This window comes from Periplaneta americana, chromosome 8 (assembly GCF_040183065.1).
Source record: "Periplaneta americana isolate PAMFEO1 chromosome 8, P.americana_PAMFEO1_priV1, whole genome shotgun sequence".
Classification (NCBI taxonomy): domain Eukaryota; kingdom Metazoa; phylum Arthropoda; class Insecta; order Blattodea; family Blattidae; genus Periplaneta; species Periplaneta americana.
This window is the reverse complement of record NC_091124.1, coordinates 149,499,766-149,571,854: the sequence shown is the minus strand read 5'-3', so window position 1 is coordinate 149,571,854 and position 72,089 is coordinate 149,499,766. Positions and strand designations below refer to the sequence as shown.

The 72,089-nt window shown below is 35.8% G+C and overlaps 6 non-coding genes across 6 annotated transcripts; 1 reads left to right on the top strand and 5 right to left on the bottom strand.

The window, feature by feature from the left end:
- The first annotated feature begins 281 nt into the window (after nucleotides 1–281).
- Nucleotides 282–354, top strand: TRNAK-CUU (transfer RNA lysine (anticodon CUU)). The gene has a single exon. It is a non-coding gene; the product is annotated as a tRNA-Lys (tRNA).
- A 3,453-nt stretch (nucleotides 355–3,807) lies between these two features.
- On the bottom strand, nucleotides 3,808–3,880 carry TRNAK-CUU (transfer RNA lysine (anticodon CUU)). The gene has a single exon. It is a non-coding gene; the product is annotated as a tRNA-Lys (tRNA).
- A 17,407-nt stretch (nucleotides 3,881–21,287) lies between these two features.
- On the bottom strand, nucleotides 21,288–21,360 carry TRNAK-CUU (transfer RNA lysine (anticodon CUU)). The gene has a single exon. It is a non-coding gene; the product is annotated as a tRNA-Lys (tRNA).
- A 9,480-nt stretch (nucleotides 21,361–30,840) lies between these two features.
- TRNAR-UCU (transfer RNA arginine (anticodon UCU)) lies at nucleotides 30,841–30,913 on the bottom strand. The gene has a single exon. It is a non-coding gene; the product is annotated as a tRNA-Arg (tRNA).
- A 1,522-nt stretch (nucleotides 30,914–32,435) lies between these two features.
- On the bottom strand, nucleotides 32,436–32,508 carry TRNAR-UCU (transfer RNA arginine (anticodon UCU)). Its single transcript has one exon. It is a non-coding gene; the product is annotated as a tRNA-Arg (tRNA).
- A 710-nt stretch (nucleotides 32,509–33,218) lies between these two features.
- On the bottom strand, nucleotides 33,219–33,291 carry TRNAR-UCU (transfer RNA arginine (anticodon UCU)). Its single transcript has one exon. It is a non-coding gene; the product is annotated as a tRNA-Arg (tRNA).
- Between the last annotated feature and the right edge of the window lie 38,798 nt (nucleotides 33,292–72,089).

The window sequence follows — 72,089 nt, the reverse complement described above, 5'->3', positions numbered from 1 at the left end:
ACTCAACTCCCATTAACTTATCCGTTCACTTAGAACGTAAAAATTAATTGTAAAAATTTCAATAGTTGGAGCCCCAATATTTATTTTCTTTTCATTTTGTAGAATGCTTTGCCGAGTAAAAGTACAAAATTTGTTTACGTCGTATTTTTGGAGTCCTTTATTTTCGTGTTATATAGAGTACAACAAACATATAGAAATGCTACAAGAATGCAAGGAAATTATTTGTTGATAGGTTTGTTCCAGCTTGGTAGTAATCTTTTCTGTGAGAACATACTGCCGCAGCCCGGCTAGCTCAGTCGGTAGAGCATGAGACTCTTAATCTCAGGGTCGTGGGTTCGAGCCCCACGTTGGGCGAAAAATTTTTTCTTTAAAAATAGTACAGTACAAGAAACCCAGGTATGTAATGAAATCTGTTGGGCATGTTACAATATACATAATTTTCATTATTCCCGAAAACTAAATAAGCGTTGACATGAACTATTGGCGCCCATATATGCTTGAGTCACGGTATTTGATTTTTTTTGTCTATAGGATTATACACTCACTCAGCAAAATGTTTAAAATTAGTATTGCTACATATTGCAAAATAACAGAAAATTTGGAGCAAACAGTTGAAATTTCTTGGACAATTAGCGAATTCTAGACAAACGGGTGGAGATAGCGGGAACATAAATAAATAAATAAATAAATAAATAAATAAATAAATAAATAAAACATTCTGTAGATACCAATCAAAGAAACTATTTTGGCAATGATAAGCTTTAGCAATCCATGTACTTATATTATGCATTTTTTGCACAAGTTTCCACCATTCTAGCATCATTGTAGCCAACCCAACAACACAACCAATACACGAGTTCAACTTTAGCGGTCAGTGTATTTAAGCATTTTTTGCACGCGTTTCCACCATTATAGCATCACTGTAGCGATGTTCCCCTCTAATCCAACAACACAACCAATACACGAGTTCAAACTGTAGCGGTTCTTGTACTTATGAATTTTTTGCATGTAACGGTAGCTTGGTAGGTTGATCGGTTGGTGTGTGATTTAGTGATTAGTTAATGATTAAAGAATGAGTGACGATAGAGTAGAATAAGTGGTGCAAAAAAAAAAAACATGAAAAGAAAGGACAGTTCGAAACAAAGAATTAATCAGACAAATTCCAAAACTAGAATTATTTTTTGAAAAATCCGATTCGAAAAGTTCGGTCCAACAATCTGGTACTTCTGTCTCCACCGCTTCCAACTTATATGGTAATATTGTTGAAACAAATCATACAGATACAGTAGAAGACAATGATAATTCTTCGCCAGTAAATGATAGCGACATTTTTTTCTTCCGATAAGTACAACGTAGTAAAAAGGTAAATTAAATTAATTTATTAAAAATATTAGTTAACTGTTACAGTGGCGGCTCTGCATATTTCTTAAGAGGAGGAAAGAAGTTAACAGCACGAAATGACACCTTCTTGAATGAAACATGCTACAAATTAGCCTACATGCATACATGTAAGACCAGGTAGTGTTGGGGTTGGCCTTCCCTTCTGTATAGCAATATTCTGTTCTTGTAAACAGAGTTTCCTAAATTGTCCAAAATATATTATGTTTTCACTTCCATTCATTGTTGAATAATTGCACAAATTAACGATTACAAGGAAATTCACAACCTCGTAGCATTTTTCGAGCACACTACAGCATCACACGTGCTGGAAGAGACTAGCTACTAACTCGTAACGGGAACCGTTTTACGGAAATGGAAATGGGAATGGGAAATAATCTGAGGAAAACGAGAACACTGCACCCACACACGTGGTCTGTATTGCCACGTGTACATTTTACAAGTTCAGTATCACATGCTTTTGAAGAATGTCAGTTCTTGTAAAGTAATACTATCATTATTGTTCAAAGCTGCCGGTGGCCGATTAATTTTTATCAGTGGCGTATACTGGTTAAAGGGTTTGGGCTACCGCTGACCCTATTATTACACAAAATATATCTAACAATTACTTTAATTTTAATTACTATGGTAAAACTAATAATACAAAATTATTACATTATGTTATATTATAAACTTTTTCTTTTTTAATTTCCTTGGGCTACCGCCGGTAGCCCCGGTAGCCCGCAAAATACGCCCCTGAATTTTTTATGTTAAAAATGATGTAGTTTGGAGTACCTACTTTCAGTTTCAAATATATTTGTACAAAACTGACAACTTGGCTGTTGCCCTGTCTAGTAAACAATGAATAGAAGTGAATTTCAGGAGCCAACTACATAAAACTACTTCCTCTTTGTTTTACATAAACCCGACTTTTAACTTTCAAATATCCACGAAAGTTTCTAACCATGAATAGTAGTCTATATAAAGTGCAATGAATAATATTTTTGATTTATAATTTAAAAAAAAGTTTACATGGTGTCTTTCATAGCGTTGCGTTAAAACTGTTTTTGTTGTGTCTCCTCCTAGATGTGTTAGTCCGGTTGAATGCAACATCGTTAGGTGGCAGCGGTAGCAAGCTTGCTGCACGACCAGTCGGTTTCTATTTCCCGCCCATGACTGATTCAGAGGAGGATCTCCTCCCTCTCCGTTCATTTACGTGCTTTAAAACTCTGCTTCTTTCTCTGGCCGCTAGTGCGCTGTTGTCTATGTGTGTTAACTGCAGTAGAGGAGGAATGGAGTGCCTTTCCTCTACACAGACAATCTCGCATCTTTCTCACAGTTTTCTACAGCACATGAGCGCGTGTCGTTTAAAACTCGATCAACCGAGTTTTTCTTATAGCTGTGAACTTAAAAATTATCGAATCTTCCTCGAATTTCAAGGCACATATTTTATTTGGTATTTACTTTCAAAAGAAGAAAATGTGAGGAGGACGTTCCTCCCTTCCCTCCCCCGAGAAACCGCCACTGAACTGTTATTATAACAAATTATTTTTACAGTCATATAAAATTTTAGAAACAATTTTAAGTTATGCTGTATGACTGTCAATTTTTCATCAGTATTTCCAAGAGCAGAACCCCCCTGTTTGAAGCTGACTGCACGTGATTTATGATTGCTAGAATTCTCGAAGTAATGAGCATGTTGACTGTATTACAATGCGTCGATTAAAGAAAGGGTCCCTGGTTCGGACTGCTGTATACCCAACGCAAGACGTGGTAAAAAAATAGGACAAAGATGGCCACAGTCCACACCAGTTTTAAACTTCGAGTCTGGTGTAAGGTTTGTAAAACCGTGCATGTGATGCTGACGTATGTATACAATGAATACGAATTACAGAAAAAGTGAGTCCCATGTGTTACGAAGATATACATTCCGGGTTAAGTAACACAAATCTTTCAACAAAGGGTGCAAACTTTGCTATAAGGTATTTTACTACAATACATCCAGTCAATCATCCGCTCGTCAACTCACTCAATGGTCCACTGCATCGCCAGTCAACCGACTCGCTCTTCGGCTCCTCATTCATTCGTTCAATCGTTTATTTACTCTTTCAATATGGGCTAAAGCCTCTTATTTCGCCTATCTCTCTTGCATGGCCTCTATCTACATCATTTCCTTTTGTTTTTGTTTGTAATAAATCATGTATGTACTTTTTATAATATAATTCATAAGATAAGTTAAAAAGAAACATTGAAGAACTCCCTGCATGCAGGCTACTTGCGCGCCATTAGTTCACTTTGGAAGTCTACCAACACTTATTTAACTTCAGGAATAGAAAAAATAGTAGATATTATAATATATGCCGAAGCTAATGTATCTGAAGTATTACATGTTTCCGTTTCTATTATTACTTTTACAAGAAAAAAAACATCCGCCCAACGTGGGGCTCGAACCCACGACCCTGAGATTAAGAGTCTCATGCTCTACCGACTGAGCTAGCCGGGCGCTTAATCCGTTGGTGCCAATAATCCTTTGCCAATGAGGAGGAATCTCCTTTGCCGTTTTCTATGCCAGAAGGACATCCTTTTAACAGGGAAAATTTCAATAAACGGATTCCTCACTGACAATTATATCTTATAATACTAACAAGAACAGATTTGTCTGCGTTTGTCGAATGCGCATCATCATGCTTACGAAAAGGCACTTTTCAGTGTCAATAATTTATTTTTGTGTGCACAAGGTTGGAATTTTGAAGTAAGAGGGAAAGGAAGGAATCCGTGTTCTGAGAGTTATTCATTTTTATTTGTTTTTGTCCTTGATTTTCCTGCTGAGCTTTCTAAAATATCCATTTTTGTAGGCTACATAAAGTTTCATTTGTTCCTCTGCCGAGAATTTCCTAGATCTAAGCACCTTACGCAGTGGCGTATGCAGAATTTTTCCAAGGGAGGGGGTCAATATTAAAATATTGTTAACAATTTACATTATCGGTATTTTAAACGTTGTGTAAACTCTGTGTATTATTATTATTATTATTATTATTATTATTATTATTATTATTATTATTATTATTATGCTGCGGTCAAAAATGACCTGTCAAAGCACAAAATGAACATTTTAAATTAAAGTCAGAACTCTAACGAACGGGTGAATACAGCTGTTAAATGAGTTTAAAATCGAATATGCACGTTATTTAACATCTGCACTGCAGAACTGTCAAAACAACCTTTTCAATATGTTTCACAAGTTAAATTTCATATTGTGTCGGCTTCATTTTATTACAAGGTCCGTACTAGGCAGTAGATCTCTCTATAATAAATATAGCATTATTATAATTCAAACGTGCCGAAACACTAAGCACAGGAATTATATTGAAGGAGGGTTAGGAGTACTATGCCTTATGTCAATTAGATTTTGTTACTCTGACAGTGAAAAATTAGACAAGGGAAAACGATTATGGATAAATAGAATATTCAAAACTAAATATTTAATTTTTTTTAAGTTCAAGGAGGGGGGGTTCAAACCCGGTAACTCCCCTTGCCTAAGTCCCTGACTTTATGTTAAAACACTCTGTAATATAGTGTGATAGATAAATAATGTTTTGTTCTTATTGAATTTGTTTGTTTTATCGGATTAGAATTTAGAGCATCTATTGCGTTTTTTGAAAGTAATTTCTGTTGAACTATTAGGCAGATCGATTTTCGTACCTAGGTAAGTGCATTCTGCAGATCAGACATGTTCAGCGTGGCATTTCTAACCTTTAAACGAGGTAAAACAGAGACGTAGAATGTCAGAATCGCATGCAAACACACGCTTAAAAGATATCTTACGTCATTGTTGCACCTCGTTCAAAGACCAAAAATGCCCGTGCCTGCTCTAGATGGTTATATTTTTTGCCCATTGTAAAAATTTTAAATTTCTTTCTTCTTCTCTAACAATCCTCTGATTGAGGTTCTGGCTGATAAGTACATCTATTATTTATCAGCCAGTACATCTCACTTGACGATATGTGTCAGAGGAAGAACAATATTGTTTGTATGCATCTGAAGTCTGACTAGTGTAATATGTAGCTAGTCGGTGATGTATGAAATGGAGGGGGAAAGGAACTGGCCACCCTACCCCATTATCTCCTGGCCTAGTTGCCTCATAAGTGGTGCCTTATCGATGTTGCTTGTGAGGTTAAGATCTGTCTTCAGACAGTTGACTAAACAACTTCTCTAACATATACGGTAGATATTTTATTTTTCCTATATGTATATCTATCTTCTTATCGTGCATTCCATGACTGTGTACTAATAATATCTGATCATCTGCTAAATTGAGTGATAATATAGCCACTTGTTGCACTTCCTTTTCAACTTCCTTAACACTTGTTGAAGGTATATTTTGAATTGGGTTATGATAAACATCATTCTTTTTTTTTCTTTCGTAACTTTGAAAACTGTTAATCTTGAAATAAAAATATTAAGGTTGAAGTTCATTATTCGTGTATTTTTCGGTTGCAGGTAATGATTGTGAACAAGAGCTGTCCAATATACAGACTGCATGTCTTCTTCGGTAACAGTATGATGGATTTTCCGCAAATATTACTAGATTTCGGTATAGGCCCTACATTACTCATAACTAGGAACCGTACTTTGTCCCACGAGGCTACAAGATTAAGTATTAATGGAGTTTCTAAGTGAACGACGCGCGTGAATCTAGCATGCGAAGTACTTGACTGATTGCTCACGCGACTCTTGTTTGGTCAAGTTGGGCAGAACATAACATGGATCACTTTAACAATTACACTAATATTTACAATTTAAATTATTTCCACTATGTACATTAGAATACGCTATTTTCACTATTTATACTATCATAAAGAATGTAGGCAGATACTGATCAATCATTATTCACACTACTATGTACAGTGTTGTGTATTGTAATGCAAGATATTTTATTTAATAATACTATAGCCTACTTATTTTACAAATAGTTTATAATAATGTCAATATGTTTGATCAATGTAAACCTACATTTTTTATGATAGTGTAAATTCTAGTGTACGTGCCAGATATTGACTACTTTCAAAAGCCGATTGTCAAAAAACTGCTTTTTGTTTCTAGAATATGATCTCTAGAATGTTATTTTTGTAGAATATGATTTTTATTCTCAATATATCAATTTTCCTTCGTTATAATGATTTCTTTGGGCCAAACTATCTTATTTTATTTAATACTACAGTGTAATTGTTTAAATCTTAGAATTACATGTAACTAAACGCGTTTCTACTGTATTTTATGCAAATCTGGCTTTCAGGTAAAGCTCCTTGTGAAGCAGACAGTCGGTAGATCATTCGTGCGCTAAGCGAAGAGTCTCGGGATCGATACCCGGGCCCGGAACAATTTTTCCCTTGAAATTATTCGCGTCTCTATTTTGCTCTTACTGGTATTATTATTATTATTATTATTATTATTATTATTATTATTATTATTATTATTACATTATTTTCTGTATTGCTGTTATTTATGTTTGCTACGTATTTTTATATTCGTTGAGTGGAATAGTGCCAGTAAATATAAATAAAATAAATAATTTAAATTGTAAAAGAGGCCATCGTAGTATCAGTCTTTATCATTAGAGTACATTGTGAAATTTCTGTGAGGTGATAATTTTAAAACATAAATAGAACGTCAACTACAGCACAAACAAGATACAAGTGTTCTCTAATAGTATCCGTGGCACGCGACAAACATGACGTCACGTCAATATAATTCATGAACAACTAACCTTATCTCCGAAAGCCCTGGGCCAGAATACGGTCCCTACTTATAACTTCATAGAATCAGTTATAATGGAAATCTTAAATACAGATATATAGGCTATTCCGTTTCTTATCAGTCCGATATAAAATGCAACATTAAAAGTAGAATGATAGAAGAAAAAAACTATATTAAATAAGTCTTAGCCGACACAATACATTAAGACAGTCTTGTCCTAGAATTAGTCGTAACTGTCTCATTAATAAAGTCATGAAGAACAATCTGAACATTGGAAAAGTGTCAGATTAAAAAAACACAAGCTTATTTGCTGGAACTTCATAATGGTGCAAAAAACGTCCCCCGCGCATAGCCAACTTTGTTAATGAATTTATGAGCAGCAAATAATTTTATATTGTATAAAAATCTACTGTATATAAATTTCGAACCAATAAATGAGAAAACAACATAAAATGAAAAGGTGTCCATACACGAGGAAAAAAAGTCATAATTCTCATAAGGGTGATAGCATCTAATTCAGCATATTTCTGCAAACTTTAGTGTTTTTCTTATCAAAACTGGTAAAGGAGAAATATCACCACGAATACAGTCGTTATTTCCTACTTTTTTTTACTAGGAAAAGCAATAAATTTTGCATATATATTATTTTAATGTACCGAAGTACATATGATGTTTCCATGCAGATATTCTGCGTCATCGTACGATGAAAGAGTAGTGGAACGGAGAAAAATTCTCTCCGGCACCGGGATTTGAACCCGGGTTTTCAGCTCTACGTGGTGATGCTTTATCCACTAAGCCACACCGGATTCCCATCCCGGTGTCGGATCGAATCGTCTCAGTTTAAGTTCCATCTCTTGGGTTCCCTCTGGTGGCCGCCCTCTGCACTACGTCATAGATGTCTATGAACGTAGGACTAAAGTCCACATATGTGCGGAGGTGCACTCGTTATGAGTGACCGGATCTCGGCCAACTGTATGGGAGGAGTCAGCTAGCTTTCCAGATTAGAAGTTTCCAACGGAGGGACTCCACTGTACTTCTTTTATCCAATGGCCATTACTTTGTGTCATGCATCCAAGAATTCCTACCTAGGAAATACGCGCTAAAGCTATAATTCCTTTTGTTGCCATAGGCGTTTTCCTTTGTGCATCATTCGAGATAAACTACATAAAGAAGTAGATTATTCTGTATTTTTTAATATCATTAATAACATACTCAACTTTATAGGCACTGTTATTAGAACGGCAACATTGTTTAAAAATAGATAACTTCAATGTGGACAAAATATTACCCTTACAGGAGATGGAATAAAAACGATTAGGGTTCAATCTTGAAATGCATATGGTCACTGTTTTCACTATCTCCAAGCTGGCTACCAGCTGTTGTGATGTCATCGCTTTGAGTCCGGAATGATGGAGAGAGAGGAGGCGTGTGAATTAATATACACCCATAAGCTAATTTTAAATACTACTTTCTTAACTCACAAGGAAAAATGTTCTATTTTACATAGTATAGCTACTACGTATATTAGGTATAATAATGTACGCGTTTTTTCTCATTTCGGTTTATTTTCATTCTAACTCTTATGTACTTAAGCAGTGATTTTTACTGCATAAGCGTAATTAGGCTATGATTTATTTTAGAGCATGCTTCAACAATTTTAAACGCATAAATGCATAATTATTTTCTATTTTTAGTTCATTAGTAGACCGCGGGAGTGCGGGCCCTATACGGCGATTGCAGTTGACTATACAGATGGGTATAGAGTATGACGTAAATCTCTCTCGCCTTTCGTCGTACTGTTCCGTGCATCGAACCCGAAACATTCAGAGTGTGTTTAGCTGTCATACTGAAGAGATGCGTGTGTGAAATGACACATGTTACAATGCCTAAAACAACTCGTTCACGAAGTGCAATATTAAATAATTTAGTGGAACAATTCGGCTATTATAGAAGGAGAAAGTGTTGTATGTGTCATGTGTAATTTCATATTATTACGAACTAAGAAGTACTATTTCGAAAAACACTGTAATAGTAAAGGACACAAGAAAAATGTTCAATGCAATTAAAAAAAAAACAATCGAGTTCAAATAGTGGATCACAAATTCAATATAGTTTTATGTGACGTGGTACACACTAACATTCCATTTAGGACTTTGGACAATCCCCACTTTAAATCATTTCTGGAAAAATACACAAATCAACATATTCCAGGACAAGCAACAATACGTAAAGAATATTTACCAATTTCGTACCAGAATATGATTGCCAAAATTCGAGAAAGTGTGAACGATCAGAAAATATATGGGTTTCAGTTGATGAGTCTACGGACGTCTGTGGTAGATATGTGGCAAATGTGGTGGTTGGTATACTTTCCCAGAGCTGTGTAGGGAAAAAATTTGTGCTAACTTCAGCGAAAATGGAAAAGGTAAACAATGCAACTATTGTCCAATTTTTATAAGGCTATGCGCCTTTTATGGCCGGAAAGGATTAAATATAATAATGTACTTCTTTTTGTCACTAATGCAGCTCCATATAGTATTAAGGCAGCAAAACAACTTAAAGAGCGGTATTCCAACATGGTGCATTTAACTTGTCTCGCGCACGGACTGCAAAATTCCGTCGACATCGCATCAATCCATAAGTACGAAATGAATGATTATTATATGTAAGCAATTCATATACTCAAGACTGTACTTCTGAAGCACGCACAGTGAGTTGCTTACCTGAGAGTTCGTTACACTCGCCACGGAACGCTCCAGTCATACTTAACTTGACGGTAAAGGGCCCGCACTCCCGCGGTTTATTCATTAGCTTTCGCAGTCTCAGTGGTTCCCAACCTTTTATGACTGACGACACACTTTACTGAACGCCCACGATATCGCGACATTCGTATTTGTTTTTATTAATAATAATAATAATGATAATAATAATAATAATAATAATAATAATAATAATAATAATAACTAGTGTTTTTTTAGAAAAACGTGGTGGAACTCTGTGTAGAATATTTTATAGCGAACGGGGAGGTAATTACTGTTTATTGCATGGGAATTTTGTCGTTTTTAACCTCATTTTCGTCCAACTATGACTTTCAAGGTCTAAGCCGTTTCAACATGTTTCGCCAGAGAAAAGGCACTGATAAGTTCTATGTAGTGCGGACATCCAGTGTTGTAGATAGGTCGATGTTAACACGCAATCGAAAATTCTAAAAAAAACAAAGGTACAATATCTGTGTGTCAAAAATTCCAACTTATTTATACTGGATATCCGAAAAAAGATTTTTAATATCATTTTTGAAAACTCGCCTATTTAAATTAATGTGAATTCTGCGCTTCTTGAGTTGCATAGAGTATCTCCATACGTGGCATGATTGACAAGCCAACATGTAAATCTTCTTCAAGATGAAGCAGTCTGTTCCTTTCTTTTTATTGGGTTATTTTAAGACGCTGTATCAACATCTAGGTTATTTAGCGTCTGAATGAAATGAAGGTGATAATGCCGGTGAAATGAGTCCGGGGTCCAGCTCCGAAAGTTACCCAGCATTTGCTTCTATTGGGTTGAGGAAAAACCCCGGAAAAACCTCAACCAGGTAACTTGGCCCGACCGGGATTCGAACCTGGGCCACCTGGTTTCGCGGCCAGACGCGCTGACCGTTACTCCACAGGTGTGGACTCCTTTCTTTTAGATTTCATGATTTTCATGGTAGAAAAATGTTGATTCGCACAAGTATGTATTTGAAAACGGCAGTTCTAAATAAATGTTTAGTTTATTCGGCACCAACGACTGATTTGATAAAACATTTCCGCATATAAGACACTCGGGATTTTGTTTATATTCATCGCCACGCCACGTAAAACCATATTGCAATTATTCATCACTATATTTATGAAATTCAGTACGTTTTTGCGAACCCTGAAGGGAATTTTCGCTCACATTACTTGAATTAGCACTGCTGCCATCTAACCCAGAACTTGATTCAGATTGTCTTTTTCGAGTAAAAAATTTGTCTATGATAAAATCTGATTAAAGCACTTTTGATAAAATATTCGCACTACCACCCGCTCGAAACTTACCAATATGTTCTGACGATTCTAAACTCTGTTTTTCACTAAGTGGGAAGAGTAAAGGAATTACAAAGCATTGTTGCATGTGTTCACTTTCATTCGAATTGTCGCCAGGCAGACAAATTAAACTAAGCATTGTTGCAGATGTTCACGTTTCATTGGTAAAGTCTGTCTCAAAATAAAATGTACAATATCAAAGGCTTCGTTCTAATAAAAAATTCGTTGTAAAGAGACTTTCTGGATGGCATAAAATTTATTTTTCAGTTTCAAAATTCCGCGACACATTTCAGGGGGCTGCGCGACACACCGGTTGGGAACCGCTGAGTCTAATGTATAAACCTAATAATTTGATCTCAAAAAGAATTAAGTAACATGATGAAACTTGTGAGAATATGAGGGAGAAACTTCATCTAGTCTGGGAGTAAGTTTTGTGAAATGTACCTTTTTTGTATGTGTGGCATAGTTATGTATTTCCTCAGGTCCTCTCTCTCCCTCTCCCTCTCCTCTCTCTCTCTCTCTCTCTCTCTCTCTCTCTCTCTCTCTCTCTCGCATTCTCCTTACGGACTATTACAAATTCTAGTAACGTCGCTGTGATTGTAATGAATGGACACACGTTGAGCAGTGGTAGGAATTCTATCGGGTCCGTGTTATCCTCTCAACTTCTACTTTTAGATAAGTCCCAGATAGCAAACAGTGTTTCTAATTCAATTTGCCCACGCCCTTACAATCCAGTTACAAAGTTATGATATCACAAAGATAAGAGCTTATTTATACTCTTAATGCCAGATTACTTGGTCTTTACAGCTGAGATAGCAGATTCTGTCTCCACTTAATCTTCTTCCTTCCTTCTTTCCTTCCACTGTTTCTGTGTTCCTTCCTATTTTTTCTCTCTTTCTTTTTCTTTATACTTCCTATTATATTTGCGTCCTTCTTTTCTTCTTCGTGCCTTTCTCTCCCTTTCTTCGAGTGTCTGTTTCTTCATCTCTCCTTTTCCTTCATCATGTTTGTCTCTATTTCCTCACGCATCTATTTTTGCTTTCGTGCATTTCTCTCTTCTTTTTCTTTTTTCTCTTCTTTTTCTTTTTTCTCTTCTTCTTCTTCTTCTTCTTCGTGTTTCTCTCTTTTTGTGCCTGTCACTCCTTCTTTCTTCCTATATTTCCTTTACTCTTTTCAATTCTTTCTGTTCCATCCTCAAAAGGCCTTGATCGATTTCTCATTTTTCTCTGGGTCCTAAATTCTCGTTCATCCTCTGCATAGGTATATTCAATCTCATTCTATTTCGACTTCACCATTTCATTAATGTACAATATGTATAGACCTATACAGGATGGAAGTGAACTAACCCTTTAGATTTTCAGAGCGAATAGTTCATGTTATATGTAACAAAAAATTATAATATCATATTGGTAGAAAGTTAATAGTTTTCTCAGAAAGAAATAGCTCTTATGAGTAGGTTCGTGACTTTTTGTGCATATCGATAGAAAATCTAATGAATAATAATTTATCCCTCTGACGTATTTCAATAGTGTGGACGGTTTTCGTGTAACTTTAATTTAAAAACCACTAATTTCAAGCCACTGAACGATGCGAACAGATTGCAACGTTATAGTCAGAGAGGGAGGTGGAAAGAAGGGAGACAGACCTGAGTCTGTTGACCTCTTACATCTGTATTACGAGAAGAGGGAAGAGTGTGTTGTTCTAATAACCATGCATTTAATCACGAAAAGTAATATAGGTTTTCTATTCATTTAAGCGTAGCCTAACGTCCCTTTCAATCTGCAGGGTTATTTCACTTGCATCCTGAATATACATATATTATACACACATTATACCTACTGTATATATACCGTGCATCTAAATGATTGCGCTTATTCTAAAGACATTTTTGCAAACAGTGTACTCAGTGGCGGCTCGTGAACTTGTGGATTGGGAGAGCTGCAGTAGATTTTGGTACATACAAATTTTACTTTTTGATACCATTACTAATAAATATAGGACAAAAATAAATGCACTACATATCGAAAAACCAAAACTTTCTGACTAAGTTGGGAGATGTCTGTGGCATCATTTGCTTAAAAAAAATAATAATATAATCGATTTCAGTCTGAATTTCTGATCGGCAGACACTCAACTTGCAATCTACCATTTCATTCTGAATTGTCTTAGAATTACCTTTAAACAGTGGCATGTTCCAAATGATTTTTGAGAGGCTCGTTTAGATTACTCACGGACTGTAGCAACCCACGAAATACACCAGGGTTCTTCGAATCGTTTTTTCATTATGTCCCCTAAGGGGAAGTTCATATTGGCCACAAAATTTGATACAATCAATATTTTTAAAAATAATTTCACTATTTTTTCTCACTTCTTGATTATGTTTGAAAATGTTTGTTCTGTTAGTTTCACTTAATTGCGCAGCAATATTAGTTTTGCCTAACATAGCCAATGAAACAATATTTTTCAGGTGAGATTGCGAAGATTCGTGCTTTTTAATTTTTAGAGGAAATGTCCTAAATCTGTGACACCACTCCTAGTCTATGCAGTATCACCACCGAAGAGGAGGCAACCACAAATGCTCAGCGTAAATTTCATTGTTATACTTCCTTACATATATGCACTATTTCGGCTGGATGAAGCTTGAGTAAGATTTAAGTCGGGTAACGAACGACCCTTTAATTTCACTTCATTACATCAATTTTCTCCGCAAGGGAAAATTGAGAAAAATAAAATTAATATTCTGTAATTGACACACACTCATGCTTGCACATTTGCACTGGTTAAGTTACGGCACTAAAACGTCACACCAAAGCAACACTCAGATATACTGATGGTCAACAATTTTCTAAAACTGGAAAAGAAGTATCTTTAGTATTTTACGTGCTATATCAAAAGGATTATACTCGTGCAATCATTTTGAGTTAAGGTTCTGCTGGAGACTGGATATATACGTAATAATAAGGCAAAAGAGAATATTAATTTCGTTATATTAAGTCGATAAGATTCTACAACAATAAGTATGTGAAGAGAAAATAAAAATTTTATCATTAAGTTTCAAGGGAATATAGAATCCATTTGACGTAGCATTACAATAGCGGTGTGGGAGGGGAGGAAAGATCTTTCCTTGTGGCTGGCTCTGCAAGCCACTGCAGCGAAATATGGGTTTTAAACAGCGGCAGTTTCCCTCTGCTTCCCTTCACCTCTCTACTCCCTGACCTAGCAAGACACACTCTCTATGATCTGTCCCACCCTGCAGATCCCAGGACGACTTTGAATGCAGTGTCAATTCCTGTACAGTCGACGCGCAAAAAAGATAATGCATAAGATAATAGTACATATTCCCGGCCAGATAAAATATAAAGCAATTTACCAATAAAAGCTGTAACAATTCTTCTACAAATTAAAATAAATATTATTTTTATTTTCCTGTCAAAACAGGGAGTGCTGCAGCTCTGCAGCTATTATGGACGAGCCGCCCCTGAGTATACTAAACGTAGAACAACTATACTACCTACACGGTATATGGGAAAACTCTGATTTTTCTCTACATATCTGTAAGTGCTCGATATGGGTTCCTCTTGTCATCCTGTAGACAATGAAGTCCATAGTTCAGTTCACTTCATATCGCGTTGATTGATTGCGGCGATGGTACGGGCCCGCAGCTCTGGCAGATTTTCTAGTAGGCCAATGGAGATACAAACAAAGAGAAAGAAAGAAAGAAAGAAAGAAAGAAAGAAAGAAAGAAAGAAAGAAAGAAAGAAAGGAAGAAAGAAGGGAAAATGGAAGAGAAAGAAAAGAAACTAAAAGAAAAGATAAGGAAAGAAAGAAAGGAAGAAATATAAAGAAAAAGAAAGAAAGGAAAGAGAGGAAAAAGAGAGAAAGAAAAGGTAAAAAGAAAGAGGAAGGAAGAAAAAATAGAAAGAGAAAGAGGGAAAGATATAAAGAAAAAAGGAAAAAGAGAAAGAAATTAAAAAAGAAATAGAAAGAAATATAGAAAGAAAGGCAAGAAGGAAAATAAAGAAAGAGGAAATGAGGGAGAGAAAGAAAGGAAGTAAGAAAGAAAGAGAGAAAGGATGAAAGAAAGTAAGAAAAAATGAAGAAGAGAGAGAGGAAGAAAAAGAGAAGGAACGAACGAAAAAGATAAAAGAAAGAAAAAGGGAGAGAAAGAATGGAAAGAAAAAGAAATAAAAGAGAGAGAGAAAGAATGTAAACGAAAGAGAATAAGGAATAATTAAAAAAGAAAGAGAGAGAAAGAAAGGAAAAAGATAAATAAAGATAAAATGAAAAGAAAGGGAGAGAAAGATAGAAATATGACAGGAAGAAAGAAATGAAGAAAAAGGAAAAATAAAGAGAGGGAGAAAGAATGTAATAGAAAGAGAGGACGACAAGAAAAAAAGACAGAAAGAAAGGAAAAAGAGAGAAATAAAAAAAGAAAGAAGCGGAGAATGGAAGAAAAAAAGAGATAAAGAAATAAAAAGAAAACAAAAGAGAGAGGATGAAAGAAAAATAAAGAGAGAAATAGAGCGGTAGAAATAGAATAAAAAAGTAAGGGAAAGAAAAGGAAAGAAGATATTTTCTTAATAAGAATTGAGAATTCCCTGGGTGTCTAGAGTCTGGAAATTTGTATGAATGTGAGTGTGATTGTGAGTGTGCCGGGTTAATATTAATTAACCAGTCATCACAAATAAAAAAATACATCAGAACTGTCGCTGGGCAGTGTTTCAGCGTCACATTGTTGACAACTCCATCTGTTAGCACAACCATAAAGCATCAGCTAATAGATGCTACAGAGTTACCAAAAAAAAAAAAAAAAAAAAAAAAGAATTGGGAAAAATTATACAATTCTCACAATCAGCAAACGCAAAATTACTTTCCTCCAAAAGGAAACGAATTCTCTAGTACTTCGGTTTAATATAGCCTATATTTTGTAAATAAATTGAGAACTCTGTGAAAAATTAAACAAAAAATAAATTATAAATATTTTTCTTAATTTTCATTATTCCCTTATAAAAACTCTTGCTTCTGCATAGCTGAGTTAACAAATTCAATGATGACATAAAAATCAATGTCTAATTATTTACCCCACAATTTTATCAGAAAACCTTCTGATGCGATTTAATGCCTACTAATTTATTAGACACAAAATTGATTCTTCGCAGGAAAAAAAACTTTTCTCTCCAATTGCAAGACATTTTGACAAGTCTAAATTATTTCGTAATACTAACCGTTTTTTATAACCTGAGTATACTAAAACCGAGAATTTATGTGAAATTTGCGTTGCACTGTGCTTTGTTAATTACCCTGGATCTGTGGACAGCTCTATTCTTTTTCGTCATTGCTATAAATCGATTGACTTGCTTCCATTCGCCCAATAGGAATGAGGCCGATGTTGTTTGATACACTCAACGTATGTGAAGAATAGTTGAGAGATGCCACAAAGAATACGCCTTGTGAAACCTCCTATAGAAACACTGGTGGCAGGCAGTTTGCTAAATTAAGAACGGGAAGATAGTGTTAAATTGAAAATCGATGGACGATCAGTTTATTATTGCGCTTGTTGATGTCACGACATGTTCAGGCAATGTCTCTCCTTGATCTCCAATTATTCACAGCTCATTTCAATTACGAAATTTAAGAGCACGACTATTTGCTAGTGATCTGCTGTGTACATAGCGACCATCTGTTTGTTCTTCAACTTCCTTGTAATGTTCTTGTTCGCATTTTTCTTCCTTATTAATTTGTAATACACCGTCGATAGCAGGAAAAGTAATATACAGAGTGTTAAAAAAGGGGGGGGGGTAATATTTTGAGAGTTGGTAGTACGTATCACAACAAGAGAAAAAGTCCAATAAACTTGAGTCCTCAAATTTATCGTTTTTACGAAAAACGTACTTTACAATTTGTGTGTTGGTGACAGATTACATTTTACCCCGTAGATAACTGGTTCTCAGTTTCGGGATTTCTTAGCAAACAAATTGTCCGTCTTGCTGGAGGAAGTGTCATACCACCAAAGATTAAAAATGTGGTTTACGCAAGCACCAGCCCATTTCCATAAGTCAGACGACATCTAATATGGGTATTTTTTGTGAAATGTCCCGTGAGCACGAGTATGTACTATTTCTGGGGGTGCTAAAGTGATTATTATGAAAAACAGTATGTAGGCCTATCTTTGTTCCAGCAATGAATTATTATTAAAAAATCTCCAATGGATTGGCCGGGGAGGTTCTGTTCCATGACCTGCTCGTTCTCCAGATCTTAATCCCTTGGACTTTTGGTTATGGGGACACTTAAAAGTCTTGGTATATGCAAAACTCATTGAAGACGTTCAAACGCTACGGGAGCTTGTCTTCCAACGCCTGTCAGCACATCCGAGACCATCCAGAGATGTTTGAAAGATAGCGTGGTTCCCTACCACGTCGAGCAGATGGATGTGTTATGATTAGACTTGTATTGTTGGGGACCGATGAGTACGTTACTGTGGTTTCAAGTTTACTATCCGTTCACCAGTCAGTACTCTAGCATTCGTAAACAGTGTACCTATCGAATAATAATTCCGAAGGTTAAAGGTTCTCAGGCGCATATTTTTGCAGCGGAATTTGGTGAGTGTTTTGAAGTGAATGACGGGAACATTACATGTAAATTATGTAATACAAACATACGAGCTGACAAGCGATATTATATACAGATACATTGTAACACAAGAAAAGAAAGAAGGAAACTCAAACCCACGAATAATGGTATGATAATTCTTCTGCACATAACGAAAGGTACATAAAAATATTATAGCTATCTTTGTAATGCTATGTAGCGTGTATTTACTTTTAGAGCTGTCCAGATTTGTTTATGTGCACCTTGTTATTCGCATAATGTTATGTAAGGTTTGTGAAAAGACAGTGAATAAAAGTAATTTATAAGTCAACATGTGTCACCTAAGAAGTAGCCTAAATATGTGAGTTATGTTGATATAATTTAAATTTATTGCTACAATATGTTATGCCTTTTTAAAATTTATAATGCCTTTTTCAAAGATTACTGTGCCTTCTTTTACGTTTTTATTGCCTTTTTTACCCGTCTAATTTAAGTGTTATAAATGCCTAAACGTCCGGGCTCTAATCATAACCAAGATTTACAAAAACAATGTTGCCGTTTAGTCAACTGTCGAAGACAGATCTGAAGCTCACAAGTGATATCAAAAAGGCACCATTTATGAGGCAACTACACCAGGAGATAATGGGGTAGGATAGCTAGTTCCTTTCCCTCTCCATTGCATACATCACCAACTAGCTACATATTACAGCAATCGGACTTTATATGCAACACTTGTTCTTCTTCTGACAGATATCGTCAAATGAGATGTACTGCGTGTTAATAGATGTATACATTATGTAGGTGTATATATCATCCAGAATCTCAATCAGAGGATACAAAAACATTGTGACTCTAAAAGACACATCGAACATCTGAAATTGTTTAGTGATTCGATATCGGATCAGTCCACTTCTTATTATGACTTGTATCTGATGTTGATATGTGCGAATATTCCGTTCCATAAACTTGAAAATCCACATTGTAAACACTTGATTGAAGAGTATACGTCTAGAAAACTGCCGACTCCAACAACCATGTGTACACAATACTTACTCTCGTGTTATGAAATACATTTAGATTCTATACGACTATAGAGGATTCCACTTTAAGAAAATAGCATTGAACATATGGAGGCTACTCCATCAACTATTTTAAGTATTTTTCTTGAGAACTGGGAATTAATTAGTTTCATTTAATTCATAGAACATAATTTCATTGAGAACTAGATCGATTTCGTGTGCTAAAATTGTGTTACACCTCTAAAATTACCATATATTTAATTTACGAATAACGGGGTAACAGCTAAATAAGATAGAATAGTCTTCCGCTCTCTTGCCGAAGATCTCCGCTGGAAAACTTAAAGACAAGTAGGGATGGTACAGTTAAGGCTAACATTTCAGACTGTTAAAACACGCTTATTTGAAGAAGTACACAAAATTTAACTGTCAGCAAAACAACAAAGGCATTAGGTATGTATCTTAGGTATTTGTTTGATTATAGTGTGAAATTAATAATGGAAAAAGTGTGCTGTACATAATCCTAAATTTGTATTACAAGTACTTCTTAACATTTTTAATAACGGAAAACGTGTGCTGCACATTATCTTAATTTTGTATTATAAGCGCTCCGTAACATTTAATAACGGAAAACGTGTGCTGCAAATAATCTTAAATTTGTATTATAAACGCTTCTTAACATTTAAATAACGGTAAACGTGCGCTGCACATCTTGGGCCGTATTCATAGACATTCTTAGCGCGGGCTTCCGGTGGATGATTAGTGAACTAACGTTTTTCGTATTCATAAACCAGTGTTAGCAATATGATGTGATATGAATCCTGTACAAGTAACCAGTCGATAGCCTGGGCTAGTTTAGCACGCTCGTAACGCGGACTAGCGAAATGTCTATGAATAGCACCCTAAAAGTCAAATACTTGGGGTGTACTATAAGCAGTAACATGAGCTGCTGTCAAGAAGTCAAAAGGAGAATAGCAATGGCAAAGGAAGCTTTTAATAGAAAAAGGACCTCTGAAGAAAGAACTAAGGAGACTAGGAAGTGAAGTATGGGGCAGAAACATGAAGATTATGACGAAATGAAAAGAAGCGAATACAAGCATTTGAAATGTGGATATGGAGAAGGATGGAAAGTGTGAAATGAACAGAGTAAGAAACGAAGCTGTGATGGAAAAAGTGGATGAGGAAAGAATGATGCTGAAACTGATCAGAAAGAAGAAAAGGTATTGGCTGGGTCACTGGTTGAAAAGAAAGTACCTTCTGAAGGATGCACCGGAAGAATGGAGAACGGGAGAAGAGTTCGGGACAGAAGAAGATATCAGATGATAGACGACATTAAGATATATGGATCATATGCGGAGACAAAGAGGAAGGCAGAAAATAAGAAAGACTGGAGAAAGCTGGGTTTGCAGTGAAATACTTGTTCTTGGGCAGAACACTATGATTGAATTATTATTATTATTATTATTATTATTATTATTATTATTATTATTATTATTATTATTATTATTATTATTATTATTTTGTAATTGCAGTAACGTTTTAAGTCCCTAAAACTGTATTTTAATGCCTACTTTCGATCAATATGGAGCCTAGTTGAGGTGTCTAAAAGTTGGTTAATGGCCTAAATATCCGAAGTCTAGTTCTAATGTATATAAAATATAATGTATGTTTTTGCAGGCATCATTATGGCATTAATAGGTTTTTTTATCACTTTAATGGACTCAACGTACCTATCTTGTGCGATAAGCTTTGCTAGAATGCTGTACGTATTAGGAAGAGAGTGAGATAGAGATGCTATACCTCACTCGTTCTATTAACGGAGGCATCTTGCGGCAACAGTGTACTAGCCAAGACCCGTAAGATCAATGTTTTTTTCTTAAGGTGGAATACTCTATAGTTGTTGATAACAATGAAAGGGTTAAACCCTATATCATACACCCAGATTGATCGGCGTTATAGGTTTTGACGGTAACAACTTTCGTCAGGTTTACTATGCTGCCATCTAGTTAATACATAAGGAGACAAGTCATAATTCCCATTGCATTAGCGGGTGTACTGCTATCTCGTGTTCGAATACGGCGGACGGATGGCGATCCTGGCAGTTGTTCTCTTCAAAGTGCAACGGATTTTAACATAGGAATGAGCAATCTATATGTGATCTGGAGTTGAACTAAAGCTGAAGAGTGTCCTTGAAAAAAATCCTGCATATTCGAAACACTGTGAAGTGCAATATGAATTAAACAATGAACAGGTACAAGATAATACAAACATTAACCATAAATATAAACTAGGCTATTTCAAATTTGCACCACTAACATCTTATGAGATTGAAAGTATATTTTCTTAGTGACAATCGAACAGGTTTATATCTCACAATTTACGAATGTATACAGTTGTACATTGCAACAAAACTATGACACATAAAGTACACTATTCATCTTCATTCAAAAGCTGTCACCATTTTCTACAACGAAGAAAAAAAAACATTCGCCCAACGTGGGGCTCGAACCCACGACCCTGAGATTAAGAGTCTCATGCTCTACCGACTGAGCTAGCCGGGCACTGGGTATTTCTGTGCCAATAATCCTTTCACAATAACGAGGATTCTCCATTGTCGCTTTCTAGGCAGAGGGACATCCTTTTAACATATCACAGTACCGTAGTCTTTTCTAGTCTGTGATGTCTGGCTTCCCTTTCATTCCCATAAAGGGTTTATTTTTGTTTTGTTTTTGTCCTTGATTTTTCTGCTGACCTTTCTAAAATATCCATTTTTGTAGGCTACATAAAGTTTCATTTGTTCCTCTGCAGAGAATTTCCTAGTTCTAAGCACCTTACGCAGTGGCGTACCCAGAATTTGCCAAGGGAGGGGGTCAATATTAAAGTAATGTTAACAATTTACATTATCGGTATTTTAAACGTTGTGTAAACTTTGTGTATTATTATTATTATTATTATTATTATTATTATTATTATTATTATTATTATTATTATTATTATACTGCGGTCAAATGAATTATCAAATGCACAAAATGCACAAAATGAACATTTTTTTTTTATGTAGACTACTGGATTGTACCCGAGCACGAGCATATGCTCATTTCGGGTATCTATCCAAATGTAAATTCAAATGTAAATTGTAAATAAATTGTAAAAAAAAAATTAGTTACATTAGAGTCAGAACTCTAAGGAACGGATTATGAGTTATGAGTTATGAATGAGTTAAGTCGCTTTCGTATATGTGCCTTACAATCTACTTGTTTTAGCTACCTAACTATACGATTCAAGCATAGCAGTGCTCAGTAGAAGTCCCTATACTACCCTGAGTTGATGTAAACAACACGACTTGTATAACACGCAACGTAGTTAACTTGGTTAGGTGTCCGAAGTTTTTCCTTGCTTATATCAGAGCATCATTTAAAGGAGAGATAATCAGTATAGGTGGGACGCATTTCTTTAAAGTTTATTAAGTGTTCTTGAACCGAACCTTCCAATTTATCTTGCGAAGATAGCAAATCCCTTTTAATTCCTATACGATAATCTCTTTTTGTCATATCACATGACGGCCGGTGTTTTTCCACTGCAGTGAATACAACTCGCAAATTCTCGGGAAGCCCGAAGAAGAGATAAGATTTTGCTCGTGATCTAAAAATAGGAAACGCCGTAAAATAGATTTTAACTTACGTTTTCTACTCCCGTCAATTGCAGTGTGTGGTCATAATTATATGGTGTATCATCTCTATGTCATTCTCGTAGATTTTATTTTATTCTGTAAAATATTCAGTACGTTTCATGACAGGTATAGCTGAAAACGTAATGGAAAATGTAACTAGTTCACCTCTGTAGAGTAACGGTTAGCACGTCTGACCGTGAAACTAGCGGGCCCGAGTTCAAATCCTGGTTGGGACAAGTTACCTGATTGAGGTTTTCTCTGGCGTTTTCCCTCAAGCCACTAAGAGCAAATGCTGGGTAACTTTCGGCGCTGTGCCCTGGACTCATTTCGCTGGCATTATCACCTACAGCTTACTCAGACACTAGATAATCATAGCAGTTGATAAAGCGTCGCAAAATAATCAATTAAAAATGTAACTCGCTTAATTTCCTTATGTAAGCTACGATGTGAACGATGAACATAAGAAGAATGAAATGTGCGGAGATGAATATAAGCGTTAGACAATAAAGTGAAGATAATACAATTCTATGAGGCAAAATAATGTGTTTTTAAACACAGAAAAAAATATCGACATTAATAAAGAAAGACAAATGCAGACTCCAGTCTCTCCGAGACGGCACAAAAAAATAAAGACGTAAAGTGACATGGATTATATTTCAAAGGAGAGAACGCGTACTTAGGCCACTTATAATGGCCTATACTCTGTTGTTATGCAGATGGAAACTTCTCTCGCCATTGAGTTTAAACGTTAGGGCAAACCTTGCCAACGAACCTTGCCAATCAGTAACAAAAGAATTTGGAGATGTGCTACTTACTACAGCATACCCCTATTTGACAGTGTGTCGTGCAGCTTCCAGATCCTTTAACGTAATCGGCGTTTGCGCACTACTGGTTTGCATAGAAACAACTTTATGTGGGATGGCATTTGACTCACTTCACTGTTGAGTATAGGCTAAACTAAAGTACATTGTACTTGTTTAGGAGTAAGGAATCTGTCGTAGAGTAACTCTGTAGTGCGCGTTACTTGTGTTTGTGTGCAGGGTGTCTATTGAGGGACCCGTGACGTAATGTATATCCCGTGTACGCTTATACTCAACGTTGTTGGACTAAGAAAACGGTATTTAAAGTAACTTTCTGGTTAGTGGAGAATTAGATGCAATCAAGAACTTTATAATAAATACAAAGAACCAGCTCTTGTTATTTTTATTAAACTGAAGAGGATAGAATGAGCACAGATTTCTACTAGGACAGCTACAGTACCAAAAATGGCCTTAAGAGCCAATTTTATAGGGAATCGGCGTGTGGGAAGGTCTAGGAAAAGATCGAAAGTTAGTATAGGAAGGATGCCGCAAGCTTACTTCGGTATCGCAACTGGAAGTTGGCCACACAAAATAGGATCAGTTGGAGGCAAAAACTATAACAGGCCAAGGCTCGAAATTGAGCTGTGGCACCATTGGATGGATGGAAGTACTTTTACAGTCACTGTATGTTTCGATAAGTTATATTTAATTTGCACATTTATTTTTAGGTATATTTTTCCTGACATTAACTTATCAATGTTTTAATTTTCTTTTACTTTAGAGTATCACTTTAGACAGCACTTACACATTATCACCAATGTAAATACTATCTAAAGCAGCGGTACTCATTACGCGGCCCGCGGGCTGCATGCGGCTCTCATAGACATTTATTGCAGCTCTTGAACTAATATTAATATTACTTTTTTTTTTTCTGGGAATTATTTTTTAATTTCTGTAATAATGTGTAACTGGAGAAAACTTTGTTTACCCTGAATCGTTACTGCCAATGAACGTGTTCAACAATTACAGTTAGGCGTTTTTGTTTTCTTTAAAAAAAGGTGGTGTCACGTCTCTTTTATTTATTACATCTTGATATAATAATGGATTATAAACGTTTTTATCTCTTTCTCTTTTTTTCCTTGAAGTTCTACGTTAGCCGACATATTTTTTTCTACATTTAAAATTCATAGCGTTTGTGGAAGAGCGTGTTAGTTTTATGTTACTGATAAATTTAATGTCATTAAATTCAATTATTGCGAAATCTACAGCAAAAGTAAAGTTTTTCAGCAGTTAATGCAAACAATTATAGTTCTCCTAGAAATATTCGTTATTCACAAATAGTTTCTGCCAATTAGTCTAATCAATTTAGTTTAACGTAAAATATATTAAATAGAATTTCAAAATGGAACCGAAGGAACGTGTGGTATAAATATGCTAAGATTTACTGTTTAAAAATAATTTATTCAGGCCCTTCGTTACCTTTAACTCTGGAAAACACTTTTACATAATATTCATGAATATGTTCAATTAGAACATATTAATATTAATAAATATACCGTAATAATAATAATAATAATAATAATAATAATAATAATAATAATAATGGCAATAACAACAACAATAATATGCAAAATTTAAAATACCGATAATGTAAATTGTAAACAATAATAACCCCCCTTGACAAAATTCTGCTACTTTAAACTGAATGAAAGAATTTCTATGCTTCAGTGCCATTTTATCCCACTGACAGCTACCGCCAGTCTCGCTGGACGGTCGGTCACCGGTCGTCCTTGAAAACTCTGTCCTTCGATTGTCGCTTCTCTCTTAATCTCCGCATCCCTCCGAATACCCCCTCTGCCACCTACGATAGTACCGAAGATCACCGGAGGAGAGGTTTATTCGTAATCTGCGATTCCTCCGGCAGTAGTATTCGCTCCGCTGAGCAGAACTATATAAAATTAATAATTTCAATTTAAAATTCATGCTATAATCTCATTCTGAAATTCACTTCTGATATACATAAAGAAAAATTGAAATAGGCCTAATATTCGAGTAAATGTAATTAGTAATTATTAAACGTCTGCGATGTTCGAGAAAATAATAAGACTGAATACAAACGAAACAATGAAAGAATCTCTTCATATACGTTAATGTTTTTAAAATAAGACAAATTTATTATATTGTATTAATAAAATTCATACATAAAAATCGAAATAACTTTGAATTGTATTCTCATAGTTACGAAACAAAAGGTATGAATTCTTTAAGATTGTTTGAACCAAACTGCAGCACTATTTAATCATAGTAAATTAGGCTCAAGAATATATAACAAATTTATATTTAAATATCCTAATCTTGTCAATTCTAATAGTTCTAGTATTAAATTTAAAAAGTTATGTATGGATTTTATAAATAATGAAAAATTGTAAATTTTTAATTTATATAGGCCTATTCTTATTGTGTAGTCGACATAAAACAAATTGTATTATATACTTCTTAATTTAAATTCAGGAATCCGCCCTTTAGCACGAGTTCTATTCTTTCAGGGGTGAGCTAAAATTTCATTTATGTATATTACATTTTATGTTACAATTATTAGCAAAATAAATAAATAAATAAATAAATAAATAAATAAATAATGAACAAATAAATAGATAAGTAAATAAATATATAAACAATTAAATAATAACTAAACAAATAATTAAATAAATAAATAATTAAACAAATAATTAAATAAATAAACAAACAAACAGACAAATAAATAAATAAATAAATAAATAATTAATATATCGAATAGGTACTTGCGGGTACAAGAAAATTTAGAAACGAAGAAATTGAAATGGTTCAAATTTGTAAAATTAACGCATAAAAAGATGCTTGTATCAAGAATAATATTCGATATAAAAGTTAAGGAAATACGACCCGACTGGCAGGCAGCGAATTCGTTGTGTAGACCGAATCGAGAATCGTGAAAGAAGAACTGAAAAGGGACAAAATTGAGACACGACAAGGGAATTATTAATTGCTGGGAAATGAGAAACCAAACGACAATTCTTATAAACAAAGCGGATCTACTTTTTCCAAGGAAAATCTTTATTTTTCGTCTTTGCACAACAACTTACATATGAAAAGTTCGCGGGAAAAACGATGAATGTCACATTTCTGTTAAGGATTAGATAATGATCTAATTGAGTCTATAACTACAAGATGTAGTGCTGTTTCTATAGAAAATAAAGGAACGGATTACTGTATTTGTGGTGATAATTCTCCTTTTTACCATTTTTCATAAGAACAATTTTAAATTTCGTAGTGATCCAATGAATTAGATAATGACATCAACCTTAACAAAACTGTGGCATTCATCGTTTTTCCCGCGAACTCTTCATATTATCTCCCGTACCACAACTAAAATGTATTTATTGCGCGAAGCCCGGGCAGCTTAACTCCTGAGTGTCCGACACACGCATTGTCCGCTGCGTTGGGAATGCCCTTATTAGCAAAACAAGGTCAACAGTGGGGACGTCCGGTCAGTCACTGGTCCGTTGCCTGATCGCTGAGAGCAGGGTTCCCTCTGCTGGCAGATTATCGCATCTTCGAGCAGCGTGCGGCGCATTTCCTCTGCATAAGTAATTGCATTATATCACATCCTATACTCAACAGTGAAGTGAGCCAAATGCCGTCCTACGTGAAATTCTTCCTATGTAAATAACAGTGTGAGGAGAAGTCACCTGTGTTATGAATCTGTAGCTAAAGAACAGTCGCGGCTCGTGGTTTTAAAATTAAGGAAGGCTCTAGGCTGAAATGGCAAATTTTCAAGGTCTCGAGCATGTATTTGTTTATTTATTTCTATTTGTTTATTCGTGTATTTCCGTAACTGGGAATTTTAACAATATATATAGACTTACCTTAATTCATTTGCTTGTAGACGAAATCGGCCCTTCTCTCTTTCGACATATTACACACACAATTCATTGTTCTCAAATAAACACTCGCAAAAGGTTCTCACAATCACAAGTTCACAACCGCATACAATACTGATACTCGTATTACGAAGCAAGCCAAAACTAATTCGCACGTTAGAATTTCCGTTGTGTTGTTTTCCCTTCCCTGACGGAGGTTTGAAAAACTTTCACTTTATGGGATACTAGGGATACCATTTGTGTCAACGAATAGCTAAACGACTCCTTCATCTTATCATCGCAATGTTATCCTAAAATGCCAATTAGGCCTATGACTTACCGTAAAATGAATGAGAGAGCAAACACGTAACCTCAAGAATGGAGTGTCAACCATTGCTTCTTTTCTCTTCTCCAAAGGAGTTTTTTAAAACTCAGAGCTAGTAAATGTTGGCAACGACTCAAGGCGTAGATCTCTACACCTAGCTGTACCCTTATTAGCCAGACTCCACTAGGAAACCACCCCGTCCTGTTCCTAGTGTACGGAAGGGACAGTAAAAGGTTGAGCCTTTATTACTAGGCTTATAACCTATCTCAAAAACATCTGTCGGTACCAACAGTTCCAAATATATTGACCGTTATTAAAGAACGAGTCGAGTAAAATTTCGATTTTTCTCCTCTAATGAAAATCTTTATTCTACTATTAAACACAAACAAATGTCAAGATTTTTTAGGAGATTTTTATAGGGGCGGCTCCTCCTAAGAACCTTTAACTACGAGCCGCTACTGCTAAAGAACATGTATTGTAGGCCTATATTTATATAGAGCTTAAAAGATGTACTGTATATGCTATAAAACGAATTAATCTGATTACTATGTATTGCATATTTTTGTATAGCTCAACTGATATTGTCTATTTTTATATAGCATTTAAAATTCAGAAAATAAAATGAATATGAACAAGAAAATATAAAACTTCTTGCGGTACATTAAATAATGTAGGCCTACAATAATTCTTATAAATTATTTATTTATTTAATACAACGATACAAAGATTTTATTGCAAGCAAAAATTACATACAATAACAAATGAAGGTACACGGGAATGACGATAAAGGTCCATTTTAGAAAGTTTATAAAAAAAAAAACTAATTTTAAAGTTTAAGCACTTAATACTTAGTTATGTGTGTATTTAAAAGAAACTGACGCAGTGGAATGTCAAGAACGATGATTTCTTGTTACTAGCTAGAGCACATGATAGTGCTTTCTTTCCACTATAAGATAGCATTATTAACTCAATTTCGATTTTTGATGGACCTTGATAGTTTTTCCCGTGTACCCTTCAAATATTTTACAACTATTGTAATATTCGTATATGAATATTCTTCAAAATTCGAAATTAAGAAGTTAATTAGCTATCGGCGTAGCTCAGTAGGCTGTGGCGCTTGCTTGCCTGCCGATCCGGAGTTGCGCACGAGCGCGGGTTCGATTCCCGCTTGAGCTGATTACTTGGTTGAGTTTTTTTCCGAGGTTTTCCTCAACAGTGAAGCGAATGTAAGGTAATCTATGGCAAATCCTCGGCCTCATTTCGCCAAATACCATCTCGCTATCACCAATTCCATCAACACTAAATAACCTAGTATCGGTAGTTGATACATCTTTGTTAAATAACCAAGTGAAAAAAAAAAGTTAGTTAAATTTCTTATCAACGATACGTTCATTTTTACAAGTTGTGAATGAATGAATGAATGAATGAATGAATGAATGAATGAATGAATGAATGAATGAATGAATGAATGAATGAATGAATGAAAGGGCGAAATGGAAGGAAAAACATTAAAGACACACGAAAATGCGTCCTTGCAAGAGAGTTTGGAGCTAAGAAAAATAGAATATTTTACAAGCAAACGTTCTGATGGGGGCAGATAAAAAAGTTAATTTTTTTTCTTCCACCATGTTAATAATGCCAAAAGAAGTGCTTATACAAATTTTGGCCGCTCGACCGCAATTACGAGGCCGTCCAGAAAGTGATTTTCCCTGGGGCCGTTTATAGAAATAAGCACAATTGCATAGAAATATTTATTGAAACAGATACAGCAATTGTTGCGCTATTTGTCAACATATCCCCCACTGGAATTGAGACATTTGTCATATCATTGAATCAATTTTTGTGTCGTAGAAGTCAACCGCCTCAGATCGGAACCAGCGTTTGACTGCGTCTGCACCTCTCTCTGTCGATCCCATGATATGAGAAATGTCTCAATTCCGATGGAAAATATTTGAAAAAATAGCTCAACAATTGATGTATCCGTTCCAATAAATTTGTCCAATGATTTTTTTTTTTAGCGGCCCCTTGCGAACTTATTTTTTTACGGCTCTCGTAATTGCGGTCGAGTGGCCAAAATTTGTGTAAGCACTTCTTTTCACATTATTAACATGGTGGCAGAAAAAAATTAACTTTTTTATATGCCCCCATCAGAACGTTTGCTTGTTAGCTCCAAGCCTGTTGGCGATTTGTGTCACTCCAAGTTTCGCCGCTCCGCTGAATGAACTCTAGACAAAAGTTTTACTGGACGAAAATCCATGAATTGAGAGAACTCTATGTCTGACACTGGTATTTCTTAAACCGCGACGGACTGTTAAAAAAATAAAAAAATAAATAAAATAAAACGACGCAATGTTGTAGCCTATATTATTCTGTAATCTTGCTTGACTGCATATTTTCTCACCACTTTCTTTTCTGTTACTTTATTTATATTATAATGTAAATTAAAATGAAGGGTACACGGGTAAAACGAACAATGTCACATTTCCATTAGAGGTGGGATAGTGATCTATTGACCTCGCGTCAATGGAATTCCTCCACCTCGCGTCAATGGAATTCCTTGTCACAAAGTATTAGGGGCTGCAAGACAATAAACACCTTTAAGAACAGCTTAAAAGATAACCTTATTAGCATTTCACTCCAATCTTACTGATTTAAACTATCACTGACTACAGTGTTACTTTTTTCTTTAGACATCATCCTGATTGTGCTGTATTTTAATTGTCTCGTAATAATCTCTTTCTATTATCTAATATTATTTGAAATATATTAACATTCTATGTATTTTAGTTTAATTCTGCTACACAGTTTATTTCAGTGTTTAATTAATAGTTCATAGTATTTTGTTGTTTAATTTGTAAATAACTTTTGTATACATGTAACTCTCATCTAAATCAAATTGTTGGATTCTTTGTAAGTTCATGCATATGTATATACACTTTTTGCTGGTTGAGTGGAAGAGAAGGCCTTACGGCCTTAACTCTGCCAGCTAAAATAAATCATTATTATTATTATTATTATTATTATTATTATTATTATTATTATTATATTACTGCAAAATTTATTGATGTTTCTACTTGAAATGAAGGAAATGATGTATCCGTGGTTTTAATTCTCCTTTACCACTTTTAATAAAAATAAGACTAAAGTTTGTGGTAATACAGTGAATTAGATAATGACATCACCCTTAAGAGCATTGTGACATTGTTCGTTTTTCCCGTGTACCCTTCAAATGTGTTCTATACGATACATCGCCAATTATTCAAGGGTTAGTCTAGAAGGCGATATCTAAATATGCATATACATGGAAACTAATGATAAACATGATGTAATAAATTAAAACATTAAATCATCCCTTGTGGGGATCGAACCCACGACCTTTGGATTAGAAGTCCAACGCGCTATCCTCTGCGCCAAAGGGACACGTGCTTAAACCAAGTTTGCCATAAACAAGCAAGTCACCATCAGCATTTGGTCATGGTTAGTGACCGCAAGGAGAAACAGCTACGGAAACAAATCCTGCTTTAAATATAAATAATATGGGCCTAGAAAGGAAACGCTGAAAGGAACTCTGGAGAAAGAGTGAGGATAATAAGGACGCATCTAATAAAAAAAAACTTTTTTGAAGTGGATAATGATAGTCATTTTTTGTGGCACATACTCTTACTTTTTAAATTTATTTATTTATTTTAACATAAATTTAAGATCAAGATTAATTAATTAGGGAGAGATTAATAATACAAATAAAAATTTAGTTACAAAAGTGCCAGCAAAATACCAGTACTTAAACTTAAATAGATAAATAAATAATACAATAGACAACTAAAGAAACTTGTAACCTGTAACATACGGTAATTTAATAATAAAAGGAAAAAATGTCCAACGCGAATGAGCAGAGCTAGTGTTCGGAAATACAGTACAAAGAAAATCTGTAGAACAGACATATATAGGCCTACGGTCTTACTAATAAAAACCCTATATACAGACGTTTAACTGTCTTATACTTATGCAATGAGTAGCTCGTTTATAAGTCGTGTGTAAATTCCTTACTAATAATCACTACATACGTCGTGTACAACAGTATAACTGTTACACAGCTACTTCATAGTTTCGTCATTACTTCGTTACGAAAGGTAATAGAATATCTGAGGTTCTCTATTGCATCCGGTAGAGCGCTCTAGTGTGGCGTGTTAAATATCGATAGTACAACTGGCTCTAATCGATTACCACACTACATTTTGGTCAAAGAGTACAAGCTACAGCAATATTATTCTAATAATTCTATGCTCTTTGGTTTGTTCTTCTGTGGTTACAAGGTAACCATCATCATAAAATGACAGTCGATATGAACAGCTGTTAGAGGGGCGGCCATTTTTTCGCTATATACAACGCTTAAATAAGAGGTTTCGTGTATATAACTACTGCAAAGCAATTCCCATTGTATAGTTACAGCCTGTTTATACATCCATAGCTTATTCACGGTTTATTAGTAACGTTTTCTGTCTCAACTCTGCATAAGTCTCGTATAAAAACTATACACTGTTTATTAGTAAGACTGCTAGTGTCAAAAGTTATGATGATGATTGATTGTGGTATAGATCTATATATAACATTTTTCATAATGAAAACTAAAATAACTACTAAATTGCGCTGAGCACGCTTATTGGTTAAGAAAATAATTTAACAGAGATGAAATTGAGTCATATTATTTCCTAACGTAGGCTTAATGTTTAATCAAATCACAAAAATATCAAATATTTTATCAAGTAAAGTTATTCCTGCAGGAACCTGTAGCTACAAGTTTCCGCAGTGTCTTAGCGCACAATACACCTCAGCCAAGTGGCCACTCGAACTGTATTTTGTTAATATAACTTTTATGCTAATTATTCTTTTGGAATAACAGTCCAAATAAATGTGAAAGTTTCATTAAATTTAAAATCTTACTCATCCCTTGTGGGGATCGAACCCACGACCTTTGGATTAGAAGTCCAACGCGCTATCCTCTGCGCCAAAGGGACACTTGCATGAATTTTCCGTAAAAAAGCCAGTCACAATAAGCATTTGGTTATGGTTAGTGGTTCCAAAGAGGAGCAATCACGGAAAGAAGTCCCGCTTGTCATATACTCGTAAATAATGTAGGTCCTACCAATGACGTTGTAGTTACTTACAAACCTACAATTTAGTAAGGAACACTGAAAAGAACCCTGGAAGAGTGAGAAAGTGAAATAAATAGAATAAAATCACAATTAGCCAAAGATGTCATTTCTTAAAGTCGACGGCGATGATAATGATGATGATGATGATGCTGTTGTTGATGATGATGCTGTTGATGATGATGATGCTGTTGATGATGATGATTACAGTGGTTTATATTTCTTTCATAATACAAATTTAAAAAAAAAAAACTACTGAATGTCACTAAGCATGTTTACTGGTTAAGAATGTCATTTGATGGACATCAAATTAAATCGTTTTATTTTCTGATGTAATGTTGAGTCATATTGGAAAATATTAAAATTGTGTCAAATAGGTTTCTAAAAGAAGTTAAAATTAATTACATGAGAATTAGTACACATTTTCGGAAAGTATACAAATTCAATACAACTCACTCAGTTAAGCACTAGAAATGTAATTAATTTTCAGCGAAATATTCTTTTAAAGATGATTATCTCTTTAGAACACTCAATTACGTACGCAAATTTTATCGTACTGTATTTAAAATTTCACTCATCCCTTGTGGGGATCGAACCCACGACCTTTGGATTAGAAGTCCAACGCGCTATCCTCTGCGCCAAAGGGACAGACAAAGACAACACAGCTGCTCGTGGAAGACCTCAACTGCAGACAATTCCATAGCAAGAAACCTGGAAATGTTCTTGATGATGCTAAAGTATTTACATGCGTTCATGGTTTGTATATGTCGAGAAAGAGGCAAAATAGGAAATTTCTTATTCTACAAGATTCCTGTTAGCGGTATGGTATAGGTTTTCACGATTCTCTATGTGAAGGATTGAATTAATGCTTAAAACATTTCCATGTTCCATAATCTTAGTAAAATTTCCATATTTTGTAAAAGATACATCATGTGTTTTTTTTTTTTTTTTAATTTTGCACGACTTCCCCCTCCCTCTCCATTAATATTTCTATAACTAACACTGAAAATGACTTTCCAAAATATTGTAAGCAGACAACAGAGTTGTTTTTAAGGAACATTTTAAGAACCCAAGCAATCCATTCCACCAACATTCCGTAATTTCCAAGGTCAAGTGAAATATTTAAATTCACCTTCAGAATCATTAACTAGTGTTGTGAACAGCCTATGTAAGAACCATTCTATTTATTTATTTACTTATTTATTTATTTATGTACTCATGTACTTATTTACTCATTTATTTATTTATTTATTTATTTATTTACCTACTTATTCATTCCTTTACTTATTTAGTTACTTACTCAGTTATTTCTTTACTTATTTATTTGATTATTTACTTATTTATTTATTTATTTATTTATGTACTCATGTATTTATTTATTCATTTATTTATTTACATACTTATTTGTTTACTTATTTAGTTACCTACCTACCTACTTATTTATTTATTTATTTATTTATTTATTTATTTATTTATTTATTTATTTACCTACTGATTCATTTCTTTACTTATTTAGTTACTTACTCAGTTATTTCTTTACTTATTTATTTGATTATTTATTTATTTATTTATGTACTCATGTATTTATTTATTCATTTATTTATTTACATACTTATTTGTTTACTTATTTGGTTACCTACCTACCTACTTATTTATTTATTTATTTATTTACTCGCTTATTTATCTACTTATTTGTTTATTTATCTATTTATTTTCTCGTAAGAAATACTTTCTTCTCGTTTCATTCACCAGTTTATTCTACATAAGTTATGTATATAACTTTAAAAAATTATGAAAATCGTTAGATTTTATTTGGATTGGGTATTCATTCTTTCTTTATTTCAAATAAAATCTTATTTCATGTATATCATTCCCGGATAAAGTGATTTGCAGTACATATTAAATATGAGTGAAATGAAACTACGAACAATAAAGAAAACTTGCTATACACACACTGACGAATTTCCTGCTCAGAGATACTCTTTCTGTATTAGGGATCTCAAAATAAATTTTTGCAGCACCCCAAAGCTTTATCTTCTACTTCAACTAAGGGGAAAATACAGTAAAACTCTGTTAATCTGAATAAAGATGGGCTGATCTCATTTCGGATATGCTAAACTTCGAAAAAATAAATGTTAGAAATTGAGTCATATATTTGTGTACATGAAAGCAACACGTGTATTAAAAAAGTCCATACAATGTATACAGAATGTTCCATAATTCCTATGACAAATTTATAGGGGTTGTATATGCGACTAGGTAGGTAAATTTTTGATTAGGAACCCATGACCCGAAATGTATCGTTTCGATGCAAAATAAGTTTGAAGATCGATTCGATTTAATATCTCTCTCTTCACGGTACGCAAACAAAATTGGCTGAGGGCGACTTATGCAGTCACCTGATATCATGTCTTCTGTTTACAATCAGTTCTACGGAGTCGGCTTTCACATCAGTTATGATTCAATCATTGAGCAGTACAGGACGAGACAGCAGTTCCCTGATATCGTGTGTCTTCTGAATCACAACTGATGTGAAAGCCGACTCTGTAGAACTGATTGTAAACAGAGACACGATATCAGGGGACTGCAGCCCATTTTGTTTGCGTACCGTAAAGAGGGAGATTTTAAATCGAATCGATCTTCAAACTTATTTTGCATCGAAACATATTTCCGGACATGGGTTCCTAATCAAAACTTTATCTACTTAGGCCCCTCTACAATCCCTAGAAGTTTGTAATAGGAATTATGAAACACTCTGTATAGTAGATTTTTTTTACAAATGGCGGGTACTTGACCGTTCGTCATTCACTCATATGAAGCCAGTTGTGTAGACCAATTTACCGACAGCGGCTGATCTACGCTACACCTGCAATGAGATGAGATGATGGAAATATAGATTTGTTGGGATGCCACAGGGGAACCGGAGCTCCCAGAGAAAACCCCTGTATTACCTGGACCACGGGCTTGTCCAACAAGCCGGGGATCGAATCCGGGTAGTTACAGTAAGCCTATTACTAAATCTAAATATAGATTATTCGCCATTTCTTTAAGAAAAAGTACGACATTTTCTTTTGAGTTTCTTGTTCGCATCTTTCTCTGGCAGTAATGTCACGTCTCCTTGTGCTAGGTGTGTGTGTTCATCTGACCCGCTTAAACAATAGGACGTGTTGTTGTCCTTGCACGCATTCCTCTGACCTGCTTACTGACAGCTATTGTCTTCGGAACTGCTTTTATTAGTACTTTGCCCTTATAGTTCGCCGATAAAGTGTTGAAATTAAAAATAATAATGTAGGTTAGTATGAGTTGTATTGTACATCGTACGAAAATTTTGTAAAAATTAACTTTAAAATTGTTTTATACAAATTCAACTACACAACTTATACATTTCGGTTAAACTGGTTTCCGATTGATAGAGATTCGTCTAACAGAGGTTTTAATGCAGTAAGAAACTTGTGTGTGCCATTGTCACCAGGTGACATTTTTCTCACTTTCGGTCCAAAGTCTAAATCAGTATAGAGTTATAGTCCTACATTCATATGAGTATTTACGAGTATATACTTCAGTATAATATAACACTTCCTATACGAATAATTTCGAGGGAAAAATTGTTCCGGGGCCGGGTATCGAACCCGGGACCTTTGGTTTAACGTACCAACGCTCTACCAGCTGAGCTACCCGAGTACGTTAAACCAAAGGTCCCGGTTTCGATGCCCGGCCCCGGAACAATTTTTCCCTCGAAATTATTCAAATCAATTTTACAGGGACTTATACCTGAAAGCTTGATTTGCACTTCCTATACGGTAATTTGTTAAGGGGCAAATAGTCGTATGCTTTTTGGAAATCTATAAACACTACCAATGTGAACTTCTCTTTCCTTCTCAGCCATCTGCTCAATTATCTGTCTAATGGAAAAAAAAATATGATCAATACAAAGTTTTCCGCTTGTATACCCAGTTTTTTCTTCTTAAATTCTACAGTAAGTCGAATTATTACTTCTGTTCCTGTCTTTATTATTCTCCAAGAATTCGGCTAATGAGCATGATTGAGCTACGAACAATTTCGTAAAAAAAATATATGTACGATAAAAATTGTCACTGTTACGTTTGCCGATCACCACTATCAATGAATAATTATGAGTTCTTTTAAAATACGAATACTTTGCAGATTAGATGAGATATTGATATGGTGACAATGACAGACAGAATTGCATGGAAACCGAAGCACTGAAACAGAACCAGCCCAACAGCCACTTGATATACCACAAATCACAAATAGGCCTAATAAATTTTGTATCGAATGCTTTTCCCTTACCGGTAAGAAACATTTATCTGGCTCTGCCATGTGTCCACTACAAACAAGTAAAGAAACAGTAGGCTATGTGATATATTAAGTTTGATCATCTTGAGAGTAGATGTACTAAATAAGTGTACAAAGTATTTTCCTCCCATGCATTGCAGGGGCCTAATCCCTGGGCCGTATAGGATACCATCACGCCGGAGCGTTCTCCCTAATCCTGTTACTCCAGTCACCTCATGACAGATTTTTTTCGAGAAAATCCTCTCAGGAATTGTGTCGTACGACATAGTATTTATCAGCATTACCTTGGCGTGTAGACACAAACATAAGCTGGTTTATCTTATCTGACACAACTGGAGCTCAGGAGCTGTTTCTGATGGTACCATTCATAAATCATACATGGAATTTTTATTTTGTCTACTCATATTTAAGATACACGCGTAGCATGTTCTTTGTTGGTTGGTTGGTCGGTTGTACAGTACTTGCTGTTGGCTGGTTTATTATTATTTTTTTCTATCGTTTGTATATCGATACTATATGAATTCCTGGGCACTCTAGTCTTGATGGAATTAATGATAGTGAGATTGTATTTTAGCGAGATTAACCTGAGGTATCACCATGGTGATAATGACAACTAATATGTAATATGATCATTTGTAGCCATTTCAATTATAATTTGTAGCCATGTCTAATATTACTTTTGTACGAGTATTTAAATATCAAAATACAGTAGTGATTTTCAGATTTAACTACCTTCTCGGAGTCAACTTTCATAAGACCTAGCTACTTTGGGAATTTATCAACGCAGATAAAGGGGACTTACAATTAATGACAGAAAAGTGATTATGAAGTACTTCTTTTACCATATTTGCTGTCATGTGACCCTAGGTAACTCATTCATAGTTTTCTGCCAACGGGCAAGTCTTTCACTGCAAACCCAGCATTCTCCACTATTTTCCGCGTTCATCTTAGTTTTGGCCTACGATCCATGTATCTTAATGTTGTCTATAATCTGATAGGCCTATCTCCTTTTCTCCTGTTCACTATTCCTTCCAGGGCATCTTTCAGTAGACAGTTTATTCTTAGCCAGTAACCCAGTTAATTTCCTTTTCTCTTCCTGATCACTTTCAGCAATGTTCATACTTCACTCATTCTTTCTACCACAGCTTCATTTCTTATTCTTGTCTATACGCTCCATTCTTTTCGAAAGCCACATTTCAAATGCTTCTAGTCGTTTCTCTTCATTTCGTCATAATGTCCATGTTTCTACCCCATACTGTACAATGCCTTCTCAACACAAAGCACTTCACTAATCTCTTTCTTAGTTCTCTTTCCAGAATTCCGCAAGAGATGCTTCTTTTTCTAATAAAAATTTCCTTGGCCATTGCTATCCTCCTTTTTATTTCCTCGCAGTAGCTATGTTACTACTTATAGAAAGTACATGCCAACTATTTGAAGCTATGCACTTGTCTAGAGAATAAAAGTTACCCGGTGGTTCTATCGACCGATCAGCGGCAATTCTCCTCCCCCCCCTCTTGCGCCACGCTTACATCCTCAGGAGCTCACTGTAGATTAGCAGCACAGTTTAGTATTAGAGATGGGGTAAAACGTGATTTTTCACTCACCGGTGAAGCAGTGACAGCTCATTTTCGATCACGGTGATTTTACTCAGTGATCCAGCGATTAGAGGTGATTTCCAGTTGCCAGTGATGACGAGAGACCGGATCAGCTGATCACTAGTAGAGCAGTGATCTAGTGAGTGGGGGCGATTGGGAGTGATTTCTCACTACAAAGTGCGAGCAATAAACTGTTTTGAATTATTGGCGAATGTGATTATGATCGTAGAAGCATTAATGTTAAAAGAATGAAAGGAATAAGATAGGCTATTATGAGTGCATTGAGAGTGCAGAGAAAAAACAGAACTAATTCAGAAGAAATATATTATGGTGAAATCAGACACATTAGTTGGGATTATTTGCGTATTTTAAAAATAAGAATATCTAACTTAAATACCGGTATTGTGTAATTTTCATTTGGCTGTATGTAAAATAAAGGCGATAAACTGATAAATGTGGTTGAACAAAGTGATATTTGTAGGCCTGCATTGTTACATCAACCTTAATAATATAGCCTCTCCCTTCTTTTTATTCACACATTCCACAGTTATAGTTCGGTTAAACTACTACAATATATGGTAATATTAGTGGTAATTCTCCAGGAAAGCTATATCTAAGAAGGCAAAATATTCTTTAGCTTAACTGGCTTCTGTGATATAGGTCTATAGATATAATGATAAACAAGTGACTTTAGTTTGCAGGTACAAATACTTTCAAAATATAAATCGTTTTATGCTTGCCAGTATATTCTAACGCACTGTTTTAGCCCACCTTTTTTTTCGTTATTTAACGATGCTGTATCAACTACTTGGTTATTTAGTGTCGATGGAATTGGTGATGAGATGGTATGTGGCGAGATGAGGTCAAGGATTCGCCATAGGTTACCTGACATTCGCTTTACGTTTGAAAAAATCTGGGAATCATTCCAAGTGTGAATCGAACCTACACCCTACCGCAACTCCAGCAAGCAAACGCGCTACTGCCTGAGCTACGGCGGTGACCATTTTCTTGTTACTAGGTCTAATTAATTTTTTCTTGAATGAAAAAAAAAATCCGATTTTTTAATTGCGCTTCTGTAATTTCACCAAGCTGACTAGTGAAATTTTTGCCTCACTGGTGACCAACACAACATTTTTAAAGCCCCGCTAAACCGCTAATTATCAACATAACATGAGAGGTGTCCAGGACGAATTAATAGAGAAATGGTCATATCTCTAGTATTGCGTCATGGACCTCTAGAGTGTTACATTTGAAACAAGTAGGGGGCAGAAGGGCTATAACAGTGCATTAGAGTATAACTACTGAACTACTTTTATGTTGAAAGTTCTTAAAAATCTACCAAAGAAAGTTATGCCATATCACTAAGTTGTTCAACTGAAATTTCAATACTTTCTTTCATCACAAACCATTACAAGCTTACAAAGAACAAAAATCCATGTAATGTCAAGCAGTTGAAAAATTGCTCAACAGGTGTCAGAAGACTGCAATGTAAGACATGTTGAAATCACTGAGGAAATAATGATTCGTTACAGCTGTTTCTGGTGCAATGAGTAAATCACTGCTTGATCACTGTTTCACTGGTTAATGAACAGTTCACTCACTGGAGTGAAAGTGATTTTCTAATCACCGGTGAAAAATCGCTGCTAGTGATTTTTTCTTCCATCTCTATTTAGTATATACAGTTGCGAAGCTCAATACTTACTAAATATGCAAACATAGACAGTTGAAATATGCATCCATAGATAGTTGCTCACCACCAGGATCGCTACTATCGCCTCATCACAGACTTTCCCTAGCAGACGATAAAATGTATTGTACTTTTGATATCGTGTTCTTTTGAAAAGTTAACACCTTCCTTCCACTATTGAAATACGAAATACATAAGGTTTATATATTATTTTCATAAAGTATATATTATATTTCATAAACTCACATTCCTGGATCTTTCGGAAGAAGGATAACTCTGACCTCTTTTTCTTAGAATTTATAGTGCTACAAACGTCTCCTTGTCCCATATTATTATTGAAATTAATGTATTTTAGCCATTTACAGTTATTACAACCGATAACGAACGTTTCACAGTTTACACAACTTTTCACAACAATGCGAAATACGGCACGGTCAATGCCTTTTCGATCTAGACCAGGCCGTAATATATGTTCGGGTTTTCTATTTCAGTGTATGAAGCTCAGTGAATTATTATATTATAACTTTATTGCATATCATAGCTAAGTTTTATTTAGTGTAATGTGTCCATAAGTTCCCTTTACTTCTTGTTGCATAATAGCCTATGTGGAAGAAATAATTACAAAACTGTGTTATTTTAATGTGAAGAGAATTTTATATGTTAACATAATCTTTTCGCATCAACATTTTAAGTTTAGAATGGAAGGTATTTTGAGGTTTAATAGAAAAGAATTTATATTGTGATTTAATATAGCACATCTACCTTCCTTAACAAAGACAGAAAATGTATCATACCACTCGCCGCACTCCTATGAAATTAGTGTACGTACGATTGTTACTTCGTCTCTTAGGTAGTAGATAAATACAATAATTCAGTACTCAATTGTAGTATTAAAATACAGACAAATTGAATGTGCGCAGTATCATACATGACATTATGCTTAATTATAATGTATAATTGCGAATTTAGGAATATAAGATATAGAAAACATAACCTATAATATTTCCATATGAATGGCAGGGCATTGGAGACCACTAAAATTAGACAGAAAGGGGCAATGGGACAGTAAACATAACCTATAATTTCAACATATCTAAATATGCGTGCGGTGCAACTGAAAATTATTGAATCGTGCATTAATGAATGTACAAGAATTTCGCAATATTTAATCGAATTAAAGGCAAGTATTAAACATACGAATAACGTAATTTTCACACCAAAAATAATATTTCATCTTAACTAGCAAGTGATTTTTGTCTGAAGTGTCTCATAATCATTTGTTTTAAATTTTATTAATGCAATTACATTACATTTTAGAGAAATATATGTTACTCTTTATGCATTCCAACTAATTTATATGGTTGAAACGCCGCCCTTCGTGATCAGGTTAAGCCAGTTACATGGTCTGCCTTACGGCCTGTATTAGATCACGATGGCAGTGACACAGTCTATTTTTCCTAGTACTCACAGCGCTCCAAGCGTCTAGCAACTATCGCGAGATTTGCAAAACATCATCCCAAGCTTCGCAACTGTATATACTAAACTGTGTTAGCAGGTTCATCGCTCCACGTGTTAGCTGTACAGTGCGTCACGAGTCAGATAAGAATAAATTATTCAGTTTATTCTCTTACATTGTGTTGTGTTTTGCAATGATTACATATTCAGTACCTGAACGTGTACACATTTTGGAAACGTACATAAGACAAAAGAATTCTTGTGGCAGAATAAGGCAAAACTTTAGACGTGAATTTCCTGGCCGCCCATATTTCCATGTAAATAAACAAAATTAAATTTAGTGAACAGGTTTAATAAAAGAGATTCTGTGAATGACTGGCGAAGTCAACGACAACCGCTTGTGCTTACCGAAGAAAAACTGGATGAACTATACTTGGGAAGGTCTATGTTGACAGAGCTACCTGATTCTTGGGAAGGGTCAGGGAGGGTGAGTTGAACTAATCCTATGACACAGACACTTGTAGAACAGTATTTCCTCTTTCTTTCCTCCCCCTCCCTCACCAGGACATCTGGAAAGGTTGTCAGTGGTGGATGTTATTACAACTATGTGTTAACAACATTTTTCAGTGTAGTTTGAGAAGGCCCTTATAATAATTTTATAATTAAAATGTTAGAAGTATTGTGCTTTATATTAGGCCTACTTGTCCTACTGTTTGTGATTCTTGCTGTAGGAACAAGAGGAAAGCCACTGCAGTCTGACGCCAGGGAAATAATGTGCAATGTACATAAGTTTTTCGTGGAGGAGTATGATGCTTTGAAAGTCGGAAACCCTACAATAAACATAGTCGAAGTAGCAAAGCGAACTCCTGCTGCGTGTGGAGTATCTGAACGCACTAGGTTCGTTCCAACAAGCGGTTCATGGATCAGTTCATGTACGGTTCCTGTACCATCTTATGCGCATGCGCTAGTTGAGAATCTGCTATGGGATTGAAATTGGACGCTGTTGGAACGCTTTCACGTATCGTTATGTACTAAATCCAGAGATGCTATAACTGTGATCATCTTTGCTAAGAACGGGATGCTTAATTATTATCGTTTCGCAGCTAATTCTAATTGTGGAAAATAGAATTTCGAGCATTTTCTATAAAAAGATGACAAAAAATATGGAAGGCAAGAATTCCGCTAATTCAATGTCGTGTACTGGGGGACTCTCATCTAAAAATAGTTATTTTTTTTATTATTAATGTATGTACGTTATTTATTATATTTTTAATCAAAGCTGCATGTTGAAATTGTAATTAACTATTTCAATACCCAAATAATTTTCATTCCCTTTCTTTTTGGCGAAAATTTAAATTAAATCTCTAGTTTTATTATTCGTCTGTACTGTCACTTTTCATCTTTAACCTCATTGATATGAACAGTCGATCATGTCTTTCTTCAGTATCCAGGAGACGTTGGTGAGCTTATGCGCATGCGCGTCTTGCGTACTCTTCCGTACATGCCTCAATCCACGGACTACTTTTGACCGTTCCGAACCCGTGTCAAAAGCTTGTTGGAACGCCCGACTGCAGTACATGTTTCCGGTTCAGGACTGGTTCGGATTGTGTTGGAACGCTTTTTCTGTACTGCGCATGCTCACGATGGTTACGGGCGGTTCCTGACTGTTGTTGGAACGAACCTACTGTTTACCGTATCCTAAATGAAAACAGAGAAGCAGATGAATCAGGAAAAAAAGTGTCAACTCCGGGCAAAAAGCGGCCGAAAAGAACTCCCACGAAAACCAATATAGACTCATTCACTGCGGCCGCCATCAAGAGACAGATTTACTCCTTGTACAAGACTGATTTTAGTCCGAGTGTGGAAGATATTCGTGATGCTCTCGATAAGTCTGGGTTATTTTATGGCAGCAAATGGTCGGTGCGGTAGAGACTAAAAAAAACTTAATTTCCGTTACGCTAAGAATAACTTCGGACGGAAGCTTCTGACAGAGAAACCCGACATAATTGCTAAGCGATTCCATTTCTTAAGGAGGATGCGCGACTTAAGAATAACCGGCCGCCCTATCGTTTACCTGGACCAAACATGGATAAACATTAATCACACGAAGAGCAAATTTGGATTTGTGACGATGGTGACATTCCTCTGAACGTGGCCTTAGGAAAAGGGGGACGATTTATTATTGTGCATGCTGGATCATCCTGTGGATTTATGCCAGGAGCCTATCACAGTTTTAAGTCGAGAAATGAACGCCGGTTCGAAAATAAACTCCTTTCGAACTTTCCACAAAACAGCATCATTGTAATGGACAACGCCTCTTAAATTCTGTGCAGCTCCCACTTCTGCATCTTCTAAATCAGACATGCAGTCTTGGTTACGTCAGAACAACAAAGAGTACGACCCAAAGGCGACAAAAATCGTATTGTACGACATAATAAAATTTTAAAAAGGAGGAAATGGTAAGGTACGAACTGGATACCTCAGCTCAAAGTGAACCACACCGGCGTACCGTAGTGCGACTGCCACCATACCACTGCAATTTTAGTGTCATTGAGTTCATCTGGGCACAAGTGACAAATGATGTCGCTAAACATAATGTATCTTTCAAATCCAGTGAAGTCATAAAATTATTTGAAGAAGCGTTGTCCAAGTTCACGCCAGAGAATTGGAAAAATGCGTGTGAACAAGTTAAAAAGGAAGAGGATGGAATGATTGACAAAGCGGTGGATCGTTTCGTAATAAGTTTGGACTCTGATAGTGATGACGATGACGGTGACGACAACATGGAAGTAGAAGTAGAAGAATCCGCCACTGCACATACAAATAGTTTTATGGAGAGTGTCTGTCTCTTGCCACCATCCCCCCCGCAGATGTCCGGTCAGCCACTGAGTGAGTGAGAGGTAAGAAATATATCTTTCTCTGTCTAAATTTCTCTGCCAACTAAAGAATTCTATACTATAGGAGTTGATTTGGGACATAATCCTAGAATGATAGCTTCTTACGACTATGTGAATTATGCATCACACAAGATGGGCAACATTTCCAGCTATTCTGGAGAGAGTGAGTAGACTTACCGGACGTTATTAATACGTGTAACAGAGTACGCGAGTTTTAATCTACAGAAATGCCGTGAATTCGCTGGTGCGAACAGGCAGCGGTAGCATGGGAGACCTGCCGCTGATCGGCCGGCAGAAACACTGGGAACGTTCTTTGGGACTCACTGCGTAATGGTTGTTTTCCGGAAATAGTTTACACTTGACACAAACTGCACATCTTCATTTGTCTTTATACTGCGTGATACAAAAGTTGAGGAATAAAATATATTTAATTTAATTGAATCGGCATTGTGCGCTTCTGATTTCAGATAAAGAGTTATTATTTTATTATTCAAATGTTTATAGAGCTATTCCATGTGTGTCATTCCCAGTTAAATTGAGTCGCAGACATTGAATATGAACAAAATCCATCCAAATTTGGGAGAAATCGCTTTACACACATATAGGAAGAGGCCACAGGTGTAGCTCAGTCGGCTAAGGCGCTTGCCTGCCGGTCCGGAGTTGCGTTCGGGCGCGCGTTCGATTCCCGCTTCGGCTGATTACCTGGTTAGGTTTTTTCCGAGGTTTTCCCCAACCATAAGGCAAATGCCAGGTAATCTCTGGCGAATCCTCTGTCTCATCTCGCCAAATATCATCTCGCTATCGCCCATCCCATCGACGCTAAATAACCTAGTAGTTGATACAGCGTCGTTAAATAACCAAGTAAAATAAAAAATATATATATAGGAAAAGAAACAAAGGAGACATGTCAAAGCCATTTCTAGTGTCAAAGATGATGAAAACGTGCATTTCTGTGAAAATCTAGAAGTCGATTTTTGCGTCGTAAGTAATAATGTTTTCACTTTACAGTACATTTCGAATACTGGAGAGTAAAATTCATTTTACTCCAGTTCAATGTTTTTATCTTGACCATAATCAACAGTAGCAGCCATCGTAATAATCAGCATCATAATCATCAGAGATCTATATACGAACTACAAAAAATAGGCCAGAAATAAAAAAATGGAACTGTCTGTTGAAAAATATAAAGTAATGCCTTTTGGAGGCAAGTCTCAGATCCACAATAAAATTTGTTTTTAGGGTATGACAAACCTGTTGAACAAGTCAACTGTTTTAAATATTTAGGCTACAATCTTTCCTACATACGAGAAGAAGATATCACAGTAAAAATTTCAAAATACAATTCAGCAATGAGTATAATCAATGAAGTCTTCAAGCCGAACCTAGCTCAAAAACATACAAGAATACAAATCTACAAAACAGGGTGCAAATTGATAGGGGAGGGATGCCTGGGATTGCTTCCTTCCTGAAGAATCTCATATCTCCTGCTGAAAAGGTATGAATTAGTCTCTGCCAGGGACAACATTTGTCTATTTCAGCTGCATTTTACAGGAAGTGCAGCATACTAATTTCTTTTCTAATTTAAATTGAACACCACAACATGTGTCCGAAAATACTGCAGATTATTAAGGACAACATTTCTATCGGCAATTAACATTTTAATGTCTCCTTTCTGGAGAAAATATTTAATTCACACCCTCCTATAAAATACTAGCTCGCCCGATGCTAACATATGGCACTAAAGCCTGGATCATTTGTGCTAGTGACAGAAAAATGCTAGAGGCCAATGAAATTAAATTCCTTAGGAGAACGGCAAGTTATACCCGATTAGCGACGAAAATAAACTCAGATATACGTGATGAACTAAAAATCTCACCACTCCGGGACCATTTGGGTTGCTACAGGTATAAATGGAAAAACCATACTGTATATACCGGATGGACACTAGTCGAATTCCACGCCAAATTCATTATTTACCCAAAGGAAAGAATCAATAGAAAGACCTAACAAAATATGGCTTGAGACCGTAACAGGCCAATAGCGGCCTAATACATAAAAAAACATTAGCATAATCATCGGCATTAGCTTTAATATAATCATCAGCAGTAGTAACAGCATAATCATCAACAGTAGCTTCAGCATAATCATCTGTACTATCATCGGCATAATCTTCTACACTAGCATCAGCATAATCATCAATTCTAGCATCAGCATACTCATCAACAGTATGATCAACATAATTATGTACAGTAGCATCAGCATACTCGTCTACAGTAGCATCAGCATAATCATCAATTCTAGCATCAGCATACTGTCAACAGTAGGATCAACATAATTATGTACAGTAGCATCAGCATAATCATTTACACTAGGATCAGCATAATTAACAACAGTAGGATCAGCATAATTATCTGCACTATCATCAGCATAATCATCTGCTCTAGCATCAGCATAATCATCAATTCTAGCATCAGCATACTCGTCAACAGTAGGATCAACATAATTATGTACAGTAGCATCAGCATAATCATCTACACTAGCATCAGCATAATAATCAATTCTAGCATCAGCATACTGTCAACAGTAGGATCAACATAATTATGTACAGTAGCATCAGCATAATCATCTACACTAGGATCAGCATAATTAACAACAGTAGGATCAGCATAATTATCTGCACTATCATCAGCATAATCATCTGCTCTAGCATCAGCATACTCATCAATTCTAGCATCAGCATACTCGTCAACAGTAGGATCAACATAATTATGTACAGTAGCATCAGCATAATCATCTACACTAGCATCAGCATAATAATCAATTCTAGCATCAGCATACTGTCAACAGTAGGATCAACATAATTATGTACAGTAGCATCAGCATAATCATCTACACTAGGATCAGCATAATTAACAACAGTAGGATCAGCATAATTATCTGCACTATCATCAGCATAATCATCTGTTCTAGCATCAGCATACTCATCAATTCTAGCATCAGCATACTCATCAACATAATAGGATCAACATAATTATGTACAGTAGCATCAGCATAACCATCTGCACCAGGATCAGGATAATCAACAACAGTAGCATCAGCATAATCATCTATACTAGCATCAGCATAATCATCAATTCTAGCATCAGCATACTCGTCAACAGTAGGATCAACATAATTATGTACAGTAGCATCAGCATAATCATCTGTAGTAGCATCAGCATAATCATCTACACTAGCATCAGCATATCCATCAATATCAGCATAATCATATTCATAATCATTATTAGTATTAGCGTAATCAGCATTATCATTATCGTCATCTCAAATTGTACTTTTATCGCATTCTATTCTAATGCCACATACAAACTGTGTAAACAGTGATTCACAAAGTTAAAAAAAGTTTGACATATGGCCAGTACATAATAAATCAACGTGACAAACTATTCATACCGATATACTCGTATAATTGAAATAGGGCTAAGTAAATCCTTTCTTTCAACCCTGGGACTCGAACAGTTCTCCACTGAATATTGTACAACACGTGCCACGCAGTATAATAAATATTTCATAGCTTTAATTTTCTTTCCGATGTTCAGCATTCACATTACTTCACACAGGAAGTCTGTTATGATGTGTGGGCAGGGCTTGTCGGTTTTCATTCACGTGTGAAGATTGATAGTCCGTACCAGGGGACCTTTACACTCCCAGCGCGCCTCCAGCGGTGGCACTGCCAATTAACTGGCGCCATCGCGGTAAGTAGAACACTTCTGTTGCTTATTAGCGTGATTTCCATATCGGGGAAACCGATTAACTGAGATCTTCTGCCCATCTGTGTGTCTTGCTCCATGTATTTTAAATAATAAGCCTGCATGTACAAAATTAGCTTCCGATTTAAGGACGGCCACGTGTATTACATCGACGTGACTTCAGTATTAGGCCACACGTGTTTTATATAACATCATTGTCCTTCAATGTCTCAAAGTCATATTACGAAAATTTGGGATACTGCTGAAACGTATTTTAGATGACGTCAAAATAGACATATTTAGGCCTAATTTATTATGAATTATTATTAGCAGTAGCGATAGCAGCAGCAGTAGCAGTAGTAGTACCACCATTTGCGAATTATCTGAAAATCTGAGACGTAATAACATTCTGTAAAATTTGCGGATGTACAAGTTCCAAAATCTAAAGTTTAGGTAAAATAACAAGCAAATAAAATATCCTCTAGATATAAAAGCTTTGGAGGATGAGCAGAAACGGGTCAATAGTAATCTAAAACTTAAATCACCTTGTCAAGTCCTGTACCTGATAAAAACATAATCACTGCATTTACATAATTAAAATAATTTTCAATTCATTTGGGAGGTCCGAGGTTCAATACCGAGATCCAGCTATTCTGACTTGGGTTTTTGCTAGTTTCTCAAGTGCCTCCAAACGAATGCTGTGGTAGTACCAATTTCATAGGCCACGACCCGGATCCTTCCCAATCCACATTACCCCTTCATCATCACGTCTCATCAATCATCCTATCAGCGCCCCGCGACAAGTCTGCCATCTGTCCGACAGAATAGCTCACTCGGCAAAGCTGTGCCTGATGGATACGAAGGTATCCGATAAACGTCGGATAATAATAATAATAATGATAATAATAATAATAATAATAATAATAATTTAATAATAATAATAATTATTATTAAAAATGCCAACATGCATGGCTGCGAATTCGATTCCTTCAATGTATAGACTTAGTTTGCTCAAGGCAATGATTTATCATTTATGTATTCTTTTAGGCATTATACTCAATTATCATTGTCTCATAGTATTCTTAGTTATCCATTCATCGTCATTATTGTAATTAAGTGTAATTGTATTTATGTGTAATAATTATTTTTGTATTATGTTTTTGTTATATTTGTGCTGAACTGTAATTGGCCACTGGCTGTTGTACAGCACATTAAATGTAAATAAATAAATAAATAAATAAATAAATAAATAAATAAATAAATAAATAAAAATTATTATTATTACTATTATCATCATCACCATCATCAACATCATTATCATCATTATAGTTACTATTTTTATTCAATCATAAGCAAAACTTGATAGATATTTTATCGATTTCTTTTAGTATTTTCATTGATTCTCCGGGTAAAATATTTACACGTGTAATATAATTTGAGATAATTTCAAATTCAGTAATTATTTGAACGGCACTATTCAGTTACACAAAAAAAAAAAAGTCCGCCATTTGCCAGTTAACTTGCGTTGTTATTGCCGCTACTTGTCGAATCGACTTGTATCTCTATTCCCTTCTCTCCATGCTACTTCTAATGCATCCACCCCTGACGTATTGCATTCAACATATTGAAGACTTCCCTGGAAAGAGGATGTAACATCAAATTATTGAATTATGTGACACGTGGAAGAAAGTAATTTTGAAGCATTATTTATAAGAATAAAATATTGCATCCAATAGCTGAATAAACTTGTATCCTTGATCAGCGAAATGGTTATGCCTCGGAAATTATTTTCCTTTCTTCTAAAACGTGAATAACAATATTGTTGGTTACATCCTTATTCTGGGGAGGTCTTGAATTGTTAGCATAACAATTAATAAAACAGTGTAAACACAAAAGCTATAGATATCACTCTGAAATAAAGAAACTTTATATTGGTCCACTTTACTGTTCACATAACAAAACGCCTTTATTGAAGACACTGAAAGACATAGTCTACAATAACAACGGTCCGAAAGTTCTGTTTTACTAAGAATTCGAACTTGTGGCTTTAGCACTGCTCATAAAATACAATGAAAATAATTTTATGTTGAACGTTTCTTTTAACTATAGAGGCTATTAAGCAACAATGGGACAATGATGTGATTGTGAACCATTAATCAAATGAGAACGGCAAGGGAAAGAGATGATCTGGAAAACTAAGTATACAGTCTAAATAATATAAATACCACTAAATAATATAATCTGGGTTTGCATGAATCAAACTGTGGTACCTTTGTTAAAGCCCGCTGAGTAAATTGTGACGGGGCAGGATTTATCTCAGACGTTTGCCGAGCACGTGGTTGTAAAATACGGTGAATATTGTAAACTAAACTTCTCTCCTGCCTTTGTTTGCGTTTCCAAAGCAACCCTATCCTGCTGCCAAATTTAATCTCTTGGTTCTTCCAACATTTGTACGCACGACTACTTTGCATGTTTGTCTTTCAGACTAGACTTGTTTAACTAAAAACACTCGCATATAACACGCGAGCTGGTTGCGCTGTTATAAAAGTTATTAAATACTTTGTGTATGTTCATAATCTCTTATTTAGGATAATGCTAGTGAAGTTCAGTTGCAGGATAATAATAGGCCACTGTAGCATTAGATCTATTGCAGTGTTAGTTTAATAGTCTTCTAAGCGTGGAATTTTAGTGTTTTGGTGTGTGCAGCCAGCGTTGTAAATATTGTAAGAAGTGGTTGAATTAAACTGTGTCTAGACCAGTTCACCGTTGTGGAGTAACGGTCAGCGCGTCTGGCAGTGAAACGAGTGGGCCCGGGTTCAAATTCTGGTTGGGACAAGTTACCTGGTTGGGGTTTTTCCGGGGTTTTCCCTCAACCAATTGAAGCAGAATTGCTGGGTAACTTTCGGCGTTGGACCTCGAACTCATTTCACCATCATTAATTTACATATCATCGTCATCATCATCATCATCATCATCCATACAATACCCCGGGTTAAGTTCACGGTGCGGCGTGCTGTACTTGCACTTGCGTGCTGTGAAAAAGAAAACTCTAGACCAGCGGTTCCCAACCGTTTTGGTTTTTCGTACCCATTAACTTGGCTTTTACTGAAACTATACCCCTAACGCACCCCACACCATTTTTACCACACCACTTACATAAGACGCAATAAAACGAGGCAACGGATTTGTGATGTCTGCTATTATCAAGTTTTTTTTTTTTTTTTTTTTTTTTTTTTTTTTTTTTTTTTTTTTTTTTTTTTTGCGTACCCCTGAGCGTCTCGACGAGTACACTCAAGGAGAACGCATGCCCCAGGTTGAGGGCCACTGCTCTGGACTGAGAACTATTGATTCTAGAAGTACCAAATTCGGTTTAAGGAAAAGTCCTGAATGCTAATTTCATAATATTTGGGCTTATAACTGGCTGTACAGATCAACACAAGTCGCTATTATATCTATGTCATTAGTAGAGACAGTACCTTGTCCCAGGAGAATACAAGATTAAATATTACTGGAGTTTTTAAGTAAACGATCCCGTGTGTCTACAAGCGGAGTACTTGACTGACGGCTCACTCGACTCTTGTTTCGTAAAGTGGGGCAGAACAAAACATGGACCACTTTAACAATAATTACACAAAGATTTACATTTTAAATTTATTTACACTATGTACACTAGAACACGATATTTTTACTATTTACACTATAATAAAGAATGGAGTCTACATTGATAAAACATTATTTACACTATTAAGCTTATGCACAGTGTTGTATTATGTAATGAAAGGTATTTTGTAAATTGTGTACAGTAGTGTAAATAATGTTTGATCAATGTAAACCTTCATTCTTTATGATAGTGAAAATAATGTATTTTAGTGTACAGTCTTAGAAAGGTTTTGTCGCACAGATATTTAATAAGTCCCAGAAAAAAGGCAGAGCGCATAATCAGACATACAACGAAACAAAACTAATTTTTATTACCTCAACACTAGTCCTTCTCTTGTGACCCAGGTCGCACGTCCTCTGATCATGCGTACTGCCTCCTTTCTGGGACTTACACAAACTTATAATTGATCGCCATTTTTAAGAAGAAAGTGTGAATGATGAAACACATCTAGTTTTCATTGATGTTATCAAGGCCCAGATGTAAATTCTGGGACCTTCAGTACTCGATCGGAATTTAAAAAGGATTGGTGGAGGTTACTAGAGACCTACATGACAATAATGAAACTGTAGGTACGTTAACAGAAAGCCATAATTTAAATCACACAGAATTATGTGCACTCAAAGTTGGGTTTCTGGCGTCTTGTCAGCCCATTTAAGTTTTGTGGATATAAAGGGAAGAATTGTGACAGTATCGTGTATAGTTCCTAGGATAGGTCACTCGGTAGAGTATTCGTGCGCTAAGCGAAGGGTCCCGAGATAGATCCCGGCCCCGGAACAATTTTTCTCTTGAAATTATTCAAGCCTGCTTCAAAGGGAGCTTCTACCTGAAAGCCAGATTTGCATAATAATAAAACAATTGTCAAAATAGGTAAACTAGAATTCAACATAATTCCAAATAAGGATTTGAAAAAGGGGAAATTGCCTTAGAGCATACCTGCATAAACAGCGCTCAACGTGCGCGCGCGCTCATTCCGAGCGGGAGAGCTGTGTTTACCGCTCGCCGAATCGGAGAGGAAGATACGTCAGAATGAGATAGACCTGCTATAGATAGAGGAGAGGGAAATGACCACTCAGCTATCTAGTGGAGTGCAGTGCGTATTCTCAGTAACTGTTTCACGTTGCTTACCTACTGCTACAGTACGGTATGGAGGAATCTAAAAGACGGAAAAGTAGTGATCAGGCAAATTCTTTCAATGTTGCATGGGAAAATGCTTATTTTTTTCATAGCGGCTGGAGTAAATACTCAGTGCTTTATCTGCCACAACATTTTGAAAGGTAGAAAGGAACGTAACATAATGCGTCATTACGAGTCCAGACATAAAGATACTAAAGATATTAATCTTCAACAATTTAAATATCTCTCTTCAGGGAAAAGGCCAGATCAGTGTTGATATGTTGAATAAATTACGGGATTTCAGTCGTAAACTTACACTTTTCGTAAGTCAGTTTCGGGAAGGTAATATGGCTTACTTTCGAACGATAGAAACTGCTCGTGATGAAGCCATGTTAGACGATTATGTGCAAATATTAATTGCAATCCAAAATGAATTTAATTCTAGGTTCCAAGATCTTGTCTTAAGGTCCACACCTGTGGAGTAACGGTTAGCGCGTCTAGCCGCGAAACCAGGTGACCCGGGTTCGACTCCCGGGTCAAGTTACCTGGTTGAGGTTTTTCCGGGGTTTTCCCTCAACTCAGTATGAGCAAACGCTGAGTAACTTTCGGTGTTGGACCCCGGACTCATTTCACCGGCATTATCACCTTCTTCTCATTCAGACGCTAAATAATACAAGCTGTTGATAAAGCGTCGTAAAATAACCTACTAAAAATCTTGTCTTAATTGGAAATAAGTTTAAAGTTATCATAATAAATTCTTCAACACCAGTTGAAACAATGCCATATAAGTTACAGGTGGGCCTGGTTGGCGCAGTTGGTATAGCGCTGGCCTTCTATGCCCGAGGTTGCGGGTTCGATTCCGGGCCAGGGCGATTGCATGTAAGTGTGCTCATATAACCTCGGCAGTTGCGAGTGTCGTTAAATAAAACATAACGTTTAACGATTTACAGCTCGGATTTATTGATCTTCAATGTGGCCTAAGCGCTAAAGATCGTTTGAATAATACTACTAGCCTGGTTGAGTTTTACAAGACTAAACATTAGCAATAATATACACGTCTACACAGGCTGGCTGTGAAAATGATTGCTATGTTTGGCTCAACATTTATATTTGTGAGCAACTGTTTTCTATAATCAACATTAATAAAGGCAGGCATCGAACATCTGTAATTGACGTTTCATTACGATCAGTAGGCTACTGTTCCTTTCAGCTGCCAACAGCATAAAATCTCGTTTTCATGTATTGATAAATAAAAATATAACAAAATGATATTGTATATTTAAGTAGGTATAAAATTTCTATTATTTCTATAAAATAAATATTTCTGTATTATTCAATAAGTTCAAGATAGTTTTGCAAACACTGAACGGGAATTCATTTAATAAACACTCGTACTAGTACTTCCATTTGTGCATATTTTGTACGAGATCACCCCTTCTTCCAGTCCACCCTATACTGAGCGCAGCTAATATCTGCATTCCGCCCATGAACTGTGAGCCGGCTCGGAGAACGGAAACCTTGTGCAGGCCTGCCTTAGAGAGTATTCTGAATTATTGGAGGATCAGTGTAGTGCTATAGCAGACCTGCAGAACTATAGCTCCTCAGAGCGACTGTCTTCTTACCCCCTTCTACCCCACCCACCTTTTCTACCAGTGTGGTCATGGTGTTCTAGTTGCACTCGTCTATATCAACATTCATCCTAGCGGCGGCAGGTACATAATACGCGTACTGCAGTTTGAAGAGAATTGAAATATGGCAAAATCTAAACCCGTGAACAAATACTATTTCCAAGGAAAATGGGAATATGATTTTTTGTTGTTTGTTGCAGGCCTGTCTCCCATCCAATATATTTCTACTCGTCTTTCAATATTAAACGACATTTAAACAAAGTCCATATTAAGAATTATGGAATTGACAAACTTTCGGCTAAGTTCATTATTACGAACTGTAAATTGATTACTTACTTACTTATGGCTTTTCAGGAACCCGGAGGTTCACTGCCGCCCTCACATAAGCCCGCCATCAGTCCCTATCCTGAGCATAGCAATCCAGTCTTTACCATCATATCCCACTTCCCGTAAATCCATTTTTATATTATCCTCCCATCTACATCTCGGCCTCCCAAGATCTTTTTCCCTCCAGCCTCCCAACTAACACTATATGCATTTCTGGATTCGCCCATACATGCTACATGCCCTGCCCATCTCAAACGTCTGGATTTAATATTCCTAATTAAGTCAGGTGAAGAATACAATGCGTGCAGCTCTGCGTTGTGTAACTTTCTCCATTCTCCTGTAACTTCATCCCTCTTAACCCCAAATATTTTCCTAAGCGCCTTATTCTCAAATACTCTTAACCTCTGTTCCTCTCTCAAAGTGAGAGTCCAATTTTCACAACCATACAGAACAACCGGTAATATAACTATTTTACAAATTCTAACTTTCAGCTTTTTTGAAAGCAGACTGGATGACAGAAGCTTCTCAACCGAATAATAACAGGCATTTCCCATATTTATTCTGCGTTTAATTTCCTCCAGAGTATCGTTCATACTTATTACTGTTACTCCAAGATATTTGAATTTTTCCACCTCTTCAAAGGATAAATTTCCAGTTTTTATATTTCCGTTACGTACAATATTCTGGTCACGAGACGTCATCATATACTTTATCTTTTCGGGATTTACTTCCAAATATATCTCTTGTATATTGATTATTTATTTATATATTTTTAAATTAAGGACATCACTCGTTGTGTTCATTTTGTATTGAAACGAATAGTGACATATATTAACTTTCAAGGTTCATTACTTAAATGCTACAAGGTTATATGTGCTAATAAGAGGAAAGTTTTAGAAAATCTAAAGTAGGCTAGTTGCAAAGAAATCTAAAAGAAACTACCGACAGAAAACCTAGCATAATCGTAAACCTTGAAACGACATAACGCATTATAAATATAATGACTTTGTTACAATCCTTTTTGAAAATTACAGTGCCGCCACTGAGAGACCTTCCCACATGCAAAGAATGTTAACAACTCTGCGTAGAAGTCAATCATCCCCAATAAAAGTGGAGTGAGGCTGACGTCGTATTTCCCCTTCTTACGGGTTCTGCAGGCCTGTGCTGTAGGATCCCAATCAACAAAGATGTTATATTTTCACTGAAATTGTTTCCAATGTTAGACTCTTCACAGGATAGTAGGAAGTTGAAAGTATATTGGGGAACGCCAAAAGGAAAATTGTAACTGGGCTATTTTTCTCCTCTGAAGTATGGAAATAATAATATGTTCAGACGCACAAGAATACAGAGACCAATTTAACTTAAGCTGGATACTTCAGAGGCAATCATTCTTCTTGAAAACCTTTCAAATCTGAATACAAAAGAATTGGATTATTTCCCCTTCACTCAAAGCTAGAATTCATTTACTCAAAGTTAATATAATTTGACGTCAAGGGCGATTTCCGAACAGATTTACGGGTATACCTAAATTGAAATCACTTGTGAAAACATAATTTAATATACAGTAACTTCCCGTACTTTATGTTCAACTCTATCATTAAGCACTTTCGTAGTTCATTCTCTATAAAATGAAAGAAGAAGGGATATGAATATAGGTACAGGATGGATCAAAGTAACACTGAACGTTTTTGGAAGCCATTCAAGAAACTATACGAGTATTTTGAGTTAGGAAATGTGTATATACTTACGTCTCATTTTTAAGCTATAGGACAGTAAAAATACCTACAATATGTCGCCAGCATATTAATGAAATTTTGCTCGGATAATCGCGTGTGGATGTCGTAGATACTTCCCTGCAGTATCTGCTAACGTGAGATATTTTTATGTTTTTAATTTTTAAACCAATGCATTGAACATTCATCGCACACTAAATATTAGATAAATTATTTATTACACAATTTTATGCCCTATGCCAGCGGTCATCAGCATACTGCACACTCGGGCTAGCATCTCTTACCTGCACGTGCACCAGCGTGCACCCGTGGCTGCTGCCGGGTATGCTGTTTCCCTGTCCCTTCTGCACGACGGAGCATATATTTTTGCACTCCTTGCACTCTACCCATTTCAGCGACTACTGACGACCACTGCTCTAGGCAGACACAGTTTGTAGCACAATAGCCGTGAATAGGAGGCCTTTAAAAATAGCTAGCGTATCGCGAATATCGTCAAATTAAGCACTAATTCTAGCCATTGACTGCTCTCGTACATACTTTTTCACGCATACCCATAGAAAAGATCCATAGCTGTCAAATTCTGCATTTTCTTTATTCGACAGACGAAGAATTATGATATGAAAATAGATTAACTAAAGAAACAGATGTCAGTACAGCCAAGGCAGTACAGTAGTAGTAGTAGTAGTAGTAGTAGTAGTAGTAGTAGTAGTAGTAGTAGTAGTAGTAGTAGTAGTAGTCGTAGTAACAGCAAATAAAGCATTACACCTAAAATTCTATGCAGTAATTATTTAGTCAGTCTTTAGCTGAGCGCTAAGGTGTAAGTCTTCCGTCCAGGCGGCCTGAGTTCGCTCTTCGGCCTGGTCATGATGTGGTGGACAAAGAAGATGTTGCAGAGGGTTTTTTCTGAGTATTCGCCTTTCCCTTTTTTTATTCCATCAACACTGAACCTTCTCCTCAATTCATCTATAATTTGAAAACGTTAAAATCAGATGTAGTGGTAGTAGTAGTAGTAGTAGTAGTAGTAGTAGTAGTAGTAGTAGTAGTAGTAGTAGTAGTAGTAGTAGTAGTAGTCGTAGTAACAGCAAATAAACAATACATTTTATAATTATATACAGTAATTATTTAGCCGATCTTTAACTGAGCGCTAACGCGTAAGTCTTCCATCCAGGCGGCCTGAGCTCGATCTTCGGCCTAGTCATCATGTGGTAGACAAAGAAGATGTTGCAGAGGGTTTTTTCTGAGTATTCGCTTTTCCCAACACTCAACCTTCTCTTCAATTCATCTATAATTTGAAAACGTTAAAATCAGATGTAGTGGTAGTAGTAGTAGTAGTAGTAGTAGTAGTAGTAGTAGTAATAGTAGTAGTAGTAGGTAGTAATAATAATAACAATAATAATAATAATAATAATAGTAGCAATAGTAGTGACGGTAGAAGCGGCAGTAGAAATAGTAGTGACAGTAGTAGTAGTGATAGTAGTAGAAAATAGAATAATACGTTTTATACTTTTATAGATTTTTTCATCGATTTCAAATTGGTAGAAAGTCATAAGAAACCATCAAAAGAATAATAATAATAATAATAATAATAATAATAATAATAATAATAATAATAATAATAATAATAATAGCAGTAGTAGTAGTAGTAGTAGCAATAGTAGTGGTTATAGGAGCGGCAGTGATGGTGGTGGTGGTAGTGGTAGTGGTGGTGATGGTGGTAGTGGTGGTGGCAGTGGTAGTGGTATGGTAGTGGTATAGTAGTGGTAGTAGTAGTAGTAGTAGTAGCAGTAGTAGTAGTAAATAAAGTAATTCGTTTTATACTTTTATAATAGTATTTGTTCATCGATTTCCAATTGATAGAAAGACATAAAAAACCATCAAGAGCTTAATAATAACAATAATAATAATAATAATAATAATAATAATAATAATAATAATAATAGCAATAACAATAATAATACTAATACTAATACTAATACTAATACTAATAATAATAATAATAATAATAATAATAATAATAATAATAATAATAGTAATAATAATAATATCATCACCATCTACTTTCGTGGAGAAAGCTGCGAAGCTTGTTCTAAATGTAGTTCTTTCTAGGTCTATAGGTCTATTAGTATTTTTTTTTTCCATTTTGATATGTATTTCTAGTCTGGCAAACAGAGGCGGTTTGATTGCATTCTTTGCATGTCTTCATTCCATATTTGTCAGTACTTGTGCGGAAAATACCTGTAGATCTTCTCTTGTAGGCTACCTTGGTTAATGTTATTCACTCTGGTTATTTCACAGCACGGTAAAACTTCCATCTCCGAAGATTGCAAAATTGGAATTTCTCTTTTAGCTAGAGTACATGTATCTAAATGTCACACAGAGACAGAACTGCTATTTGTGTATGTTTTCCTATTTTATTATTTAGGTTTATTAACATTCGTTTTTTCATCCATGTCTCGGTTATAACCTAATGAAGTTGAATTTACATGCATTAATTGTCATAGAGGACACATTTTTTCATGAAATACCATTGTCTTAGCTTTCTGCCTGTTCCAGGTAATTCTCATTACTAATAATAAAAGTGTTAACTTATTTCTCCCTATCCGTATTTTGTATTATGATCTCCCTATCGAAACGTGAAAGAGAGTATTTAATCCTTCTCCTCCTCTGCAGAGTAGATCTAAAAATATATCGAGTTTATCTTGCAATATATAGCCTACAGTTAAAATATCTGAATGTTAAAATTAAACATATTAATTATAGCCTAAGTTATTCGTAAATACGTAGGATGTTGAAATTTGGTCCAGAGTTTATTTCTTTTTTGTAACATTAATACAAAATTCAAACAGTGATTATTTTCCAAAATAGTCCCTCAACTTATATTCTTGCCAACAACCAAATAATTTCTTTATTCCTTTTTGAAAGAACATCTTTAGTTGGTTGTGTAGTAATTTAGTAATTTCTTTCATCACCAGGTTATTCATTGCAAATGTTTTTTTCTAAGCTTTTCTTTATACGTCCAATTAGGTGATCATAACAGGGGGATAAATCCGGGCTATATGGAGGATGTGACAGCGCTTTCGTGCCAAGTTCAGTAATGTAGACTATCTTGTATGATTTATGCGTAGTGAGATCAGGCGTTGTCATGAAGGAGGATGAGCCTTATACATTTTTCTATGCCTTCTTAGCCTTATGGTTTCTTTACACATTCCTTTCAAACGGCTGCTATAGTATGTTGTATACATTTTCTGTTGATCTAAGAGAAAATCGATTGATTGATATCGACCTTTACCATGTATTCATCACCATATCATATGATTTCACTTCACCTTTTTTGGTGGTACATACATACATAAGTGTTCTGCCCATGGCCAGGTCTTTCATTGTAAACCCAGCATTCTCTAATCTTTCCTATTTTCTGCCTTCCTCTTAGTCTCCACTTATGATTCACATATCTTAATGTCGTCTATTATGTGATATCTTCTTCTACTCCGAACTCTTCTCCCGTTCACCATTTCTTCCAGTGCGTCCTTCAGTAGGCAGTTCCTTCTCAGCCAGTAACCCAACTAATTCCTTTTCCTCTTCCTGATCAGTTTCAGCATCATTCTTTCTTCACCCACTCTTTCCAAAACAACTTCATTTCTTATTCTGTCTGTCCACTTCACACGTTCCATTCTTCTCCATAACCACATTTCAAATGCTTCTATTCGTTTCTCTTTACTTCGTCGTAATGTCTATGTTTCTGCTCCATAGAATGCCACACTCCACACAAAACACTTCCTTAGTCCATAAGTCGGCAAAAATGCTCCTTTTCTATTAAAAGCTTCCTTTGCCATTGCTATCCTCCTTTTAACTTCCTGGCTGCAGCTTATGTTACTGCTTATAGTAGGTCTACATCCCAAGTATATGAAGCTGTTCACTTGCTCTACTGTCTCATTTAGAATTTGCAAGTTTATCTTTTTATTTCTTCTTGCGACAAACATGGTATTCTTCTCGTTTGCATTTATCTCCATTCAATACTGCTCACAGCTGTCATTTAGATCCAAGAGCATATACCTTGTATCATCTCCTCTTCTGCTAACAACGCCATATCATTAGCAAATCTAATGAACTTGATTCTTCTTCCTTCTACTTTTATCCCTCCCATGTTCTGAAAATAGTTCTTCACCAAATCCTCCAAGTAGATTTTGAACAGAGTATATGATAAAAGGCATCCTTGTCGTATTCCTCTCTCTATTTCACTTCCTTCAGACATTTCTTTTCCTAACTTGACTTTGACTCGTTGTTTTTTGGTGGTGGCAGATCTAAATGTTTCTATTCCTTATTAGCAGTCTTGGTTTGAGGAGTGTTTTGGCGTACCCAGTCCCAGTTCTATCCAGAAAATCAGGACCCTGTTGGTTGCAACGCTGGAGATGTTGGGAACGAAGTTAAATTGGTTTATTTTGCTTTCTTCATTCATATTTCTAGGCACTCATCCTTCGCACACTTTTGAAAACTTTAGGTGTTCAGGAAATAGTTTTATTTTTATTACCAGCGCCGACATTTACTTTCTTGGACAATTCACAAACATTAATTTGCCGGTCAGTTTTCCGAAAAAAGTACTTCAATGCCTTGAATTTTTTGTTCGTTAACAAAATTTCCTGGGCATGCAGTAGCCTATATGGTATGCTAGAAACTACAATGCGCCCATCGTTAATTAATTTGCATTACTAGAAGACTACAGAACTAGAAGACTGGAACTGTGCTCAAAATCTTCTACAAATTTCTGCACCAAAGTTCCTTCGTAGTTCTTTGTGCAATAGCGTTCGAGACATAAATGTCTTCCATGTTTATCTTCTTTTAAATTTTATTAATAATGAAAAAGGAAAAGCCGGATAATGGAAAAATAATAGCTTGTATAACTGATTGAGCTTACCTGGAATAATATTATGAATTGTAATATTTTAATTAAAGGGAAATATAAAGTCCGGATAAAATTTGAGCAAGTTAATTGTGGAAGATTTAATTGAAATAATTATTTCATCTTAACAAAAATCTAGAAAATTGCTCCCCAAGTATAGCAAAGTGGAGTTACCAACAATAAAATTATAAATCACCATATTTCAAAATATGTTAATATATTATATAATTAATATGTTGAAATTCTTGAAATATAATTACTATATTTCTTTATGTTTCAGGAAGCACACCAACAATTTCTTTGGAAACGTTGTGTTATCCAACCATAAGATGTAGGGCATTCTATATAGATCATTTTATTTTTGTTTTAGCAGTTATTTACCTACCGGTACTTAATTAATTTCTTAATTTGTCATTCTATCTAATTTTGAATAGTCTTCGAGCAATCTTAAAATCTAACATAACATCTGTGTTGGTACTGTTCTCTCATTTTCTACAATATCGATCCTTTAAAATTGTGAGTAATATTAGTATCTTCTGCAGTCTTTAATCTAGTCTCCTTTTCTGCTTTTTTTTTGCGATTGTGCCACAGATACGTAAAAGATGTGTGCATTTTTATCTATATCTTTATGAAGATGAGAAATTACTGAAGTTCGTAGTTTTTGTAACTATCTCCAATTACACAGAGTAGATATTTCTTATTGGAAACCGCGATTGTTTTTATTATGTAAATGTATACATTTTGTTTCACTTATTTTCCGTATTTGAAATGTTGATTTACGCAAGCATTTTCTGTTCTCTGACTCAACAATTTGCAATAAAACTATCTTCACTACTGTGCAAAAACTAATTGCGATAATGCTACAATATACAGCGGGTTTCAATCATTTAACCATGACATGTATATAAATTTTAAACAGGATGCACAATCATAATATAAAGAAAATTCTTTCTTTATTCTGTGGCACAATAAAATTCTGTTGTACTACTCAAGTTTCGATATGTTCAGATTTATAATGTTTTACATATTTAATGACACTGTATCTACTACGAGATTATTGAGCGACAATGGAATAGATTATAGCGAGATGGTATTTGGCGAGATGAGGCCGAGAATTTGCCATGCTATTATCTGACATTCGCCTTCCATTTGGAGAAAATCTCAGAAAAACTCAACCAGATAATCAGCCCAGGCAGAATTCAAACCCAAACCCGAGCGTAGTTTCGAATTATGAGTGAACTCGCTAACATTGGGCTACATCGCACAGTGGTTCCAAACTCAAATCTGACTGGACAAAAGGTATAAAAGTTTGGGCTTCAAAACAATATAAATACTGCAGTTCTATAATCATTAATAGTCGTGTATCTACGATTCGTATTCAGTTTTCCATAAAAATTACTGTGGTCTGCTCAGGAGCAGGTAGAAGTCAAGTGTTCAGCACAGACATTCTATTCTCGTTAGCATCACCTGGCAAGTTACCTTCGGAACATCGATGTGTGAAGATATAATATATTGCCAATCCCCTTCGAGTTTCGATGAATAAAACTACACGTATTTCCCTACATTTTTAGTGCATTTTCGAACTTTAACATTGTGTTATTTAGTTATAATACTCATTAATAGACAGAGAAATGTTCCATGAAAATTTTAAAAATTGTATTTGCTGTAGCAGGCCCGCAAAAGCAAAGGCCACAAAAGGCCATTGTCAAAGCAGGTTCAGCATTTACATTAGTCATTTAGGTATGTAATTATAAAGGTTTTATAACCAACTTCAACCACCTTCTCCTTTTATTTATATTTTAGTGATAGTGGACGGAATTCCAAGAAGAGAACTAGTTGACATTTCGTGAAAAAAAAATAATATTTAAGAAGATTAGCCTGTGTGTGTGAGTATGTATTAATTAAAATAGTTTTGGAGATTCTGAGGGACATGATCGTAAATTAGTGCAGAAAAAAGTGCTGAATTCTGAATGAAACTTAAAGAGCAATGGACTAATTGCCTCTACGTATTAAAACATTTTCTTAAGGAAATACAAGGATTGGTTAAGTGTTAAAATGACTTTTTTTTAAATAGACTGTGTCTAGCAACGAAAAACCAAAAATCGTCCACAAAAGCCGTTTCATGAATGTGCTGAGAAAAGTCAGAAGAGGAAGCTGAAGCCTTTGCTGGAAACACACTCGGCTGATGAGATTGCTCTTGTCGCAGAAATGGATTTGAGATCAACATACAGGCCTGTTGCAGCAGAAATGGTAAAGCAAGTGTTAAGTTTTTACTCAGAAAGTGTCACGAAAATGAATGAAAGAAAAGAAAACAAGATCGCTTACGTAAAGAAATGGGACTTCTTGTCGACATTCTCAAACCAGAATTTGGTACGACTAATGACGGGATTAGCGCGCGGAGGTTCTATGAAGTTCCAGGTTTGGCATCAGAAACTATTGGCGCAGATGAATGCTTGATTCGGTGATTTGGAACCATTTTTAATACCAGTGGTCGTCATTTTGTAACTCGCGAATTAGCCCCTTAATATACAAGCAGGGCGGAGGGGTAAGGCATGATTTTCATCCCCTTAGCCAACACTTGTTCATTCAACGTTGAGCAATCTGGATATCCTTCTCTCCTACATTCCCCTTCGCTGTGTATTGCGGGCTGCATTTTATATGACGTAATCTTTGCCGACCTCTGCTTAAAACAATCGCCAGTGGGTACAGTATTAATACTGGAGAGTTTGAAAAAATACTGTTTGGGCACTGTAGAATTATACATCCAGAAATATAAGTGATATTACATGTCGCAAAGTGTGCATAAAATATTTATCCATGGTGCGCAGTTGATAAAGGAAGCCGTACTTCTGTTGGGATGATGTCCGAGGAACCCCAAGAAGTCCGAAATAAAGATTACAAGAATTTTAGGGAATAAGTTTATCACGCGCGCAAATTTTGTAGAGCCGATACGACGATCGATTTGATGGAATTTTCTCTAGCCCGATGGTAAGCAGTCTTCGTATCTAACGCCAAAAGAGTAGAAAAAGTGTATCTTCTGATGTAGACCTATTGAGACTCCTCCAGGATCACGATGGTGATGGTGATGATGATGTTTGAAAATTAACAGAGTTACAACTCTCTCAAATATCTGTAAATATTTCAAATGTAAGTTTATTTAACCAGAGTTAGCGGTTTTGTTAAAATTGTGTTAATATGTAGGCTATTTTATTAAAAAAATTAAATGATATTTGACTCAGTATGTACGACTGTTGTGTATTTTTAACATCTTTCATACATTAAAATCAAATAGAAAGTATGTAATCCATATTTTGTGATTTCGTTCCAATCCCTGCGAAAATCAGTTTTGTAAAATTATTATAATTCTTTAAAATTCAATCCCTGTAAAAGGGTGGTTTATTTTATCCAATCGTAATCAGAGTTTACACACAAATGCAAAATGCCATTTGTAACCTGTATACAAAATTTTATGAAAATCTGTTAGAAACGAGGAGAGTTATTAATTTTGTCCTGCTAGATTTGCATTTGGAACCACTGTGCATCGGTGCCATTTACTGTGGTCTTAATGGTTATTGTTGTGCTATCACAGATATTACTTATGACTGACTCCATAAGTCATGTCATAAGACACCATTTTTCTTCTAATATATCCGAAAGTTTTTATTCAGGTAGAAATATTTTAATAGTCTTCGAGAATATAATTATACAGTATAATCATAATTACACGTTTATTGTATTATAGTTTTCATATATTAGTGTACTTAATACAAATATTAAGTTTGGATGTTAATTAAAAAACACTTATTAATTGTCTTAATATATCCGATTGAGGCGCTGATATGTACACCTATTAATTATCAGGCAGTACATCTCACTCGATGATATGTGTATTAGAAGAACAATTGTTTGTATACACTACATCTGAAGTCTGATGTGATCGGTGATGTATGTAATGGAGAGGGGAAAGGAACTGGCCAATTTACCTCATATCCTGGCTTAGTTGCCTTAACAACAACAACAACAACAACAACAACAACAACAACAACAACGAAATTGTGCCACAGAATAAAGAATGAATTCTGTTAAATATAAGTCCACAGAAATCTAATATTTTCATTAAATAATGGAATATTTTTCAAATTACTAACTTTAAAAATGTGTATATTCTACATGAAATTAGCGTTTTACATTCATTCGTTGAATTGCGTTTCTATGTATCACATGATCCAGGAGCGGGAATTGCTTTGCTGTAAAGGCCTTTAATGTGTGTAATGATTTTGCTAACGTATAGAGCAATAAAATCGCTATGGACATGAAGTCAGCACGACGTCGGGGGTTACCGCCACTTCTTGTTGGATCCCAAATTCCCGGATTCAGATTCGACCCAGAGCGACGGGTTTTGAAGGTTGATTCTTAGGATTGCTTCCACAGGGAGGAAAGTAAAGCTGTGTGTCCCGTGTTGTAGATTTATAGCATGTAAAAATCCTGTACCTGTTAAAGGGCTCAAGGAAAAAAAAATTGTCGACTGTACCTCTCCCATGTTAATGTCGAGGCTGAAAACCTCTTCAAATAAAATACCATTACCATTACCACTACTACTACGTCGGGCTTCTGTAGAAACCAACAAAGATCAAGTGCCCATTTCCACGACACTAACAGGAGATGAGGAGATAACTTCTCGTGTTGTTGTTAGCACCAAGCTTGTCCTACATACTCTAAAATGTCCGATACTCTGTGCTGTAACTAGGGCAAGATCAAAAAGTCCTTTTATCCAAGACTGAACTCGGTCTTTACGAACCAATAGTCTGTCGCTCTACCAACGATGACTCAAATTCTTTATAAAACAAAGGAAAATCGCATTTATAACGGAACGACTTTTGCCTCACACAAGACTCGAATCCAAGATGAGGTTGCCAAATGTCACGGATTTCGCGGACAGTGCGTGATTTTATAACGCAGGTCGTAGGAAGAAAGTCCGGCTCGAAAAGAGGGAAGTCCGCGATTTTAAATGCAGTCGAACAAAAACATGGAAAAGTGCAATAATTTGTGGGATAGTGTCGAAATAAGACTCACGTGGATGTAAGATAATATATCTTGGGAAATGAATGAGAGTCTTCTCTTTGACAAGATGATCAATTGAAATTTTTCACATCTGACAATAAGGAGGAAAGTTCTAAAGATATTCTCCCACACAAAATATGGGTAAATTCTTACCATAGCTGTGTTTCTGAAACTGATAGAATTTTATTTCCCTGAATGTGGAAAAAATTTCAACGCTAAAGAGTATTTTCTTTGATAAATGCTCAGTAGACAGAAGGAACAGATTTCCACTTAGATTCGGCAAATGCAATTCTGCAGATACAATATAGTATGAAAAATGTAAATTGCAGTGAATTTCACGAGGTCATTCAGAAATGAACAAAGTTCCTTTCTTCTGTTCACAGTTCTCAAAAGTATGAGTGATACTGTAGTGGTGATATACAGATTTCATTGGTCTGCCGCTAAAATAAATGGTGATAGATAAGACAAAGTGTGTTACTGACGTTTTCGACTCTGTGTATAGGTTATTAAGTTAATAAATGATGCTGATTTAGTAAATAAATTATATTGAAAGTACATATTATCTTTATAAGCTACATAGAAATTCATACGTTTCCTGTTGTCGATCATGTCCTGGTTTTGTGTTTCTTCATTGTTGCAACTCTAATACCAGATAGTGACTTACATACAGTTTCAGAGCTACGTGTCTGAACCACTACGCACACTGTGGCCGGCTGTGACAAGACTTATTTTTACAGCTATCATTAGTTCAACTTGAATCTTGTAAAGCAATCAGATATTCAGTGCTTCGTGTTGTGAACCGTGTGTACTCAGTGTTGGGCGTCAGCCGAGATGCCGACGGTACGTCTAGATCGTTTTGCAACAGTAATTCAATACTCAACGATGCAAATGAAGTGGATTTGCACCTTGGTGCAATCGATACCCTCATGAGTCATACAGCTGGAACTGCAAGTCTTTTCACATGGTAAATGTGGTAGAGGTAATTATGGAATATCAGAACTACAGACTCTGCTCGAAAAGACGAGGGAGCCTAATAAAATTACATTATGACTTTGATATTGCATTCGTAGATAAACAAGATAGAATTTATCTAATCGATATAATCCTGTCACAATGGCCTCAAGGTTAAGTCGTTCCTATGCTATGCATGGCTTGGCTTTTCGAGGACCGGAAGAGAGATGCGTTCATGCACCAAAATACGCATTGAACCATTATGCGCCCTGTATTATGTGACGATTATCCAAGTCCAACGAGTGGCCTATATGATATGATATGATATGACATATATTTGATGTCAACATTTACATCCATGTAATGTGGACCTCACAATTTGTATCCGGTGCCACAATTACATTCATTACAGTTATACCTTTTGTAGACGTTCTTATAATTTAATTTTCGACCCCATTTAGATCATTCAAAATTGACACTTTTACGACTCTGTTCTTGATTTTCAGTACACTTATATCGAACACACACTGTTTCTAATAATACTTGTTCACTAAAATATACTACACCATTGCCCAATATGTTCGTCACTATGTCTGTTTCTTGTGCACATTTCATTTTCAGATCTCACTAATTTTCTACATATTATACTTCGCTATTCTAGCTAGCCTCCCCCGCCATACTCCTCGCCTATTTTCATTATCTCTATCGTTTTACTTAACTTCCTATTACACTCCTCTAATTCATTCAGAATTGACACTTTTATCACTCCGTTCTGGATTTTCAGTTCACTTAGACTATATCGAACACACACTATTTCTGATCTAAATGAGGGGTTGGAAAGCAATGGTAGATCATTAATGTTTAGGTGAGGGGTTTGGACTTTTTCCATTGCTGGTTGTCACAATCAAAAATTAAGACACAACGTTTCGAAGGGTGGTTCTCCCTTCGTCTTCAGGTGGAAGGAAGGAGAGAAAGGAAAAACCTACAACAACTGAAAGAGGGGAAAGGAAAGGGAGCGACCCGAAAATGTCGATCATTCAGGTTTGCCTTTTTTAGTTAATTATAGGATATGAGCCACATAGTAATAATAATAATAATAATAATAATAATAATAATAATAATAATAATAATAATAATAATAATAATAATAGGCTAAGCTAGATTTTACACCAATATGTTACACCCCAAATCTCTCTGCAGTGCATATGCAGAGAAGGCATAAATTTCACTGTTGATAGTGATTCGTCCTTCGGATGGGGACGTAAAGCCTGATGGACCCCTTGGTGCTATTTGACAGGAGTAGACTACGCGCCGACACCGGGTTTTCCCTTTTCCCTGACTCATCTTCATTATTAACATCACCCATTTCCTATACTACACTTATACGAACACCAGTACATACACACACCCTAGTACACGACATAACTCTCCACAGATATAGGCTACATATTTATAATGCACAGCGAGGCCCGCCGAAGAGATGTGCAACTAGAAAATGGGCCACAGTCCCGCCATCTATCCGCAATGTGCGGAACTCGAATCACGTAGGCTAAGTGAAGTGGGTAGACATTGAATACACACATTAATAATAATAATAATAATAATAATAATAATAATAATAAAGTTGCACTCGAGCACGGATTCGATTCCCTCGTGGGCTGATTACCTGGTTGAGTTTTCTCCGAGGTTTTCCCCAACCGTAAGGCGAATGTCAGGTAATCTATGGCGAATTCTCGGCATCATCTCGTCTAATATCATCTTCCTATCATCAAAATCGCCGTTAAATAACCAAGTAAAAAAAGAAATATAATAATAACACTAAGTTTTAGGTACAGTATTAATGCAACAGATAATAACAACCTAACATAAGCAACTCCTGTCCATATCTTATCGGAAAGAGCAAATACTTCAAAGAACTATGTTATTCTGGCATCTACGAAAACAGTTATCTACATTGTTGTACAAATGTTGGAATTATACGGCTATACAACTGTCTGGAATACGTTATTTTTGACGCCTTGATGTTATTAATGGGTAGCAAAATGTTACATATTTAATTCAGGCCTATTCATTGCATTATCTAATCTGAAAGTCGTTAATAAGATTGCATATAATCTACACTTCCATAAAAAAAAATTCCATTACACCTACAATGTTAATACTGTAACTTCAGTTGCAATACATGCTTTATGACCTTGAACATGTTTGTAATCATGTATAATAAACGGAGACTATGTGTGTGCAGGCCCTTATTTACGCATGGGCCACGTGGTTCCAGTCCCAGTAAGGCGGCAAATTCGTAGAGGTGGCAAAATGACAATGTAGGAACGAAAAAGAAAGGTGAAAACTAATTTTCACATCCGAAACAAGAGTAGCGACAGTAGTGGTTAGCTATCCTTACTTCATTGTATTTCTTTTGAGATGTTTCCTACTTCGTAGATGCATGCTTTAGACTACTAGACATTTCGCTAGCTCGCGGTACGAGCTTTCTAAACTAGCCCCGGCTATCGACTGATTACTTGTACGGGATTCATATCATATCATATCGCTAACACTGGTTTATGAATACGAAAAACGTTAGTTCGCAATCATCCACCGGAAGGCCGCGCTAAGAATGTCTATGAATACGTCCCCTAATACCCAAGATTTGTAAAACTTAGTTGGTGGAGGGCGCAAATATTTCCTAGCCTATGGGCATAGCACAACTTAAATACGGGGCTATGTGTGTGTGCGCGCGCACTAAGAGTTCGGCAATTATGATGGCAGAAACAAGGCGAAGGAAGAAACTGCATATTAGTGACTCTGACGATAACTTTGCGGTGACGATGTGTCTAAAACGACGACGACGAATAAAATGTCTGTCGAAGTAAACGACGGAGACAATACCTATGTGTCCAAGTAAACTACGGAGACAATATGTGTCGAAGTAAACGACGGAGACAATATGTGTCGAAGTAAACGACGGAGACAATATATGTCAAGTAGACGACGGACACAATATTGAATGTGTCGAAGTAGACGACGAAGACAATATGTGTCGAAGCAAACAACGGGGACAATATGTGTCGAAGTAAACGACGGAGACAATATATGTCGAAGAAGACGACGGAGACAATATGTGTTGAAGTAGACGATGGAGACAATATGGGTCGAAGTAGACGACGGAGACAATATATGTCGAAGAAGACGACGGAGACAATATGTGTTGAAGTAGACGATGGAGACAATATGGGTCGAAGTAGACGACGGAGACAATATATGTCGAAGAAGACGACGGAGACAATATGTGTTGAAGTAGACGATGGAGACAATATGGGTCGAAGTAGACGACGGAGACAATATATGTCGAAGTAGACGACGGAGACAATATTTGCCGAAGTAGAAGACGGAGACAATATGGGTCGAAGTAGACGACGGAGACAATATTTGTCGAAGTAGACGATGGAGACAATATTTGCCGAAGTAGACGACGGAGACAATATATGTCGAAGTAGACGACGGAGACAATATTTGTCGAAGTAGACGACGGAGACAATATTTGCCGACGTAGACGATGGAGACAATATGGGTGGAAGTAGACGACGGAGACAATATATGTCGAAGTAGACGACGGAGATAATATTTGCCGAAGGAGACGACGGAGACAATATGGGTGGAAGTAGACGACGGAGACAATATATGTCGAAGTAGACGACGGAGACAATATGGGTGGAAGTAGACGACGGAGACAATATATGTCGAAGAGGACGACGGAGACAATATTTGCCGAAGTAGACGATGGAGACAATATGGGTCGAAGTAGAAGACGGAGACAATATATGTCGAAGAAGACGACGGAGACAATATGTGTTGAAGTAGACGATGGAGACAATATTTGTCGAAGTAGACGACGAAGACAATATGTGTCGAAGCAAACAACGGGGACAATATGTGTCGAAGTAAACGACGGAGACAATATATGTCGAAGAAGACGACGGAGACAATATGTGTTGAAGTAGACGATGGAGACAATATGGGTCGAAGTAGACGACGGAGACAATATATGTCGAAGTAGACGACGGAGACAATATTTGCCGAAGTAGAAGACGGAGACAATATGGGTCGAAGAAGACGACGGAGACAATATTTGTCGAAGTAGACGATGGAGACAATATTTGCCGAAGTAGACGACGGAGACAATATATGTCGAAGTAGACGACGGAGACAATATTTGTCGAAGTAGACGACGGAGACAATATTTGCCGACGTAGACGATGGAGACAATATGGGTGGAAGTAGACGACGGAGACAATATATGTCGAAGTAGACGACGGAGACAATATTTGCCGAAGGAGACGACGGAGACAATATGGGTGGAAGTAGACGACGGAGACAATAT